General features: G+C 43.7%; 1 protein-coding gene across 2 annotated transcripts; it reads right to left on the bottom strand.

Moving 5' to 3' along the window:
* Nucleotides 1-20258: 20258 nt before the first annotated feature.
* On the bottom strand, nt 20259-57090 carry ATP6V1C1 (ATPase H+ transporting V1 subunit C1). 2 transcript variants are annotated; one of them, XM_081111374.1, is made up of 13 exons: nt 56871-57090; nt 37576-37746; nt 36769-36836; nt 34161-34246; nt 32632-32726; nt 30434-30525; nt 29304-29402; nt 28058-28126; nt 24140-24232; nt 23957-24050; nt 23148-23245; nt 21975-22101; nt 20259-20876 (listed from the first exon to the last, which is right to left on the bottom strand). In XM_081111374.1, exons 2-13 carry the CDS (start codon nt 37705-37707, stop codon nt 20781-20783), a joined length of 1149 nt encoding a protein of 382 aa, XP_080967500.1. In that variant the 5' UTR covers nt 37708-37746; nt 56871-57090; the 3' UTR covers nt 20259-20780. The 2 variants fall into 2 exon arrangements, with proteins under 2 accessions (XP_080967500.1, XP_080967501.1); XM_081111375.1 differs by lacking the exon at nt 36769-36836 and having other exon boundaries at nt 56871-57035.
* Between the last annotated feature and the right edge of the window lie 14999 nt (nt 57091-72089).

Below are 72089 nucleotides of genomic sequence, written 5' to 3'. Positions count from 1 at the left end.
CTCAAAGAGAAAAGAGAGTGCTTTCAGACAATGTTGATTTGCTGTTTGCTTAATTATAACCTGGACCTCCCATCATTAACAACGAGACGAGACATGGTACATCGTATTCATTTCCTTTTGCAAAGAGTTGCTTTGCAAATAAAAACGAGTCCCAGGGAGGTGGGAAAAATACACATTTATTTTCATGCTTATTATACTGCTCCTAGGGTGGGGCGGGCTGTTCACTGTACTTATGTAGAAAGTTAGACCACACCACAGCGAAGAAGCTGGCTGGGGGGGGGAGCACGGATGGTGACTTTCATTCATCATTTCCCAGGTAAGGGGGAAGGGACCATAGTCATTTACACCGTCAATGCCATTTGGGCTGTTGCTGCCATGATTGAGTAGAGCGATGACGGGAGGAATCGAGACGCTGGGAAGCCAGGCTATCTCTCAATCCCGTCTCCCTAAATTATTGTGGAAATGAGGCTCCGTCTGCTTTCTGCCAGTCTTCAGTCGACAGGAAAGTAATTGCCTATCCTCAGTGAAAAACATGACTTCCTGATGATAGTAAATAGGGGGACGAGAAAAAAATGAACAGAGCAGACAACCAGGCCTTTCATCTGTAATTACCCGGTGGAAATGCTGCCTGGGGGGCGAGGAGGGGAGGGGCTCAGAGCTGGCGGCTCAGGAGCTGATGGAAAAGAAGACGAGGTGCCCACAGGGCATTTTTGAAGGCGGAAGTTGTCCATATGCATGAAGCTCCTTGCACAGTGCCCATGAGAGGGGTAGACCTGACTCTGCCTGTGTTTGGGGGTAATTAAAGCAAGAAGTTAGAGTGCTTTGTGCATTCTTTCTCCCCTCAAACAAAGCTGTGTTCAAATTCTGGTTCAACATCATGGGCACCTTTCTGTCTTCCAGCCTCATTTACGAAATGGAAATGAGTGTGGAACCTGCTTCATGGTGTTGTCGGGAAGACGGGGCAGTGCACGGGAAGTTCTGAAGACGCTCGTTTTTCAACCTTTAAACATGTTTTATTCTTGTCATTGTCATTTCTTGATCGACTGGGGCAGCGGGGTCTAATTTCTGTCCTGCCTTTGACCTTGCAGGACTGCCTTTGCCTGCTCCCTCACAGTGTCCCTGAAGTCCTGGCATCCTCAGAGCAGGACAGAGTTAACCCCCAGAGGGTCTCCAAGGGTGTGGAGGCAGCTCTCCCTTTCTCTGTGTCCCCACCTCCAGGCAGAGAAGCAGAGGTCACAGTCAGGACCAGGTTTCTGCACAGATGCAACTGCATTTTGCACCCAGAGTCAACCAGGGGAACCAGCTGGAGACGCTGGCGGGTGACATCCCTACAAGGACACTCCTGAAAAAGAGTGACTCGGCGGGACCCTTGGTGCCCTGGAGCAGGCTTCCCAGGCTGCCACGGGAACCCTCAGAGGGAGGCACGGTCCTCCACCCGGCCCGATGACTAATCGCTCACATTTATGGAGCACTTGGATGTTCCAGTCTCGGTGTAATGAGCACTTGGAACATAGATCAGCTCATTTAATCTTCACAGCAACACTAGGAGGACTCATAATGAGAACACCAAGGCTGAGGAAGGTTAAACGACTTGTGATTTGTCCCATGTCAACCATAGCACGAAAGCCCGGATTTAAACTCGGGTCTATATGACACCAAAGTCCATGCATTGATCACAATGGGGAAAAATCAGGAGTTCTGTTTTGCAACTCAACAAAATTATGATTTTTTTTTTTTTTAAAAAGGAGGCATTGCCACTGATATCACAGATATACAAAGGTTCATAAGAGGCTACTAGAAACAAGTAGACGCCAACAAATTCCTGGACAGCCTAGAAGACACGGAAACATTCTTAGAAAATTAAAACCTACCAAGACCGAATCGGGAAGAAATAGGAAATCTGAATAGACCAATCACTAGTAAGGAGATTGAGCCAGTCATCAAAAATCTCCCAACAAAGGAGTTCTGTTTTGGATGCCTGGAAGGTAAACATGCCTGGGAGATCAGTAGGCGATCGGATAAAAAAAAGCCGAGAAATCAAAGGAAGGTTTGGGTTGGTGCCACGAACAAAAGTGTGAGATTCCCTGAGGGAGAGAAGAGATCAAGCCCCGAGGAAACTTCTCTTTAGAGAATGGACAGAGGAAAATGAACTTGAGGAGAAAACTGAGAAGGGGAAATCAGAGAAGCAGGAAGCAAACCCAACAGATGTGTTGTTCCAGGAGCCAAGAAGAGAGCCTGCCAAGCAGAGCGCACCCGGTTTAACTACGGCTGCTGAGAGTTGGCGGCGGTCAAGGATGAAACTCAGCCTGTTGGATTCCAGTGCGTGGAGGTCACAGGTGACTTGGTGAGAGGCATATCCGTGGAGGGGTGAAGTCAGGGCCAGAGGTAAGTGGGTGACTGAGTGAGCGAGCATATGATTCTAATTTTACCCGTTCTTGAAACCCCACAATAGCAACTTAATAAAGTGATCGTCTTGAACATAAATCCACGAGGAGGGTGAAATGGGGGGTGGACAAAACAACCACAAAGTTTTGAGAAATGGACACCGTTTAGATAAGCTTTAACTTATTTAGGAGCCTGAAGAAAGCTGAATCCCAAGTCAGTAGTGAGGAAACTTAAAACCAACCCAATTTACACCTTTAAGGCCTCAGGAAACTTTAAAAGTGGAGCTGATTGCCTGGCCAGACTGGCTTAGTAGTTGAGAGTTGACCTCTGAATCAGGAGGTCACGGTTCATTCCTAGTCAGGGTACATGCTTGGGTTGCAGGCTAGATCCCCGGTGTGGGGCATGCAGGAGGCAGCCGATCAATGATTCCCTCTCATCATTGATGTTTCTATCTCCCCTCTCCCTTCCTCTCTGAAATCAATAAAAATATTTTTTTAAAAAAACAGGATGGCCTTGAAAGAGGCATTTCAATTTATCAGGACAATATCCCCCATTAAAAAAAAGTGTAGGTGAGATAAGGGGACTGAGAATTGGCATTAAACCAGAAAAACTGGTTGAATATAGTTTAAAAAGAAATATCTGCAGAACCTCTACCATACTCTGAGTAGTCTTTTAGCAGTTCTTCCCCATCTGGCAGAAGATTGGATTTGTTCTCTGCAAAAAATACTCACAGTGAGGCCCTAGATGGGGGCACTAAGTGGGAAGATTAAGAAACTATATGCTGCCCGGCCGGTGTGGTTCAGTGATTGAGCATCAACCCATGAACCAGAAGGTCACAGTTCAATTCCCAGGCAGGGCACATGCCTGGGTTTCAGGCTCAATCCCCAGTAGGGGGCATGCAGGAGGCAGCGGATTGGTGATTCTCTCTTATCATTGATGTTTCTATCCTTCTCCATCTCCCTTCCTCTCTCTGAAAGCAATAAAAACATATTTTAAAAAATAAAAAAGGAAATAAAACACCTGTGTTGCTTTCCCAAGTATAGCCTTTGGAACACGGGTACCACTATCACCTGAGTGCTTACTACTAGTAAAATGCACACTCCTGGGTCCCATTCCAGACCTACTGAGCCTGGCCTCTCAGGGTTGAGCCTAAAAATCTGTATTATTGCTCAGTCCCCACAGAGGGAAATCGGACACAGAGACCCAGCTTTCCTTTCCACAGTCATATTCCTGTAGCTTTTGTCCATTCATCACGGTATGAACATACCCAGTGCATCCATTATAAAGCTTAAGAAAATAGTAGCTAAAAAGATAGCACCCCCTAGTGCCAACAAGACGGGAACTGAATTGGCTTGGGTGCTGTCTGTCTCCTGTCAGAACACAGCACGGACCTAGTCCAGACCTGGAGCCATTGCTGTGCTGGGATTCTGGTCACAGCTCAGTGATTATAATGCACAAAATAATGTGATTGAAGATGATGGGAAGTGGGGGCCATAATAAGAGCTAATATAATAACTTAATGTAGACTGTGTTCACCAGGAATTTAGAAGTGTTTCGAGAAGCCATGGCTGAGTAGTCAGGAGACTCGTTGCAGGTGGGACCCAGGAGGGACTGGGAGAAGAACTCACTCTAAAGCAAGGGAGAGTCAGACGTGGGCTGGGTTCAAAGAAAATGAGCCCATTTCAAATAGAAGAGCTAATATTGAATACAGCAGAGGCTGATTCTAAATTTCCACTTCTTTTAAAAATATATTTTTCTTGATTTCAGAGAGGAAGGAAGAAGGAGAAAGGATAGAAACATCTATGATAAGAGAGAATTATCGATCAGCTGCCTCCTGCATGCCCCCCATCAGGAACTAAGTCCGAAACCCAGGCATGTGCCCTGACCAGGAATCGAATCTTGACCTCCTGATTCATGGGTTGATGCTCAACCACCGAACCACACTGGCCAGGCACTCTTCCACTTCTTCGTGATCATGGTATCTCCCCTGCCAGGTAAGTATAACTCTTCCACTTCTTAAGCACAGACCATGTGCCAGTCACTTTATACCCACAAATAGGGGGTGTTATCATCCCATTTTACAGATGAAAAAACAAGGCTCTGAGATGTTACCTTACTTACACGAGGCTATAATACTAAGTAGCTGACAGAGCCAGGATTTGAACTGAGCTCTATTCTGCACGGTTGCCTCTGTACCAGGCTGTCTGGAAACCATAGCTTGTTGTTGAACAAGCCAGGAGGCGTGGGTCACCCTGGACTCTACCCACCTCCCCCACCACACCCCCACTTTCCACTCCAAAGCAACTCCAGAGCCAAGCCAATCAATTCTACCACCTAAATCTTTCTCAGGTTGTACCTCCTCTCCATTCAACGGCCACTCTCTTGGTTCAGCCTCTAAATTATTTCTCCCCCAACTGAGAGCTTCCACAGGCTTCCTATTCCCTTGAGGCTGAAATCCCAACTCCCTGTTCCTGACACTGCCTGTCCCCAGGTGAGCTTTTGTTGGATCTCTGCAAAACCTGTGACATAATTAATAAAAATGGGCTTCTCTCTTGGAGGTTCCCATTAACCAATACGACCTAGCATCAGAGCATCACTTCCTCCATACTCTATTGGTTAAGGCAATCACTAAAGCCCAACCAGGTGTAAAGAGAGGGAACATGAACTTCATCTCTTGAAGGAGAGTGGCAAGGTCCTAAAAGAATATATGGGGCCTGGCAGGTGTGGCTCAGTGGTTGAGTGTCAACCTATGAACCAGGAGGTCAAGGTTCGATTCCCAGCACATGCCCAGGTTTTGGGCTTGATCCCCAGTAGGGGCCGTGCAGGAGGCAGCCGATCAATGATTCTCAAATTGATGTTTCTATCTCTCTCTCTCCCTCTCCTTTCCTCTCTGAAATAAATAAAAATATATATTTAAAAAAAACAATATATGGGGTGAAAAATATTGTTATGACCTTTTTTTGGAAAACACAATTTGATGCAGTATTACTATAGTTTCCATTTACATAGTTGCTTAGAGTTGCAGCTCAGAGGCCTGCAGCGGCAGGCGGGGAACGTTGGAGTCCTCCGTCACTGAAGCAAGCAAGCCTCATGTTAGTTTCAAGCTGCCTGGCTGCCGGCCGCCATCTTGGCTGGCAGTTAATTTGCATATTGCCCTGATTAGCCAATGGGAAGGGTAGCGGTCATACACCAATTACCATGTTTCTCTTTTATTAGATAGGATATATTACTGATTTCAGAGAGGAAGGGAGAGGGAGAGAGAGACAGAAGCATCAATGAGGAGAGAGAACCATTGATTGGCTGCCAACTGGAGATGAACCTGCAACCGGGGCATGTGCCCTTGATCGGAATCAAACCTCAGGACCCTTTAGTCCACAGGTCGAGGCTCTATCCACTGAGCCACACAGGCTAGGGCCTGCATGCTCTTTCATTGCTAAATTCTAGCTGGGGCTGGGAGTACCCCCATGGCCACGTGGGCTCAGTCCCCAGGGTGCAGGCCACAGCAGCCCAGCCAGAGGGGATCGCGCAGCCTCTTCTCACGCGGGACCTTCCTCCAGACGCACGGGGTGCGCCTCTGCATCCGCTTCCTGGGGCCTCTGGAACAAAGCGCCATGTGCTCTCTCCCAGTTCTGGGGCTGGAAGTCTGAAGTCAGGTGTCGGCAGGTTCTGAAGGCGAACCCGTCCCCTGCCTCTCTCCTGGAATCCCTGGTGGCTCCGTGACTTACAGATGCATCGCTCCAGTCTCTGCTCTGTCACTTTCTTCCCCAAGCCTTCCAGCGAGCCCACCCCCAGGGGGATGGAAGCCCCACGAATGCACAAAGGCCTCTTTAAAAATCTCTCCAGGCTCCCGCTCTGTTATGTGCTGGCTTCACGGCGTCTGTTTTCACCTCCTGGGTTACAATTCAGGCCCATCTTCCCCTGCCGGAGCCTCTATTGAGGGTTGGAAACCCAGTCAGAGGACGATGCCACCGCCGTCCTTGGCCACACAGGAGCGACGGCTCCATGACACACAGAGCAGGGGTTTTTCCTGCCCCTCACCCCCACCCCCCAAGTCTTGTTCTGAAGGATTTGTCTTAACCACACACAAACCTGACAGGTATTTCTCCCAAAGCATCAGTGGGGAGGAGCTGAAGTGACATTTTTTAAAAAATAAAGAGATGTAATATTTAAAGAGGGAGTTTTCTATGTCACCCCCTTGGGGAAGGGAGCCCTTAATATTCCCATCAACGTTGACACGTGTGAATCACAGCCGTTTCGTTCCTCTGAAAGCATCGTGACTCATCAGGAGAAGCCGGCTGTGGGCTGCACATTCTTCTTCCGACGGAGCAGGCTCTGCCCAGAGGAGGACCAGCGCACACCACTCCCAGCCGCGTGCGACCACAGCCAGCCTTCCGTTTACTTCTTTCCAGACACTGCGAATGGACTGGGGTGACCTTAGCAGCGGTTCTCAACCTGTGGGTCGTGACCCCTTTGGCGGTCGAACGACCCTTTCACGGGGTCACCTAAGACCATCCTGCATATCAGATATTTACATTACGATTCATCACAGTAGCAACATGACAGTTATGAAGTAGCAACGAAAATAATTTGATGGTTGGGTCACAACATGAGGAACTGTATTTAAAGGGCCAGAAGGTTGAGAACCACTGATCTAACTCCTTCCATCTCTACCTGGTTTTTTATTCGAGGCGGCTGCTCCTGAGAAATCACCCTCCGCTCCTCCATGGCTAGCGTGAAGGCTTTGAGTCTTGTTCGAGGTCCTGCAATCCTTCCGAAGCCCCAGCAAAGTCCTCACTAGACCCCTCTCCTCCGGAGGCACCTGGGGTCAAGGACCACACAAGACTCCCAGGATGGCCGGGCACTTTTTGGTCCCCTGAGTCAACCTCAGCGCCGGTCACAGGAAACTCCCGAGATCCGGACCCAGCCTTGACCCGCGCCCTCTTTCCTCAGCTGATTCCCCTATTGTTCTGCCTGAAAAGAGACATCTGTAAGCTGCCGGCTCCAATTACTGCCGTTTCTCTCTAAAATGCTACCGTTTCTAAACGTTTTCAACTGAAATTGGGTGGCTTCCCTTTCTAATTAACTCAAGTGGCCTCTTCCCTGATGGTGGCAGCTATAATTATGCCCCACTTAACTCAGAGAGGGCTGTGCAAACGAGGGGGATGTCCAAGGTCACCTTGCTGTCACTCCTCGTTTATCTGGGCTTGGATTCTGGGAAGAGAAGGACGTTGCTGACAGATGGGTTGTTTTCTCCCTTCGGCTCAGAGGGATGGGCTGACATGCACGTGTCAGTCCCTTCCTTTCAGCCCCTGAGAGCAGCCGACTCAGCCAGGGCAGGCCCAGGGTGTGTGTTCAGTGATGTGTGACGGCGGGAGGAGGAAGACGGCTGGTCCTGTCATTATTTAAAATCACTTCCACCCACTGGGCTGAGTCACCGGAACGTCACTGCCTGGGTTTTGCATCCGTCTGAGAAGTATACCTCTGTGGAGCTTTCCACTCTCGGCCGTGTGCCCTTCGCTCACTCCGCCCCCTTAAGGGAAGGCTGCGGGGATCTCACCCACAGCTGCTTCTCTCTCAGGCGCCTAAATAGTCCCTCTTCCTGACAACAGCGATGCCCACGAGTGTGCAGCACCTGACGTTGCCAACCTGAGCTCTCCGGGAGGCAGTGCGACACCCACGTCACACAAGAAAACTACGATTTTAATGGGCTGAGAGGGACTTGACCCAAGGCAAGCGGAGAGCAGTCTGGACCAGAATCCAGGTGTCCTGCCTCCTAACCTAATCCTGGACCAACAGAGGACCTTTGGTTTAAAAACACAGACCCCCTGGCCCAGCCGGGGTGGCTCCGCTCAGTTGCTTGAACGTCATCCTGTGCACTGAACTGAAAGGTTGCCAGTTTGGGTCCCATCAGGCTGTGTACAGAAGGCAGCCGACCAATGTTTCTCTCTCACATCGATGTTCCTCTCTCTCTCTCTCTCTCTCTCTCTCTCTCTCTCTCTCTCTCTCTTCCCCTCTCTAAGCATGACCTCCAGTGAGGATTTCAAAAAATAATTAATTAATAATAAAAACACAGACCCCATTTTCAAATGCACCCGCAGCAGGCCAATGGACAGAGAGGAAAATCCACTTTGGCCGAAATGATGTGAACACCTGGCACTTGATTTCAGAACAAATAAGACCATTTCCTTTTTTTCCTTGAACTTCCGGTTATGATAAATATTCTCTCCCTGATGATCAAAATCCAAAACAAGAATATAAAAGGCTTGGCTGGTTTTCAGAACACTCATGACTGTTCAAAAGGAAAAGGATGATTCCCCCAAGCAGTGAGCTCTAGTGGTCCTGGGAGCACAGCCTTGGGCCAGGCAGGCGTGGGGAAGAGCCCTTTGTGACTTGGGGCAGGTGACCATGGCTCTGGGTCTCATTAGGTGTGGTTATCGCCATCACAAAAGTGTTATAAAGAGTAAATGAGATCATGAATGTAAAGCTCTTAGCAGAGCCTGTCACTTATAAAACCCTCTATAAATGTTGGTGATACTATAGTCAATAATTGTCTCCTGCGACATAGAGTTACATACTAAGTAAGTAATGGCTCTGGCCTCACTTTTTTAAATTTTAATTTTCAATTAACCAAGCCATTTGTTTATTTATTTTACAGTCAATATTATTTTATGTTAGTTTCAGGTATATAACATAGTTATTAAACAATTATATATTTTATACAGTGATACCCCCCATATTTCCAGTACCCACCTGGCACCATACCTAATTATTACAATATTATTAACTATATTCCCTATGCTGTATTTTACATCCCCGTGACTATTTTGTAACTAGCAACCTGTACTTCTTAATCCCTTCATCTTTTCACCCAGTCCCCCAGTTCCCTCCTCTCAGGCAGCCATCAGTCTGTTCTCTGTATCTATGAGTCTGTTTCTGTTTTGTTTGTTCACTATTTTTTAAGATTCCACATATAAGTGAAATCATATGGTATTTGTCCTCTGTCTGACTTATTTCACTCAGCGCAATACACTGTAGTCCAACCTCTGGTCTCACCTTTTTTTTTTTCATTTGTTTCCTCCCATTCACCACCACATTGGTTTTTTTTCCTCAAACACTAGGGCAGTGGTCGGCAAACTGCGGCTCGCGAACCACATGCGGCTCTTTGACCCCTGAGTGTGGCTCTTCCACAAAATACCGACTTCTGCGCATGGGCCACGAAGTTTCAATCACATTGTACGTGTGCGCCCGCATGTGGTATTTTGTGGTATTTTGTTGAAGAGCAACACTCAAGGGGCCAAAGAGCCGCATGTGGCTCGGGAGCCCCAGTTTGCTGACTACAGCACTAGGGGATTCCTGGATGCTAGCTCCTCTGTGTACTTGAGCATCCCTCTGGGCCTGTCTGTGGGGCGCCTTTTGAGCAGGACCCCCTTCTCCCCTTGCTGGGTGTTGGAGCCCCTCAGAACTGCCCGCCTCGTGGCCAGCACTCGCTGTCCTGTGGCATCATCTCCTTACCGCAGCTTGGCACTGAATATTAAGGAATTTACAAATGAAGGACCTACCACTGAAGCTAGGTGTGTCTCTCCAGAGAGCCTCTTCCCCTAAGTCGTAGGAGCCGTTGATCCTCAGATAAACGCCAGAGAAACCATAACAAGCACCACAGAGAGTATAAGATCACTCAGCAACATCACGGTGAAGGCCTGGAAGACGGAGCTACGGGACCTGCACACATAAATCCTGTGATTCCGCCCTCGCTCACTGTTTTAGGACGACGGGCATCACAAACACAACCTAACCCCGCTAAGGCTGGAGAGGGGACCGTGCGGGCACAGAACTCCCAAGTGCAGGCACGCATCAGGCTTCAGGCGATTCTGACCCCAGGGGCTCAGTCTACTGGTTTCCATGTTTCCCTTTTATTGTTGTTAATCCTCAACCGAGGATACTTTTCCCATTGATTTTTTTTTAATATATTTTATTGATTTTTTACAGAGAGGAAGGGAGAGAGATAGAGAGTTAGAAACATCGATGAGAGAGAAACATCGATCAGCTGCCTCCTGCACACCTCCCTGCACACCTCCCACTGGGGATATGCCCGCAACCCAGGTGCATGCCCTTGACCGGAATCGAACCTGGGACCTTTCAGTCCGCGGGCTGATGCTCTATTCACTGAGCCAAACCGGTTTCGGCTTCCCATTGATTTTTAGAGAGAGTGGGAGGGAGGGAGGGATGGAGAGAGAAACATCGATTGGTTGCCTCCAGCAACTTTAGGAATAAATGGATGGAATTTGGTGACCAGTTAAAAGTGAGGAAGGCTGAGTGGGAGGGAGAGGCCTCCCCTTGATTGACTAGGTGTGCCCCAGGGGACAGGGCACAGGATGCGGGAAGCCAGTGCTCTCAGCCAGGGGCAGCACCGCACCCCTGGGGGCATTTGGAAATGGGGGGAAGTGAGGCGGGTGTTTGGGTTGTCCCAGTGAGCAGACAGGACCAAACACCCTTCAAGCCACAGGGACAGTCAACTCGACGGAGAACTGTCAGATCCCAACAGCCAAAAGTGCCCCCTCTGAGACATGCTGGCGACGATCTCAAAGGACACCCACCTGCCAGATGTGGGAGATGTGGGAATGAGTGGCCAAACCTCAGGAAGGAGGTGGCCCCGGAATCCATGTGCTAGACGGAGGGCACGAAGGAGCGCGCACAGTGCAGGCCGTTCCGAAACCCCAGCCACGCCGACGGCAAGGCTGGTCTCGGGGCAGCAGCACGCGGCCCCACCAGCATCCCCTGGGCTCCATGCGGCGCGAAGCCGCGGCCCCCCCTAACCCGCTGAATCAGGAGCCCCCGCTGGGCCGGCCGCCTGCGGCGTAACGGGCCGCCAGGTCGGTGGCGCTGATGAGCAACCACGTGTGGGAGCCACTGGGCAGCAGGGCCCGAAACAAGAAATGAGAGTTTCTGAAAACAAAGAACAAAGAAAAAGGAGTTATCTTTTTAAAAGTGACAAACGCTATGGAGTCAAGCAGAGCGGCCACTGCATTTGATTCAACAGGATGCTCTCAATGACGTCACCAAGGCTCGTTGTACGGATGGGCCGACAGTGGCCAGGGGCGCTCAGCAGGCTGGGGGCTGACTGGGAGGTAAGAAGAACGAAGAGTGGAGGTAAGAGCAACAGGAGGAATCAGCAGTAGCTCCAGGGGAACATAGGGCCCAGGAGAGTTCCCAGGACGGAAGAACAGACCCGTGCGTATATAATACAGATAGAAAGAGAAAAAACAAACCGGGAAGAGGAGAAAATGATAGGAGTAAAGACAGTGCCGGAGACCCATGCACCAGGAGGCGGGCGCTGGGCGGTAAGACGGGAGCAGAGTAGAGCGTTGCCTTCAGAAGGGGCAGGGAAATGCTGGTTGGAGCAGGACACACCTTCCCAGAAATGCGAGGGCAGAGGCACAGCCGCCTGGAGGTGCTGGGAAACGAGGGCGTTCAGCACGTGGCATGAGCACCCAGTAGCTCAGTGGCTCTCAACCTTGCCTGCACATTAGAATCACCTGGGAATCTTTTTAAAATCCTGATTTCTGGGCCTCATCCTCCGGAATGACTTTAAAATCAGGATTTTAAAAAGATTCCCAGGTGATTCTAATGTGCAGCCAAGGTTGAGAACCACTGCAGTAGCTTCCCAGGAGTAACAAGCCCAATTGCTTCCAGTTAAATCCCAGTTTGACCATTCAATAGCTGTGACCTTAGGCAAAGTCACTCACCTCTCTGAATCTCAAGTCTCTCCCACCTGGGAAAGAGGAGGGCCGATCTTAGGCGGAGAGCAAAGGGGCAGGAGTTGGGACGGGACCTTGAGAAATGGGGACATTTGGAACGATTCCTGTGGGGAATGGGAGACAGTTGACCAGAGACCAGTAAAAAAAGTACATGGTAACAGGGTACACAACCAGAATGCAAAACCAGGGTGACAAAAAACTTAAAAAAAAAAACCCCACAATGTCACAGCTCTGAACGCAGATTTCAGTTTTTTCCCTTGGTTCAGCTTCTGTATTTATCAAACAACAAATAACCAATAACCCCCAAGCCCAGGCATGATGCGTGGTGACTGAGAAAGCAAGTGCTGCCTGTGATGAGTTGATTTGATGTGTCAACCTGACTGGGCCACGGGGTGCCCAGATAGGTGGTCAAACATTATTCTGGGTGTTTCTGTGAGGGTGTTTTGGGAGGAGATTAACATTTAAATTGATGGACTTGAGTGAGCAGATTGCCCTCCCTGATGTGGGTGGGCCTCGTCCAATCAGTTGAAGGCCCACCCGCATCCATCCTCCAAGTAAGGGAGAATTCTGATGGCCTTTGATCTGGGACATCAGCTCTTCCTGGTTCTATAGCAGTTTCTGGACTTTAGACTCAAAGTGGGCTACTGGCTCCAGATATTTTGGACTTTCCAGCCTCCATGATCCTATGAGCCAGTTCATTATAAAAATCCCGTACGTAGATCTCCCATTGGTTTTCTTCTCCTGGAGAACCCTGGCTGATACGCTGCCTGATTGCAGGGTCTAGCATTCTCCCTCTCAACTTCAGAAAATATTTGACATGGCTGCTGAGCAACACGAAGTTTCAGGCATGAGGGCTTTCTTTTAAACTGCAATCCTTCCAGGAGAAAAAGCAGGTTTGTTGGGAAGGGGTTCTGAAATGAAGGGGGTGGAGGGAAGAAAAAAATAAACAGAAGGAATTACCCAGGTGAAGACTACCTGAGTGTTAAAATATATATATATATATATATATATATATATATATATATATCGTATAAAATTAAGAAGCAGAGAATAGGAGGGGAAACTAGAAAACAAAAAAAGCAATAAAAATAAGTTAAACAATGGCATTAAAGAAAGAGAAAAAGAAGAAGAGCCCAGTAAGTGTTTCTGTGGCTTTACAAGTTTCATGTGGGATTCGGTGGGTTCGGGAGGCTGGTTAAACCAGGACAACGCTGCACCTCATCAGCTGCAGAGCTGACTCCCCGGCCGGAGGAACTGCCGCTGTGTGCCTGGTGTGCAGATAAGAGCCTTCCAGACCAAGTACTTTAGAAAAGAAACCCTGACACAAGGGCAAGCAGCCAATGAAAAGCTGGGAAGCTATGACTGTGGAAAATTTGACATTTCCTTTCAACATCAGTACCTGATTACACAGCCCTGTTCCAGGGTGGAACACTAACACTTCCCAATTCCTATATCCCAAGGCTGTTTCCTCTGGAAGAACGGGAGGGAGCCGTTATAGCTGAGACAAATGAACACCTCAAATGACTTTAGAGGCAGAGGCCACAGAGAGGCTGAGTAGCAAGAATTTAATGACAGATTTACATTTCTTCTGTTAATGCGTGGAGGTCATAGCCACTGGTCTCCCAGGAAAAGGCTGTAGCAGTTTGAAGCTGTTCATTATAAAAATAAGAAGCAGCCCTAACTGGTTTGGCTCAGTGGATAGAGCATCAGCCTGCGGACTGAAGAATCCCAGGTTCGATTCCGGTCAAGGGCATGTACCTTGGTTGCAGGTACATCCCCAGCAGGGGGTGTGCAGGAGGCAGCTGATGGATGTTTCTCTCTCATCGATGTTTCTAACTCTATCTCTCTCCCTTCCTCTCTGTAAAAAATCAATAAAATATATATATATTTTTTAAAAGAAGCCATCCCTTCCTCTTTAAAAAAGAAAAAAAAAAGCAGCAAAGGCCCAGCTGGCGTGCTCAGTGGTTGAGCATTGACCTATGAACCAGGAGGTCATGGTCTGATTCCCAGTCAGGGCACATGCTTGGGTTGCAAGCTCAATCCCCAGCAGGGGGCGTGCAGGAGGCAGCCAATCAATGATCTCTCTCCCTTCCTCTCTGAAATCAATAAAAATATATTTTTTAAAAAAGAAAGCAAGCACAGATTAAAACCTGGCAGATGGGGCAGCTCCTGGAGGCAGGAGAGAAAAGCAGATCAGTCCTGAGAGCATTTACAACCACCACCCCGTGGTCAGTTCCCCCATCAGAGAGACTCTGGTCCAAGTAAAAAACGAATATTAAACAGTATTCGACTTGTAGAAAAGACACAGAGAAGCAAATTCAAATTTCAAAAAATAAAGGAAAAATTCCAATTTGGACAAAGGGACCGTCTTCTGGGAGAAAAAGAGGAGCGGGGGGCCTCGGGATGTGAGCAGGGCCTTGGCATTCCAGTCAGTGGTGCCAGGGTTGTTGGGGGCAGCTAGTTAGTTATTAACCAAAGAGAAGGCCCTAAGCCTGATTGACTAGGAAGCTACAGCGTCCAGACACTCCGGGGACAGGACAGCTGCATTGCCCGCCAAGGGGATCAGCCTCTCTCTGTCCCACGCCCCCCACCCCCCCTCCCCCACGGCAGAGGGAGGAATCCTGGGGTTTGGGGGTGGGGGAATGGTACTGGGGAAATTCCTCTGCCAAGGCATGCGCAGAGGCTAAGATGGTGCAGGGAATGGGCCCAGCACAAGCCCTCGATGTGCCAGGAAAGAGATTGGGGGGTAGTTTGAAAGAAAGCTTACTCCTTCCCAAACCCAAGGAGATAGAATCAAAGCTTAACGAAGGCTTGGGGTTTGTTCATTCATTGGCTCATCCTCGCCATCCAGCCTGGTGGCAGCCGTGCGGACGGGGAAGTGAGACACAGGCCAGCGCAGCCGGGAACAGGGGCTAAGCTAGACTAGGGATAATGGCACAGCATCCCTGGGCCCTGGCCCTTCTCCTGGGATCGGTGAGGACAAGTGTGGGCCGTCGGCTCAGAGGCTGCACTCCTTTCCAAGTGAGATGGAGCCAGGCCAGCGGGCACCTGGGGACAGTCTTTGTTTTCGCTCCCGTAACTTTCGCCACAGTACGCCTCCTGCCACAATGCATGCATCCTTGAAATGCGTTTCCGCGATACCGTGAAAGAATCCTGTTTCCATCAGCAACAGGGTGAAGGAAAGGTGAGCAGGGAGGGGGACCGGGCGGCCCGTTGGAGGCTGCCAGCAGATTGGGGGGAGGGGGGCTGGGAGTGGAGGAGGGAAGGAGGGCCCCTGGGTGCTTGAGGGCCTGAACGCAAAGGGTGAGAGACACCCCGTGAGCAAAGAGCAGCGAAAGGGGAGAAGCCAGAGCACTGGCTACACTCCCTCCCCGCTTGGCCGGTTGTCCTGCAGTGCCCAGCGGCGCCACTGGCCTGGAGGAAGAGGTAAGATCCCTGCCGACCTGTCACTGATGGAAACAACCCGAGACAAGGTGCTACCCTTCCGTATGCAGCCTGCCTCTTTCCCAGGGCCCCAGTACGTCACTAGGCTTCTTGTCAGAGGCCGGAACTGTTCATTATTATATGAACCTCCTAAACCCCTAACAGTCAACAGAGACAACTAAGGTTCAAGATCCTGTGCTGAGGTCTCCTTGCTGCCTCCCTACAGAGCCTGGCCCAGCAAACAGCCCGCACACCACGCGCTCTCAGGGAGCACTGACAGCAGAAATGACTGTGATGAGTTAACCAGAGGATGAACAGAATATTAATACTTAATATTCTGATGAGCTGCCATCAGAACCGCACAGCTGTGTTTTCAGTCCCGCTGAGTCAATATTTTCCATCAGAAACAGCTTGGGGTCTTTCAGTATCGCACCCCGTTCACCCTCATATACACAAAGGCACAGAGTACGTGCAGTTGTCTTCTGTGGCCAGAGAGAAAGACAGCTGTCTGTGCAGCCGACCGAGGCACATCCTCAGTGATTCAGAAAGCAACCTCTCCTCTCCTCGTGTCTCAGACTCGCGGGGAAATTAAACCTGGAGAGCAAAGTGAATAGGAGCCAGGCTGGCTCTTCCAGTGAGAGGAACAAATGACGCCAAAGGACACGCGGCATATTGGAAACTCAAGTTATGGGGCTCATGCCTCCAATGTGACCAACTACCTGCCCTGTCCAAGGCGGGAGCCACTAGCCACTGTGCCTCCTTGCTGCTCAGCAGCACGTGTCCAGGACCTAAAACAAGGCCTGGTCCCTAGTTTGTCCTCAGTAACTATTGGCTGAATACGTGCTTATTTATCTATGTATGCACACCCAGAGATGGACATGTGGACATGTATCTTTACTTTTTTCATTTTACCTTTGTTTGGCATGTGGGAATTTTGTCACTGGTTGGCACAAGTCATCTGAAACGTGTTTGGGTTCACACACACACACACACACACACACACACACACACAAACACACACGCTGGATTAAGTCACAGAATGAATGAGTCGTCTGCCATTTTCTGAGAACTTTATGTCAATAAACGCTTCTAACAAAATATTCCAAATCTGAATGGATTTCTCTACACTGACTGTATTTCATCACCAAACCATGAGGAGGGGCAGGGGGAAAACTACCTGCTTGCTTTTCGTGGCACCACAGTGCCCTCTTGCGGTAAAATCAGTACCCGTGCACGAAAGTCAATTTTTATTTTAAAACACAAGTTACTTTATGCTTCCAGGAACATTAAACCCTGTACTGAGGCATAATTACTTGGAAAATCGACCCAAATATGTACCTAGATAGTTAAATATGAAATCTGGCCAGTTGTATTGGTGAAAAGATAAATGATGGACGACCTGTCACAGAAGTCTCCACACCAGGAAATGGTGAAGTACACGAAAGCTGCTCTTTGGATTTAATATTCTGATCATTTCTGTTCATCCTCTGGTTAAACAAATGCTACTTTCAAGTTCAGGTAGTGTTGTACATACAATTTATCTCTCCCCACCACCCCCAACTTTTTTTTGATCTAAAACAAGGTTGTGGGTTAGATTCCCGGTGTGGGGAATGCAGGAGGCAGCCGATCAATGATTCTCTATCATCGTTGACATTCCTATCTCTCTCTCGCTCTCCCCTCCTCTTTTTAATGCCGCTGTGCACGCCAGCTGTGAGCCTGGCTTCTGGCTGAGTGGTGCTCCCCCAGTGGGAGCGCACTGACCACCAGGGGGTAGCTCCTGCGTTGAGCGTCTGCCCCCTGGTGGTCAGTGCACATCATAGTGACCAGTAGTTCTGGTTGTTCCACTGTAAGGGTCGCCTAGGCTTTTATTATATAGGTATTACTTTAAAGGTACTTGATTTGTGCTCATTCAAAAAGCCATATGGATTATGTTCCACCAGATCACAGTGTCTGCTTCAGAGCAACTCCAGCAGGTACTATCAGAGGCAGGGAAATGTTTGTGGTTGAGTAAGTCAGGCTACTGAAATTAGTATGCAACACCTAGACATCCTTGCCCATCAGTGACAAAATGTTCGGGGCTCCCGGGTTCCTGCCAAACACCTACACAACCTAATATCTCAAGATACACACCCAATGTCTTCTTTTTAATCCTCACCAGAGGATATTTTTCCATTGATTTTTTTTAATTTTTATTTATTTTTTTTTAGAGAGAGTGGAAGGGGGAGAGAAAGAAACATTGATGTGAGAGAAACGCATCGATTAGTTGCCTCCCACACACGCCCTGACCGGGGCCAGGGATCGAACCCACGACCCTTGGGTCCACAGGCCAATGCTCAACACTGAGCACCTGGCCCAATGTCTTTTCTTCTCTTAAAATGTTTTTATTGATTTTTTTGAGAAAGGCAGAGGAATAGAAACATCGATGAGAGGGACATCATCGATTGGCTGCCTCCTGCATGCCACCTACTGGGGATCAAGCCTGCAACTCAGGCATGTGCCCTGACCAGGGATCAAATCATGACCTCCTGGTTCATAGGTCGATGCTCAACCACTGAGCAACACCGGCTGGGCCCAATGTCTTTTCCACATCACTAACGTGAACTCTGGTTATGGAATGCGTTTGGCTCACTTACACAGTAAGTACCTAGTGGAGGGCAGCAGACATGGTGCCAAGGAAAGATCTCAGCAGTCAGAACTTTGAGGTTCAAGTTCTAATTCCGACTCAAATTTTGTGAGTTTAAACAAATCCCTTCACTTCTTTGACCCTCAGCCCCTGCAGTGTAGAATGGGGACCAGCAGTCCTCCCACCATGAACAGGGAAGGGACGAGGTGGTGGGTGTGCACACCAGCTGAAGGGGCTCAGCTCTACCCTAGAGAACCAGTAGATTCGTCACAATGCAAGGCCAGCGATGAAACAGCCCCTTCCCAGGAAAGGGAGCTGCCAGTAACAACGTAAATAATCCACCACAACTGAGCTCGGAGACACTCAAACTGCTTTAATGTTATGTTACAGACACAAGCTCTGTTATTCACCTTGCCCGCCCCCACAATTACTTCTTTCTGGTCTTCAGACTCCAGTGTCCCGGGCCATGAAATTCCAGATCACACACTAGTGAACGAGGAGCGACCAGCACTCCTCCAGGATTGTAAGTCCATGTTTCAAGCACTGACCAGGCACCTTTCTAAGTTCTCTATGTGCGTTTGGGAATTTGCCTCCCCAGCACAGCAGCCCTGTGAGAGGGGGATCTCTAGGCCGTGAAGGAGGGACCGAGCGTGGAGACCACAGAGCTGTTCCGTGGCAGAGGTGGGCTCTGGCTCCAGAGCTACACTCAGCCACTCTGCTGGACTGCTGTCCCTGAGAAAAGCCATAGCGGAAGTCCAGTAGTTCCAGACCTACGCTGGGATTTTAGACTTGATACAATTCTACCTACTCCTATCAGGATAATATTAAAGTCTAAATCAAACCTTAAATATTGCGTAGGCCTACAAATCTTTTAATCAGCAAAACACATTGCCCATGATAGAGATTATATTCCTTTTACAGATCCTAAGACTCAAAGAATACTTGTAAGAAACAGAACCAGAATTTTATATCAACGGCAAAACTTTTCAGCTTCATCTTATCCGAAGGAAAACTGAAAATAAAATCTGCATTCCAAACAGGTTTTCAAAGAACATTAATGGATGAGTTGGTAGAATGTGTCAAAATGTAAGCATACACACCTTCCAATCTGCTTCCAGGATCTCTTACAGGAATACTCAGAAGGAAACAAAGACATCTGTGCCAGATGTTTACTAAAGCAGTAGCGAAAACTAATACAAGCTGACAGCCATCCCGTCAGCTGTATTATGGCACAAACACATGAGGGAAACCACACAGCTGGTTAAAGGATGAGGTAGCTCTAGGTACACGGACACGTAAGGATATCTTGGGTATACTAGTAAGAAAAAAGGTGACAGAGTATGTGCAATATGCTCTTATTTTTTATTTAAAAATAAACTGTGTGTGCGCGTGTGTGTGCACATGCATGTATCTGTGTGTGACATATGCTGTGGAGATAAAAAAAAAAAGGCCTGGAAGAATACATACATAAACTCCCTTGGGAAGAAGCAATTGGCTGGGGGTGGGAAGGTGGGGAGGGCAGGGAGGGCAGTGGAGGGAGCAGGCATCATCTCTCATGTTTTACTTTTAGAAGTCTATATAGTTTAACGTTAACAATTAATTTTGAAATACAAAGATCTTGGAGACTAATTTTCTAGAGAAAATAGGATCGTTTATAAATGCCCTTAAAATGAAATGTAAACTTCTTTCTCCCACTTAACTAGGTGGTGAGGGCACAGGAAGGGCAGCTCTGCCACAAAACCCTCGTTTAAAAGCTCTAACGATGCTAAACTAAGTCGTGCACTAAGGCTAGCAATGCTTCTATGTTCAGACTATGTCATAAATGTCAAAATAAGGGCTTTTATAATTATAGAGCTTTAAAATGTGTAAAATACTTACACAAAACAAGTGACTAAAGCTGCAGCTTTGCTATACTTTGTTCAAAATTGGCCCTACTTCCTAATGATTTGAGAACTATGAGTCTAGTGTCCAAATGTAAATGCCCATCCTGAAAGTGGCACAGCAAGTGAGCTCTGATCCCAGTCATTAAACTCTCAAGCTGAACTGTAATCTGAAGGTACGCACACCACATACAGCTTTGCACAGGTAATTTTATTCTCTCCTGTGGATGTCAACAAAGCTCCGAGATTTCATTTGAAACATTGAGAAAGCACATACCTGAATATTGTCACATTTCTTTACATCACGATTCAGTAACTATTAAACAGTTATGTCTACTAAATACAGTGAGCAAAATGGCATAAATGTTTACACCATTCCCTTGTAAACAAGGCTTCTGTGCACAACAGTAACAAATGGAATTACGCATATCACAACATTGTGAGGAAAGACCTCTTTAAATAAACTATTCTGTTTATAAATAGACTCTGATTTTTTTAGTACACATTTACAGACCTGATCAATAAAAAGAAACAAGACATACATTTTTCTTTTAAAAGAAAACGTTTGGAAATGGACCACGATGGGAGAATTCACCTAGGAAAAGGGTCAGAAGCAAGCAAAGGGTAATAGAGTTAAAAGCACTGCCATACTTCAGCCTATTTCTGTTAGCATACACCAACACAAGGACAGGGCTGTCTGGGAGGAGCTCGTTTTCACTTGAATTCCAGCAAGTTGCAATCGATCTTGTAGTATACATAGGGGTAGTATTCCTGCTGACTCAGGTTTAAGCCTGGGATATCCATAGGCGCCTATGGAAATCAGACAAATTGCTCGATTATGTACTTACAGAAAGCAAACAAAGAAGTAAAGTATTACCATGTACCGTCTATTAAACACCTCCTCTGGACTAAGTTTATGTATTTCTGCTCATTTAATTTGAGGTAGGCATTATCATCTCCATTTTGCAAATGAGGAAACCACCTCAGAAAGGTTGACTTGCCCTAGGAAACAGCGTAGTCAGGCCAAACGTCAAGCCTGTTGTGACTCCAAAGCCTGTGTGTCTACCTGGTCCTGCCAGCCCTTTTTATGCACACTGTAAAGAATTGTTTTTAAATCTCAGGCTTGGAGTATTGAGTTTCCAGGATAAAAGAAAATAAAGTATTGGATAAAAATAAGTGAAGCTTTGTTTTAAAGATATCATATATTACATATGCATGTTATAAGAATTTACTGTTAGGAAATTATGTAGCAAATATTTAGACCTATTTTATAGACAATTTCATGAAAATGCAGATGGTCATTTCTTGCACTTTCTATCAAAAAAACCTTGATTTTCATAGGTTCTAACTAATACACGTGAGATTTACCATCCTAAAGAGGGGTAAAAAAATCAAAATATTTGAAATAAAAAATATAAAAGTCCACTACAATTTTAAACAATGACAAAAACACATATGCTTTATTTTCTATTTAAAAGAGGATATAAACACATACCATTTTAGAAAAACAATTTGCTTTACAATGCTCATCTATTAACTCTTTACTTCTACCAAATAAAGTTAAAATAACTACTAATTTTCTTCTCTGCAAGAAAAGAATTATAATTTTTGTAAATAACTAGTATCACTGGTTGGTTCTGTATTTCTGCAACTATGACCATCTGGTTTAAAGCAAGATAATTATTGGCTTTTAGCATTCCCAGTTCTAACTAGTATAAAACAGGGTAAACAGGTAAATTACTGGCTATGTTTATCAAACAATTAACTGAGCATCTCAAAAGTACTTAGAAATAACTTCTAAAAAATGGGTAACATGATATTCACTATCCCTATTCTGTCTATCTTTTCCAATTTTTTCTGAAATTCATTCCAGTTCTTATTCTCCAAGGCTATCTAATAAGTACTTACATCAATGATCGCTGCTGCACTGCTATCTAGATGTTTATACAATTCATATAATACTTCTCTTAGTTTCTTCATTGTTTTCTTATTGGGCTGAAGTAGCATTGCTTGGAAGTTCACTGGCAAGCCATACCTTGTAAGGAAGCAAAAATATATTATGTAACACAAACACACACATAGACTTTATTGTGAAAGCAAGTATTTTCATACTTTTCTTTAATCACAGCTAATGGGGAGATGGTACCTCATTTTACAAGTTCAACTAATATACATAGAAACTCAAGCCTTCTCTGGTCCTCATTGTCCACTAGGTATTTTTCTCTAAAATGAGAGGCAATTATCTATTCGGAATTACTTTAATTATTCTTTAATTTTTAAGGAAATCTATGAATAAAATAGTGATAATGTGTAAACTTAGTAAATACTTTCAAGATAAACAATGAGATTACCCACATCTACTTTGAAAATTCCAAGTAATTTTAAAATAGCATAGCTGCAGGTACGTCTATAACAATTTCTAATAGGAGTAACATGTACACAGGATCACAAGATGATTTAGATATTATGTCAAAATATTAAATATTATAGGTTAAATGAAACAATGATTTCATATAAGTCATTAGTATACTGTGTACATGTAAATATCTGAAAGATCTTCTTTTAAACAAACATTGGCTAATATTGTATAATCTACGTTTGGCTTAAACACATGAGAAGAGACTCTGAGAGCATAGCAGCAGGGAGCTCTGGTCCTAAACCCAGTGTTAAGAGACACGACTAACACACATGCAATAGCTGAGTGACACCGACAGCCTCTCCTCACGACTGGCCCTTTGGTTTCTACAAGCCCATTTCCTATTACTGGGCTGTGTGATATAATAAAGGGGTCCAATATAAAGGCATCTATAAGCTCTTCATACCCATGTTTCTCAATTAACTTTCTTTTTTTAAATATATTTTATTGATTTTTTACAGAGAGGAAGGGAGAGGGATAGAGAGTTAGAAACATCGATGAGAGAGAAACATCAATCAGCTGCCTCCTGCACACTCCCCATTGGGGATGTGCCGGCAACCAAGGTACATGCCCTTGACCGGAATCGAACCTGGGACCTCTCAGTCCGCAGGCCGACGCTCTATCCACTGAGCCAAACCGGTCAGGGCTCAATGAACTTTCTTTACCTTAAAACAGACTCTACAAAAACTCTCAATGCTTTCACATGAATCCACGCAATAAATGCTTCACTGAAATTCACTTTCAGCCACCGCACAAGTGGTCCCTATAAAAGAGGGAAACAATTACCACAAATCTGGTCTTGAAAATGGCACGTAGGAATTAGATGAACCAATTGGTTTGCTTAGATATTACTTGGGTAGGGTTAGTTTTCTTCCAACTAAGATAATATGGTTTATAAAGTTCTTAGAAATAACTTTAAATGAAATTTGCTTTTCTTTTCTCTTTCATTACAAGAGAAACACCTTTTCACTAGTCACGTCTCCCCTTCCTCACAATCTTTTGGTCTTCACAATAGTCCTGTATTTGAAGATGGCAAGAAAGTGGACACCAAATCCATTCCTGTTCCCATTTTGCCTAGAACATAACAATTCTCCAATGATTTCAATAAATTGCTTCAGTAAAATATTGTAGCATTAAAAACATTTGCCTCAAGAAAAGAAAAAGTCTTACTGGAAAGGAAAGTTACTACTTAAATAATGCTTCCACCACAGGGGTTCCAATCAAAATGCTGCATTTAAAATTAATTTCTGATATTGATTAAATGGGAGTAATTAATTTTAGGTATGTATTTTAAGATAACTACTCACAAATCTCAGCTTTAGAAAAAACTCATTCTGCTTATTTAATAGAAAAAATACTTAAAATCAAATGTCTTAAAAGCAAAATGGGAGTTTTGCTTTCTTAAATCAAATAAAAGCAACATCAGGTTTTCTTCTGTTTAACAAGGCTAGTGCTAAATGTTAAGAACACATACAAATTGCTTCTTCTTGTCAGTAGAAAGCCTGTTCATTTCTTCTTTGTCTGCTTTCATCTCCTCTTCATTATACTGGAAATCACGAACAATGAATCTAAACGTGGGGGGAAAACAAAATTGTCCACACCAGTGTATAGGTGATTTAACAAAATAAAAAAAACAAAGAAAAAATAATGATCTTACTTGTTTTCCCTGGCTTTGTGTCTGAAGTCATCAACTGCCTTCCTAAACAAGGTGACATTACAAAGGTAGCTGTCTTGGTCCTCTGAGAGCACACTAGGGAAAGAAGACGAAGTCTGGTTAAAACTTACGTTGACTTGTTCTCTTTAATAGTGAAGACAGGATTCAGAAACACTGGGGGGGGGGGGGGGGGAGGAGGAAGAGTAGGGTGTGGCAGCCCTCCCAAACCATCTCAATGCTACCATCTGTATTGCCTCAAACACTGAGGACACTGAGTCTTGGACGTTTTTACTCACCGTAATAGCCCTGTATTACATTTACTGCCTCCTAGCTGATAATATTACACAGTAACTCAAGGAGAGCTCCCAAACTCTGAGAACCATGCTGTTCAATCCACATCAGTGCCGGGCTGGCCGAGGCAACCGTCCAGCAGCTGGGTTGTTTCCAGAGTCTCCTTGCTTCCTTGCTGCATCTTCTTCTCTTCTGGAAACCTCATTCTCTCTCCAGGCCAGCCCAACCCCTGGGGTCTGGCCCACCCACTGCACTGCCAGAACCTCTCACCTCAGATCCTTCCTTTTCTCCCAGCACACCCTAGATCAATACTAACACAGACGTCTAAATAACCTCTGAAAAAACACTCTTTTATGCATCTCAGGGCTCCATGTTAGGCTTTTAAAAAATATATATATATATTTTTATTGATTTCTAAGAGGAAGGGAGAGGGAGAGAGAGAAGCATTGATGGGCTACCTCCTGCACGCCCCCACTGAGGACTGAGCGAGCAACCTGAGCATGTGCCCTGACCTGGAATCGAACCGTGACCTCCTGGTTCATAGGTCCATGTTCAACCACTGAGCCATGTAGGTCGGGCCATGTTAGCCTTTGTAACGGGGTGGGGAACATCTGGCCAGTGAGAATCATTTGGTCTGGCCCTGCCAAGACATTAGGGGTGAGTTAATTAAATGTTTTACCAAATACTAGTATAGCAGGCGAATCTTTAAGTTAATAATTTCGCATGGCCTGTGAATGATGTTATAAGTATCCAAATAAGGCTTGGCAGAAAAAGGCTCCCCACCCTGCTTTAGAAGAACCCAGAGAGGTCGGCACGTCCATCCAGTCACAGCTCTCAGGGACGCCACTGAAAAGACCTGCCATATGCACTGCTCCCAGTCAACCTACCTGCTTCATCGTCAACACATCTTCCCTGATTTTCTTCATAAAAGTGATCTCTGCAGCCCTAACCAGTTTATCTCAGTGGATAGAGCATCGGCCTGCAGACTCAAGGGTCCCAGGTTCGATTCTGGTCAAGGGCATGTACCTTGGCTGCGGGCACATCCCCAGCAGGGGGTGTGCAGGAGGCAGCTGATCGATGTTTCTCTCTCATCGATGTTTCTGACTCTCTATCCCTCTCCCTTCCTCTCTGTAAAAAATCAATAAAATATATATTTTTTAAAAAGTGCTCTCTGCAACCTCTGTCCCAAAACAAGAGAAAGTGTCCTCTGCACAGTGGCTAGTGTGTCTTTTTCTAGGTCTTCCTAGCGAGGCTCCTGTGCCTCATCTGGAGCTCTAGCTCCTTGAATTAAAACGTCCATGAAGCAGCAACGAGTTTGTTTCTGACAACAGAGGCAGAGGTGAACCAGTGACCTGACCCTTTCAAATGACCTTAACAAGCAAAAGCAGACAGACAAAAAGGAAAGTGGTAATTCTGAAAGCATAAATGCCAAGTACCTCTTTCCGAACTGCTTTTTTTTTTTTTTTTTTTTTTACAAAAGAAGAAGAACAGCAGCCCAGCCTCCACTTTCTTGGTTGTTAATACTGACATGGTATTTATACACATCCATGCACATAACACACAATAATGGCAATATTTCAAACTGTCCAATACTTGAAGACTTTAGGTAGAATGTTTTGCAAATAGCTAGATTTTATGCATTTTTAAATATATTTTTATTGATTTCAGAGACGAAGGGAGAGGGGGAGAGAGATAGAAACATCAATGATGAGAGAGAATCATTGATTGGCTGCCTCCTGCACTGCGCCCCCATCCCTACTGGAGATCAAGCCCCCAAACCAGGCATGTGCCCTGACCGGGAATGGAACTGTGACCTCCTGGTTCCGAGGTTGACACTCAACCACTGAACCATATGAGTCTAGATTTTATGCATTTTTAAATGAATGTTTCTTTCAGGTTTGAGATAGTATTTTTCAATCTATTCTTCTACCTCAGAATTCCACTTTCATCTTCACTCCTCCAAAGTATCATGCCAAAAAGCCACAAGTATTACTGCTTATAACTGAGTTAAAAATAAAGCACTTAGAACAATGACTAGCACGTAGTAATTACTCCAAAATGTTAGTTATTATGATAACCACAAACCCAGCACAAGCCACAGAGCCCTTTCCTCAACAGCGGACAGGATTCCAGACGAACCCACTGGCCTGTCCCCACAGGCACTGACCTTCCTCCCCTGGCCCGGTGCTGGCTGCACGCTGCTCTGCTCTGGACTACATTTAGACAGTAAGGTTTCAAGTCAGTGATTCCAAATGACTTCTGAGCTGAGAAACAGAGTAGAACAGATGTCTTCACTGGGCGAGGAAGGGCTGGGACTCTCAGGTGGTCATGAGCACTTACAGGTCGTTCAGAAGACTGGTACTGCCTGGGCTAACCTGTTACTGCCTGACACTTTTTCTTTGAAACTACTATAGTGACTTTAAAAGATGGACATCTCTAAAGTAAGATTATTTACTTATTTACTTAGTGTTTGTTTGTTTTTATATATTTTTTTTATTGATTTCAGAGAAGAAGGGAGAGGGACAGAGAGAGAAACATCAATGATAGGAGAGAATGATTGGTAGGCTGCCTCCTGCACACCCCACACTGGGGATTGAGCCCACAACCCAGGCATGTGCCCTGACTGGTAATCAAACCTGTGACCTCCTGGTTCATAGGTCAATGCTCAACCACTTAGCCATGCCAGCCAGGTTCTAAAGTAATATTTTAAAGTCCTTCCTTTAGAATAAATCAGGGCTTACTTAACTAGCCTACACACCACGCCCCTGGAACCCAGGTTTGGCATATGTACAACTTGGGGGGACATACCGTGTGCATGGGGTCCTTCTCCTCCCTCCCCTGCCTCCCAGACAAAGTCAGCCCCTACGGCTTTAATGCCCACAGAGGTATAAGAGGTGTGATCTGTCAGGATAAAGAGCTTCCGTGGGAAACTAGCGTCAAGACACATTAGTCTTCAGTTTACCATAGGAAGGGCTGGTGTAAATGAAAGGGATAGCCCCCCTCCCTCACCATGCTCCCTCCAAAAAAATATTTCATGATGGGCCCTGGTTTGTGGTTTAGGTTTCAAAAAAATCAACATCTGGCCCAGGTGGCGTGGCTCAGTGGTTAAGTGTTGGCCTATGAACCAGGAGTTATGGTTTGATTCCTGGTCAGCGCAAATGCCCAGGTTGCGAGCTCAATCCCCAGTGTGGGGTGTGCAGGAGGCAGCCTATCAATGATTCTCTCTCATCATTGATGTTTCTATCTCTTCCTCTCCCATCCTCTCTAAAAGCAATAAAAATATATTTTTAAAAAGAATTTTCAGAAGGTAGCAGCAGGGAAAGTGCCACATGAGACCCGGGTTCTAGTACTGGCCCTGCATGAACAGACGTGTGACTCTGGACAAACCACCTCACTTCTATGGCCTCAAATGTCTATACCAGTCAACATGAGCAGGCCAACCAGATTGTGCAATCCCAGGTCTAAAAGTATGACAGCTGGAGTTAATATAACTCATTGATAAGGTGAAAAGATGATTTTAAAATATAAATTTACCACAAAGGAAAGACATAAAGGCATTTCCTAACCCAACATCCAGACTGTAAAAGGAATTCCAGGAAAGAAACGGGTTTTACAAAGACTCTGACTTACTTGCTAGACCTGGGAACGACCATCTCGGCTAGTGTTTCATACTGCTTCATCCAGTCGTTGTGGTTTAACCTGCAGGAAAGGTGCAGTAAGTACTGGGGGAAAACAAGTCCTACCTCCTGCCATACCCAGGTGGAGAAAAAGGATGGGACAAACAGGAAATGTGGCTATAGTAAGTATATGTCAAACCTATTTAACAAAATATTCAAGTATCCTACTGAGAATGAATTTCAAACACACTTGTTGAGTGAAACGGGAACTACATTACATCCAGGAACTACTGCAAAGCAGACACAGCCCAGAACGAAGTTTAGAAAGGAAATAAAGCAAAGTATAGATTCTCAACTACTTTCAAACTTTAGGGTTGAAGTATATTACCTCATTTTTTAAAAAGAAAGAAAAAGGCCATGCATGACAAACCATGACCATTTCTTTTCAGGGCCATTAAGAAAGGCTGGAAGGAACTATATTTACTGAAAGCACCAAGTACCAGGAAGTGTTCAGTAAATAAAGGGACAGCAAACTATGCTGCCACAGCGAATTGTGCAACACCCTTCTCTAAAGAACACTGGCTTTTGGGGGTGTGGAAAGTGACAATTATGTCTGTAATTTAAAATAAAGAACTTCAGTATTTGCAGACCAGGACAGAAAATAATTCATTGTTTAAGGTGCTTAGGTTCTGTGTTTCAATTACTGTAAACAGAAAACTGTGAAAACTTCTGGTTTTAAAGACAAATTTTAAATAAAGGTTAAATGAGACCAATCTTTTATCTGGGCAAAGGTATTTTCCTATATGTTATAAAAACACAAATACACAGACATTGATGATAAAAAATCAGTGTTGCAGTACAGCAGCGCTGAGTCACATAACTCACACACGAAATACACCTTCTGGAGCCCTTAGTTTCTGTGTTGTGTGTTTTTTTAAACTAGGTAATTAGTCTTCCTTTTCTTATATTTGAATTTTGTTGTTGTGGTTAATCCTCACTGGAGGATATTTTTTCCATTGCTATTCTGAGAGAGAGGAAAGGAGTGAGGGAAGGGGAGAGAGAGACACACACACCAATTGGTTGCCTCCCACATGAGCTCTGGAACCTGCAACTCTTGACCAGGGAATTGAACCTGGCACCCTTTAGTGCGAGTCCCTTTACACTTGGATTTTATGGAAAACTTCAAATTAAAATGTCAGATACAAACATTTTTCTTGTATTTTAACAGGTAAAAAAATCTTTTTAATAAAAAAACATACTTGGGAACTACAACCAGTAACGTGACGAGATACTCTGAATCAAGAACAAAGTCATCCTTCTTCACAATTTCTGAGAGACTTCTAGTTAGCAAACTTCCTCTGAGGAAGAAGGAAAAAATCATTAGGCTGATAATTATGGGCTCCCACAACACAAGAAAGAAACAGCAAGCTAATTATATTCACACACTATAAAGACATCTCAAGAGAGGCATTAGTATAGTTAACATTTTTACTTTATAAGTCATCAAAATTTAGCTATTTCTCACCCCTGCAATGAAGGAAATGGCAACATTTATCAAAATCTGTCTCTAGTGTCTGCCTTTGTGTTTGCCTTAATTATTGGAAGATGGGTCTTCTGTTGATTACATTTATAATATCTTGACTGGGAAAGTGTTATTCATTAGATATCAACTAAAGTCTATTTCATCATAATTATGAAATTATATCATCTATACCTTGGTTTTCCTCCCTCTCCCTGGGTATCTTTGATACCAGGCAATTTTGGTTAGTTAACCCAATAATCAACTCTTCCAATCAGTCTTCATGTAGTGTACCAGTACTGATCCTTTCATAATAAAAATGTCCTGCCTGTTTGCACCACTGACAGTAAATATATCAACCACCAAATCCTCTGGGATATAGATGCTTAACTTCAACAGTTAAGTGCTTAAAGCTACATCTGCAGTAGTTATGCTACAAGGAGATCAACCAGAAGAAGTGTATTTGATTTTAAGTAAACCTAAGGTGGAAAACACCTAAACTTGGAAAACAAAGAATGAATATCGGATTATAAAAGAATTTCTCTATAGAATTCTTCTAAGCAGACTGTGCAATTAAACTATGATTTGATTTGAAACAATTAATTTTAGACATTTTTCTACCAAATGCATAAAGCAGGGCTGAGCGCTTGAGCAGCACTCACAGGTGTTATTTATGAAACAAGTATAATAAATCAACCTCACATCTGTTTTGACTAGACTCAATTAATACACTTTTCTCCATGAAGTGAAAAAATACCACTTTGATTATAGAAACAGCTGGAACTTTACTAAACCCCAACAATATCTCATTCAGTGTATGCTACAGTGCTTCTCTAATTCTTAATATTCACAAATACTTGATATGCTTACGCATTCTTTCGTTCCAAATTCTGAAGATTCCCTTTCAGGTTATTATATGCAGATGCTCGAGATTTCAGGTCATTGTCGATCTGAGTCACTCCCTTTAAAAATAAAATAGGCCCAGAGACAAAGAAGCATGGAACAGACTGTCAAATCTCAGAGGGAAGGTGGGGGTGGGTGGGTGGGAAGAGATCAACCAAAGAACTTGTATGCATATATGCATAACTCATGGACACAGACAACAGGGTGGTGGAGGCCTAAGGTAGGGGGTGGGGGGCAGGGGTGGTTTATAAGGGGTCAATGGGAGAAAAAAAGGGACATATGTAATACTTTCAACAATAAAGATTTAATAAAAAAATAAAGTAAAATCAATAAAATGTAAATAAAATAAGCAAGATTTTCCTAAATCCACCTCTATTAATACAATTAAAGTAGCTGTACTTAAACACTAACTTTAAAAAATAACAATTAGTTCCTAATGTAAAAATATTTTAAAAGCACATCTTCATAAGGTCATTTTTAAAATAACCTACTTTATTTTTAATAACCATGGTAATTTCCATATTAATCTTTTCTACTAAAGATAATGTTTTAGACCACATGTATTTTAATTATTTACTATATTACTTCTTAAACCTAAATGGAATCTAGGCCACCAGTTTAGAGATTACTAATTAAAAGGCCTCAATTTATACGGCTGAAGGACTAATTCCCAAAGGAACTAAATTAAAGTTGTATTGTTCACAACTCTATTATTACTATTATTACACAAAATGTTTTCTCAATATACTCTGAATTGTAGTTGCATTTATTTATAAATTTTACAAAAGCTGATTTTTCAAAAAGATGACTAAAACTACTAATACTTTAGGGAGACAACACAAAGCAGATTTCACATTTGAGCACCTTGAGTCTGAGGCCTCTGACCACTCAGCAATCCTGACAGCATCTGAAAAACTAGTTTCCACTCAGCCCTACCATTATTAGCTTTGTGGACTGGTAAGTCCCTTGACTTTCTCTGAGCCTGTTTCCTCATCTATACAGTATCAGGAAGAAGAACACTAAATCCTTGATAAGAATAAAAAAATAAGGCTCAGTCTTAGTAAGAACACCATTTTATATTATCAAACTACTCAAGTTCATTGAATTCTATGATTTTAGTTAAAATCCTGCCGAAACCGGTTTGGCTCAGTGGATAGAGCGTCGGCCTGCAGACTGAAAGGTCCCAGGTTCGATTCCGGTCAAGGGCATGTACCTGGGTTGCAGGCATATCCCCAGTAGGAGATGTGCAGGAGGCAGCTGATTGATGTTTCTCTCTCATCGATGTTTCTAACTCTCTCTCTCCCTTCCTCTCTGTAAAAAATCAACAAAATATATTAAAAAATAAATAAATAAATAAATAAAATAAAATCCTTGATAATCTATTCAGTTACATTTAACTATAGAGCACGCTATACAAGTAAAATCATAGAGGGTTAAGCAAAGTCTGTCCAAGTAGTTTAAACCATACTTTTCACCCTAGCCAGGTCATAAAAATGTTGACAAATAGCTTTTTGTCTATTTGCCTCGTTATAATTTCAGGTTAAGACTTTTACATTTTTTCTCAAGCTCCAGGACTTTGCAATATAAAAGGAGCTTTTAACTCAGCGAGTTCATGGATGGGCTTCAGGATCTGTGTACTCTCTGAAACTGTACACAGATTCATGTGGTATATGAGCGTGGCGTCCTTCTGGGCAGAGAAGCAATAATGACTGTCAGAAGGCGTCAGAGAACACATAAAGTTTAACGTCTAAATCAGCACTGCACATAAAACATAAGTGGGCATTGCCATCCACATGACTCATAAATCCTTAATAGACTCCATTTTCCTGTTCTACAACACCTCAGTTACCCTTAAAATGTGTATAAGCAATAATTACAGAATTTTAAAGATTCTTATTTTACCATTGTTGATGCAATATTTAAATGAACTATGTAAATAAGTAAACTATACAACTTGGATACTCTACACATGAAAGTGCTATACTTATTAACATTTTTTTTTTTTTTTAGTAAAGTTGTAGTTAGGGTAGCTCCTGTTTGTATCAATCATCTGTAATTAAGTTGCCTTGTCAAAACCTAAAGCGTATTTCCATAGCTAAATGCTAATAAAATGAAAGTAGCCACTATAAATCGATGTGTCCTACCTGTGTTATTTTTTATCTTACCTTGGCAATTATTTCAGAAATATTTTTCAGAGACTGTTTGATTGGATATTTAGCCATGTCCCACTGAAATCTTGTTATATAAGTAACCAAGTCAACTGAAATAAGGAAATAAATTAATTACTGAGGAGAAGCAATAGAATTTTTTGTAGTCTGCGACGCAGTAAACATTCAGATATTTGAAATTGGCATTTGGAAAATCAGTAAAGATATATCATCATTTCTGAAATGTTCTGATTAAATAAATGTGGAACATATGTTAACATCAGTTACTCAAAATTTTATGTTGCAATTTGATTGAATCTTTTTTTTTTGATTGAATCTTTTATACTTACTCAAAAATATTTTAAATAATATATCTTTATTGATTTCTCAGAGGAAAGGAGAGAGAGGTAGAAACATCAATGATTAGAATCATTGATCGGCTGCCTCCTGCACACACTACACTAGGGGTTGGGCCCATAACCTCGGTATGTGACCTGACCAGGAATTGAACCCAAGAACCTGTAACCTATTGGTGCATAGGTCAACACTCAACCATTGAGCCACACTGGCCAGGCAAAATACTGCTACTTTTGAGAGTCTGACCACACTACTCCATAATGCTGCCTCGGCATCCATCCCTTTTGTGTGGCCAAGTGGCCTGCAGGGGCCTAGAAATTACACTCCCTCTCCCTCAATAACAGCCGTAAATAACAGCCTCCAGAGTCACAACCAAGTGTAAGTTCCTGATTGAACTCTCCCTGATCCCTCACTGCCCAGGGCCTTCCCCTGTGTACCCTTTAGAGAAGGCCCTCTCCAAGTTACCAAAACCTACTCTTTTTGGTCTCAATTGACCAATCAGGACTTAGCCTGGGAATCCCAAAGCACTCCATCCACAGACCCTATTAAAGGCATGTGTCCTGATGCTCTGGCCTGTACCCTGCCTTGACCTCTCCATGGGCCCTACCTCCTCCAGGATCTGAGAGTAATAAACTTCTCAATTTCACTTTCCCTTTTGTTGAACAGTGGCTCACCATCCCATGATGCCCTGAGGCTCTACTTAATAAATGTTAATTTAACAAAGTCACATTAGTGACTTTATAGTAGGCAATACAGAATAGAAGGAAATACAGAATAGAAGGTTATTTTGTATTGTAATGACATAAAACTAAAGATCAGCCTAATTTAAATTAAAGAAAATGCTAAAGTGGTATTTCATAACAAACAACAAATGCAGTACAAATGACAGCAATGATGTCAAAGCCACCTTTATAAAGCTACTAGTAGCCTGCACACAAATCTGTGCGCCAGTAGCTCACTGCCGCCCTCCTGTAGCTCTCTGCTGCCCACTTGCCCACTTATAGCTCGCTGACCCACCCTCCTGCTGATCCCTGATCCAGTCGTTATGTGGTCGGTTGTTATGTAACGACCATTTGCATATTACATCTTTATTATCTAGGATTATTTCACAAAGCAAACTCTTTTTTGTTTTTGTAGCTTGGTCATTCACTTTGTACAAGTCAACATCAAATCATGAGACATTAGCTTACCTCCATTTGCCAGCAGATTCTCCTGGACTTTATCTTTACTGTCCTCCAATACGTCAGCCATATATTGGGCCACTTTCTTAACCACCCTTGGGAGAATAGAAAATCAACAATAACTTTCAGGAGAAAGACCCAAATTCCATGCTATACAATGAACACACTACATAAAGACATGAAACTGACTATATATGTTCCCATCACACATCTACACTAATAAAAGAGAAACATGTAAAGTGACCGTCCCTGCGCTATGCCCACCAGCCAATCAGAGTGATATGCAGATTAACCCAACAAAGATGGCAGTTAATTTGCATACACAGGCACGGAGTGAAGACTGAAGACAGTGTAGAAGGAAGCCAAGCGCTGCAGAAGGGAGCGAAGCGGCGGAGAAGGGAGGGAGTGAGGTGGCAGAGATGGAGGGAGCAAAGTGGTGGAGAAGGGAGGGAGCCAAGGCAGCAGAGACAGGAGGGAGCGAGGCAGCGGAGAAGGGAGCGAAGCCAGCCTCGGCCGGCCTCAGGAAACCCTATTCTTGCAGGAATAGGTCCGAGGAAGCCCTACTCTTGCAGGAATCTTCCTGCAACGGGCCTCTAGTATCTATATAATATAAAACAAATGGGTCCTAACTTCTTTAAATAATGTTTTACGGATAAAATGGACCAAAATTTTGTTTTATGCAAAACTCAACTGAATAACCATAGAGTTTCAAAGAGACTACATGAAATATATTTATTAATCTGAAAAGGTAGTGAGAAACAGTTTGTAAATAGCCATATATTATAAACTGAAAAACTGGGCAATGGATCTGCAAGGACCAAGAACAAAGGAGGAGGCAGAGAGCTAGTGAGCATTCACCAATTATATGCTTTCACTTAGGATGAAAGGGAGCTGGTAGGCAACAGAATACAAGCAACAGTAATGATTCAGCAACATTTGCAAGAAGCAATCATATACAAGAAACCTCAGTGCCAAACTTCTGAGGCACCTAAATATCATCCTGTCAATTTCTTCATTTTATAAGTAAAGACATCGAATTATAAAGAGAATAAGTGACTTAGTAACAAAACCAGTTAGTGGCGGATTTGTGACAAGAAATGTGGTGTTTTGACTCTGCTGTCTGGTGTTCTTTCCCTTATCCAGTTGTGCCACTAGGCCCTGGATGAAATTCAAATGTATACAAGACAAAATCACTAACTTCGCATTGCTTAAAGTTGAATTGGAGAGCTACCAAAATATACAAATGACTAAATACAAAGCAATCTGTGGTAAGTGCCAGCTAAGATTACCAAGCTATAGAAAGAGAAGCATAAAGGAAAAAGGGATCACTCCCAACTGCTGTAATCAAGAAGCATATGGCTCCTGAACTGGGTAACTAAGGAAAGGAATGGTTTTGAAAGGATGACTAGACAGGAAGAAAGTATACTCTTGCCACAGGGCAGCATATGAGTCAAGACCAGGAGAGGTAGAAAAGCAACAGGCAATCAGAGAATGATGAGCAGTTCAGACTGCCTGGAATGTCATGCTGACGAGAAGGGGATGTTATGCTGGAAAGGTAGGCTGGGCCAGACTGCAGATAGATAGCCTCTGATGTCAGACTTTAGAGAGAGGGATAACAGAGTCAGAACAGGGCTCGGACAATCTGATGACTGTGTGCTCAATGGCAGGAAGGGTAAATTGAAAGACAAATTCAGAAACTCCTGCACAAGAACCAATAATAAAGACCAGAAAAATTGAAAGAAGGGCTAAATTTGAATGACCTCAACCTAAGGAAGTGGAACAATTTCAGAAAAAAATATAAGCCATAAATCTTCAACATGTTTAACCTGGGATTTGTACATACACTTGGCTGTGTCTCCAAAATTCACCTATTCCTTCAAAGGAGACAAACTATTATTCCCCTATAAATTAACAAGTATCTTTTAAAAAGAACCATTGCTATGAACATTCAAAAATGTGCATATGTTCATGGTTGATAAAAATATACTAAGGTTGATTATGGTGATGGCTGCACAACTCTGTGAATATACTAAGAATCAATGCATTGTACATTTTAAATAGGTGAATTGCATGACATGTAAAGTATATCTCAATAAAAATGATAACATCACACTTCGAACAGGTGTATTTTATTGTATGGAAATTATATATATATATGCCTAAGCGACTGTTCAATCGTTCGCTATGACAGGCACTGACCACCGGGGGAAGATGCTCAATGCACAAGCATGGAAACATAGAACAGACTGATGAATCTCAGAGGGAAGGGGGTGAGGGGGTGGGAAGAGATTAACCAAAAATCTTGTATGCATACTAGAGGGTGCACCGGTGGGGTCCCTCAGCCTGGCCTGCAGGGATCAGGCCGAAACCAGCAGTCCGACATCCCCTGAGGGGTTCCAGATTGTGAGAGGGCACAGGCCAGGCCGAGGGACCCCACCAGTGCACGAATCCATGCACTGGGCCTCTAGTATCATCATAAAGTCGATTGCAAAAAAAAAAAAAAAAAAAAGAGTCAACATTTCTAAAATCAATCTATGTGTGATAATAAACCAAATGTCTAGTAGCCTGGTAACAGTGACTTTCATTTTGCTCTAGTCTGTGCGTATAAGTACATTACCCTTCTACAAATGCATCCAGTTTAGCCAGTTCATCCGACAAACCAACCAAGACATCCAGTGTGCCAACCTAGAGGGGCAATACAGCATTTTATTACTTAGGTTTCTCTCTCTCTCTTTTTTTTTTTTACAAGATGGTACAACATCTTAATTTGAAGGGCCCACAAACTTAAGTTCTCCTTTTTTTTATTTCATAATGTGCAAGTGTGGTTAAAAAATGTTTGCCAGACATTTCAAAACTATTACATGTACAAGATAATCCTCTAATGCAGGGGTATAACCACTGTTTAAGACATGACAATTCTGCAAAGGCAGGTCTATGCCTCTGCTTGTCCTGCCCAGTGACGGTGAATCGTCTGAAGCCATGGTTTACAATAGCAGCTCTTAAGCACAGATCCATGACTGCATTAGAGGGTCTGTAACTGAATTTATATGCAAAACTGTGTGTGTGTAAATGAGCATGTTTTGGAAGAAATGTCCATAGTATATATCAGTGTCTTGAAGGAATTCATAACTCCCAAAATATATATCAAATCTTTTTATAAGATTTCTCATTACAATTTAAACTACAATTTAGAAAAGCATAAATGTTTAGAAAAAAATGTTATTTTGTTTAGGTAGCTCACTTCTAAAATCTCAATTTACTTATTATCTAAAATCTGAAGATTGGAAAGAACAAGAGCAGGTTTTAAATTATGCCAATGGCCAGAGAAGGAACCTGGGTATCTCATTTCTACCAAAAGGGAAGCAGAGATACACTGTCTCCCTTTCATGATGAACTCATACACTGCTGCAGAGTGCAGTTTTACCTTTAAGTCAGGAATGCTGAACTTTGAACTAACAGCAAGATTATTGTTCTTTGTGGTTGCCGCATGCAATTTCTCCCACGTTTGTTGACATGTTTTCTCCCCAGGAGCCGAAATAAGCCAGAACTCAGTCATGTTTGTTACCAGGTAATTCTTCCAAAATCAACAGAGACTCTGAAATACAAAGTAAAACAAAAAATAAATTTAGTATCGTTAGCTTCTAAAGCACTTCAGAGTCACAGGATAAGTGATAAATATAACCTATTTCAAAACTAATTTACCACTGATATATGATCCCAAAGTCAAAATTACTTACTTGGAAGTAAATCCATATAAATGGTAAAAGGTGATATATTTATGATAATATAAAAGAGATGAAAAAGACCTAATACATTAAGTATCTAATTTTTTTTTTAAATTACAAAACATCCTAAAAGGGGAATTATTTAAGAAGATAGACTACCCAAAATACCAATCACCAATAGTTACATTCCACAAAAGTCAGAGAGTCAAATATTTTTAAGTTTCTCTTAAACTTTTAAAGCATGAAATAAAATAAAAAAACATTCAGCCCTAGCCAGTGTGGCTCATTTGGTTGGAGCGTTGTCCCATGCACTGAAAGGTGGTGGGTTCGATTCCCAGTCAGGGCACATACCCAGGTTGCAAGTTCCATCACCAGTTGGCATATGTACGGGAGGCAACTCATCGATGTTTCTCTCTCACATTGATATTTCTCTCCCCCTCTCCCTTTCCCTCTCTCGCAAAACAATAAAAACATATACTTAGATGAGGATTCAAAAAAAATTAGTTTAATATGCATAAATTGAATCAAAGCATTTGAATAGTAGCCACCAAATATATTTGTCATACTTGGCTTAGCAAATCCTACATGGTTAGCCAAACTGGGGTTAATTTTAATCCATATTCTACCTAAGGAATTCTCCTCAAATCCCTGGCATATACTAAGCTGCCATAAAAATTTATACATTAGCAAAGAAAAAAAGAAAAGAAAGAAAGAAGAATCTTGACAATCAGCCCTCATTTAAAAACATGACCTTAGGGTAGGAGTGGAGGATACAACACTATTGGATCTGAGTGAGAAAGAGGCGGTGGATCTCCTTTTCAGCAGTTCCAGTCCCATTAAGACACAACCAACCCTCTTCTACAGTCCTTCTCTCTCCCCCTTTCTCTCTCTCCCTCTCCCCCTCTCTCATACACACACACAAACACGAAAAGTACAGAGTCAAATGTATTCAGAATCTAAGTAGTAAAGCACACAAACCAAAAAGAACTCATAAAAATTAAAATATAATAGTATCATTATTTCTACTTTAATATGCCTTCATTACAACCACTATCAGCTTTCTACTACCACTGCTTGTTTAACCTGTCCTGAAACTTGAAGGCTATCTTAGATAGAAGATAACTATCTTACAAAGTTGTCTTGGTAACAAAATCAGATAGTGAACTTTATAAAGAACTTGATAAATTTAAATTACCTTTAAAATGTAAATTATAGTTAATCATAATGAACTTTCATAATTTCAGAAGCCCACTGCAATTAAAGTAATCCTACCTAGTCATTACACAATTGAAAGTGAATTTAACGTAGATGCCATTCTATATGTTTGTGTGTGTTTTTGAGCTTCAGTTTGTAGAGCACCTGCATTATACCAGGTACTGGTCTAAAGTTTTATGCATTATTATCCCAGTCATCCCATCACCTCTATGAAATACATATCGCCCAACCCACTTACAGGTAAGAAACTCAGAGAAGATAAACTGGTATAAGTTTAGACAGTAAAGAATTGTACTCTAAGTGTCTTTTCCAACAATACTGATAAAGCTGCATAAAGAGCTACAATCGAATGGCCAACAAACTAAACACAGACTTGTTAGTGATGGCTAGACCAGACAAAGCACTTGGTCTGGCCAGAAAACAGTACAACTTAACTGGCTGTCCAAGGATGGAAGCTACTCAAAGCACCAGTTCTAAGGAGGCCATCCAAAGATAAGCTGCGATTTAAAACAAAAGCAAAACCAAAATCCTCACTAGCCTACACGAGAAACTTCAAATGTTAAACTTCAAAGTTATTACAAAAACACCACAGGCCCAGTGCACGAGATTCATGCGAGAGTCCCTCAGCTCGGCCTGTGCCCTCTGGCAGTCCAGGAGCCCTCCTTAGCCCTTGGGGCATATCCCTCCACCACCACTGCACTCGCCAGCCTTGAGCTGAGCTGGCTTCTGGTTGAGCGGTGCTCCCCCTGTGGGAGCGCACTGACCACCAGGGGGCAGATCCTGCGTTGAGCGTCTTCCCCCCTGGTGGTCAGTGCACATCATAGCAACCAGCTGTTCCGCTGTTCGGTTGATTTGCATGTTACCCTTTTATTATATAGGATAAGTCTACCCATATTCTTTCCGACCTGACTTTTTCACTCAACCTATTTTTAGAATTACTCATGGTGATTCATATAGACATAGTTCATTAATTTTAAATGCTATATGGTATTTTTAAGCAAACTAAAATTTACCCATTTTCCTCTGAAAGATAGTTATATTGTTTTACTTTTTGGCTATTATAAACAAGTCTGCAGTGCACAACTTTGTACTACATGTCTCTGTTTTGTAAGTTTCTCCAGGACAGAGAGGAGTAAAACAGCTGAATTGAAGGGTATGATAATGTGGTAGAATTTTCTCAAAAATGAAGGCTTGCTTTGACCAACAAAACACATGGAAGCCACACTATTATAAGTTCAGGGCCCAGGCCATGAGAGACCTTGAAACTTCAACGTATGTTTACTGGATGGCTGCCCTCGGACCACCATGGAAGGAGGCCAGTCTAGCCTATTGTGAGACAAGAGGCCACATGGCAGAGGAACAGCACTGGAGCTGACAACCAGCATAAACTGGCAAACACGTGAGTGAGACCATCTTGAAGCTTTCTGCCCAGCCAGCGTCCCAGCTGAATCAGGCCCATTAACAAGCACAGATGAAACAAACAGAAGAACCACCGAGACAACCCACAGAGCCAGGAGAAATAAGAAATCACTGTGTCAGGCACTAAATTTTGGGGTGGTTTGTTATGTACCATGAGATAACTGACAAAGACCAACATCAATTCTATTGGGTATTGCCAAACTGTTCTCCAAAGCAATTACCAACATACATTCACATACAATGGTATACATTGTTCATAACTATATGCTTACAGAAAGCACAAAAGCATACATAAAAGGGGCTTTTTTAGTTATTTATATGAGACATTATTTCTTTAAAAAATATTTGGGGTAAATATGACAAAATGTAATACCTATTAAAACTGGGTAGTGGGTACATGGATGTCTATTAATCTAAAATTCTTCAATTTTTCCTGTATACTTGAAATATTTCAAAATTAAATACTTAAAATCTGTTACAAGAATTAATTTATGATAAATTAAATAGAATACTTAGCAAATTTATAAAAAATACAAGTTTCATGAAACTTCAAATGGAATAGCCAGAGAATAGTCTAGTTACCAGATTAATCCTCCAAGCACAACTTATCTGTGTTTTTTAACTTTTCTGTTTTAACCCTAGCAGATATGCTTTCTAAACTATTTATATCCTCTTATAACCAAGTGTAATATATTGAACACAAACCTTTTTGATGTTTCAGGATTTTTTTAGGAAATATTTTCGAGCCCTGGCCAGCATTGGTCAGTGGGTTGGGTGTCATCCCATGCACCAAAAGGTTGCCAGTTCGATTCCTAGTCAGGGCACATGCCTGGGTTGCGGGCTCAATCCCCAGTAGGGGGCATGCTGATCATTGTTTTTTTTCTCTCTCTATTCCCGTCCTCTCTCTCTCTAAAACAAAATTTTTAATTTAATTTAAAAATTAAATTCCTAGTGAAATGGTGTGGGTCTATCACCTGCTTTCCTGTCATCCCCTTGTGCTCTCCTGCAACACCCAGGGCACCTCATATCAGCTGCTCCAATACTTGTCACCTTTTCACTTTCCTTTGTCCTCTTTGGCCTTGGTTATCACCTTATCTCTGGTCTCCTGAATCTCATATTCTTGCACTTCACCAATCTAGCTTTTTAGCCCAAACACCAATTATAGGACTACCTTGGCCTTTTAAATTCTCAGTTGAATTCAATACATCTTTAAATTTATTTTAATAATCCCAATCTTCTAAGTCAGTGGTCGGCAAACTCATTAGTCAACAGAGCCAAATATCAACAGTACAACGATTGAAATTTCTTTTGAGAGCCAAATTTTTTAAACTTAAACTATATAGATAGGTACATTCAGCTTTAAATTCACGGTTTTCGTCTTCCGTTTTTCTTTACTTCTTCTTTGTAGCCATCTCAAAGAGGGCATCTAAAAAAATGTTTCATTTTATAATAATAAAGCCACCAACACAAAAGAATTACAATTCTTAAAGTGATGACAAAAATACCTGTAGGATTTGCAGCTGGTTGGAAAAATACAGGTAACTTTCTGCTTTGAGTAGGTACTTCTGTCACCTGGGCACAATTTGTGGACGCGACTAGCACTAACCATTGCACATGAGACTGCTGACTGACTGGCTCACTCAACTCATGCATGAATCGTGCGCGCCTCCCCCGCTGCGTATCCTGCGGCCTCGCCTACACTGCATCTCCCATCGCCCAACCGACCGACACCCCCCACTTCTTCTAAGGCCACTTCTTCAAAATAGACTCACCGAGGCTGAAAACCGACTTCTGCGCGTGGGCCACGAAGTTTCAATCGCACTGTACATGCGTGCCCGCACGTGGTATTTTGTGGAAGAGCCACACTCAAGGGGCCAAAGAGCCACATGTGGCTCGCGAGCCGCGGTTTGCCGACCACTGTTCTAAGTGATAGTAGTTTTGGAAAATTGAGGTTTTATTGTAATTATTTATACAAGTGATTCTGTTAAACAAAGTATAGTTGATCACATATTTTTATACCTCCTTTCTCCCCCCAAATGGCAAGTTTTGATAGTCAATTGTTAAGTCCTTACTGATTTTACTGTTAAATTATCTAAACTGCAGCTTCTTAAAAGACTGTAATAATATGAGCTATTACTGTAGATGTCACTATCATACCATTGAGAGTTCTAGGAAATCTTTTGCATCTAATAGGTTTCCAAGGGACTTCAAGAAATTAGAACCTCCTGGTTCATAGGTCAACACTCAACCACAGAGCCACACTGGCCAGGCACATGCCCTGGTTTTGGGCTCCATAGGGAGGGGGGGGGGGGCATGTAAGTAGCAGCCAATCAATGATTCTCTCTCATTATTAATGTTTCTATCTCTCTCCTTTCCTCTCTGAAATCAATAAAAATATATTTTTAAAAATTATTCTCATAATTGATGTTTCTCTCTCCCTCTATGAATATTTTTAAATACTTAAATTTTTTAAAAAATAAATTAGAAAAAGGATCCCATTTTCTCATCTATAAATACCTGCTCTATCCTACTTCACTGAGCTTTTATTAAGATCAAATAAAACGATTATCACGATAATTCTAAAAGAAACTGGAGTCCAAAAATGTTTAGGAAATTTATAGAATGTTCTCTAGTTCCATTTTTTAACTGAAGCTTTCTCTAGAGCCTGTTTGGAGATGAGGAGGCAAAGACCTCTTCCGTGCTTAATATGTGTTATATACACTTCTCATTCATTATCTTAATTCTCCCGTCATCCCTCAGGGGTGGGCAAACTTTTTGACTCGAGGGCCACAATGGGTTCTTAAACTGGACCGGAGGGCCGGAACAAAAGCATGGATGGAGTGTTTGTGTGAACTAATATAAATTCAAAGTAAACATCATTACATAAAAGGGTACGGTCTTTTTTTTTCAATAGTTTTATTCATTTCAAACGGGCGGGCCGTAGTTTGCGGCTGCATGTAATACTCAGAGAGGTTAGTCATTTACCAAGGTCACACAACTAGCAAATGGGGTTCAAATCTCTCGTTGTACTGCACTATTAAGACCATGTTATTTCTATTGTGTCATGCTAGAAGAGAATGTGCTGCACCTAAGCCTACCTGAGCTCTCCTATTGGAAGAGTGATCCACACACAGCCTTAAACCCTTTCACCTCATGTTTGATTCCAGGTCAGAAAACCCTGCAGGCCCAGTGAATTCTGCTACTAGATAAAGGGACCTGAGCTTCCGTTCCCTTTTGTCTTGATTCCTAAAACAGCAGCATCCAACCTTCAATACTATCCTATCTCCTAGAACAATGATTCCTCCAAATAGAAAAGCATTTTTTTTTTTAAATTAGATATTCAAGAGACCTGGCGCTCAAGAGCACAAACTTTGGAGTCTCACATAGTTAAAACCCTGACTCTCTCCTCTTACTAGTTTCCACATCTGTGAAGTGGAATATTACAAATCTCCTCCCAGAGCTGTTGGAAGGAATGAATAAAATGATGCATCTAGATCTTCCCCTTTCCATTCGACCTCCCTTCCTGGGGGTGACTGTATTTGCTGCTGCCCCAACCCATCCTAATTCCAAAGGCTGTTCCCAGTATTCCAGATGGAAAAGATATTGTTTACTTAATATCTTAAAAAGGTTACTATTATGCATTTATCACACTATCCTCCCTCTTTTTTAATAACATACTTCCTACTCCACCATACTGGGAAATCCTGAAGGGCCAAAATCATATCATCCCTGAAGCCCTGAACGCCAGCATACACAATTAATAAAGAGTTGTCTTATGAATAAATGAAGGGTAATTATAACAGTGACTCTGAATTAATCAAAACATCTAATTAGGGGAAAAATAAGGACCAAGAAAAATATGTAATCATTTTTTATTTAGGGGCTTTCAGAAAACAAATCCTAATTTTAGTTTATAAATTAAAAAGTGGTTAAGTTGCAGATTACTAAGCCTTTGTCTTTTGTTATTTTAAGGGTGAATCCAATCAAAATATAAAAGAGAGGGCTTGAGGAAAAAAAAATTATCTGTGCTTTAGCAAAGCCATGGCTTCAGTCCTTTTATCTCCTAGTCAAAGCAAACTGTAAAAAGAACCTGATGGGAAAGACAAGCTACTTAAATACCTAAGGATAAATGTAAGAACTGCCCATGAGGACAGCATCAGTAAGTCTTTTGCAAAATCCCTGTTTTCTCTGTCTTGAAACAATGTTCACTTTTATCCTGTCGTCTATGCAAGTCACATAAAAAAACTCTTCTTGAAATTTAAGAACAATTTAAGCTCAGTTCCAAACAAAAGTTTTCGTTGCAGGTCAATGTATATGCTTTTTTTTGGTTAGAAAATGAAATCCATGTTGCTAAACACATTTCCCTTCTCTCGGCTGCATGTAAGCTGAGTGAAAATTGTTGTCCATCTCACCAAGAACCTGGACTTCTGTTTTTATTCCTAATTATTTCCTTTTGTTTCAGCTTGTATTTTGGAAGACAGGAACAAATGCAGCAAATCATACTAAAGAGGAAATTATTAAAAAGGCATACCAATTAAATGCTGGAGTTCCTCAAGACTCACATCTAGGTCTCAGTCCCTGTTACATGTAGGTATGGATGTGTGCGTACACAGTTTTTCTCTCTACACTCAAGGCAACTTCAGTCTAGATGCTGAACACTCTCCCAAATTTCTATCTCCAGCCCAGGCCCCTCCACTGCTTCTAGAGCTGTACCTAGCAGGTCCCCACAACCGCTTACAGGATACCTTCACTGGGGTATCTCAAAAGCACCTAAACCCCAACATTTCTCATCAAACTTATAATCTCGTCCCCCAAACGTGGTCATACTCCAGTGTTTCCTGAGTCAGTCCAGGCGACAACTAGAGTTGTCAAATGTCATCAAGAAAGCAGCCAATACTTCCTGGGCACCTCCTGTCTACTAGCACCAGTCAAAACACTTTACAGGTATTAAGTCACTTAGTATTTTAAAAACAACCCTATCAGATGGGTAGTAGTTGCAAATGAAGAAACCAAGGCACAGACCACATATGTATTCATGTAACATGTCACAAGAACATATATGCTAAAGATAAATGTTTTATATGCTCTCATAGCACCTTCCCAAGGGGCACTGTTTATTAATGTTTCTCTTTCAAATAAACTGCCCATTAGGCTAAGTGGAAACACTGATAGATTTCGCTCACAACTGTATCTGCAGTACCTGGCACAGAAAGCTGGTATGTAGAACCTCAAAAAGTTTATGTTGACTATTCTCAAATGAATAAATAATTGTAAGGGTTAAATGAGATAATATAAAGTACCTGGCTTATAATTGTATCTTCACATAAAAGCGTCAAAAATCAACTTTACTGAAATATAATTTATATACAATAAAATATACTCATTATAAGAGTAGTTTCATGAGTTATTGACAAACACATATACAGTGGGGCCTTGACTTACGAGTGTCCCGACTAACGAGTTTTTCAAGATACGAGCCATCTCTCGGCCGATTTTTTGCTTTGAGTTGCGAGCTAAAATTCGGGTTACGAGCCAGCTTCAGATACCCCACCGCTAGCTGGCGCAGCGAACGTCACAGTGAACGTCACAACATCAGCCCAGCATCACGTGTCTCACTCGTTCACAATTGATTTGACATCCGAGTGATTTGACTTACGAGCTCCATCACAGAACGAATTAAACTCGTAAGTCAAGGCCCCACTGTATCTGTATAACTAGCACTAAAACCAAATTTAAGAACATTTCTGTCATCCCAAAGCCTTCCCTCATACCCAGTCCCAATCAGTCCCTACCCCATGCCAGCCCTGGGCAGATGCTAATCCACTTTGTGTCACACTATGGATGACTTCTGTTCTGCCTGATCTAGAATTTCATTGCAAATTCATGGAAGCATACATTATGTACTCTTTTGTCCCTGGCTTCTTCCGCTCAGCATGTCTGACCTTTGTCCATGCTGAGTGTATCAGCAGTTCATTCTGTTTATTGCTTAGTATTCCATTACATAAATGTACTAGTTTGCTTATCTATTCATCTGTTGATGGAAATTTGGATTGTTACTGGTTTGGGGCCATTAACAACAAGGGTGCTATGAACATTCCTCTAAAAGTTTTTTGTAAAAATATTTTTTAATTTCTTTCGAATAGACATCTTAAAATGAAATTTCTGAGTTGACTAATTAGCATATATTTAACTTAATAAGAAGCTGCCAAACTGTTTTCCAAAATAGTTATAACATTTTATATTCCATTAGCAAGATATACAAGTTCCAGTTGTTCCACATGCTCACGAACACTGAGTTCTGTGAAGTTTTCAATTGGGATGTCTAATATATCAGTTTATTTTATAATACAGAGTGGGGCAAAAGGAAGTTTACAGTTGTGAGTACCTGAAAGTTTATTATTGTATTACTAGAGGCCCAGTGCACAAAATTCATGCACTGGGGGCGGGGGGGGGGGGGATTCCCTCAACCCAGCCTGCCCCTCTCACAGTCCAGGAGCCCTCAGTGGATGTCCTACTGACGGCCACAGTCTGTCAGCAGAGGCTCAGAGCAGGCGTCCTGTGTGTGTGTGTGTGTGTGTGTGTGTGTGTGTGTGTCCGCTGGGGGCCTGCCGCACTGGAGGCTCAGAGCAGGCAGCTCTGTGTGTGTGTGTGTGTGTGTGTGTGTGTGTGTGCGTGCCTGTGTCTGCTGGGGGCCTGCCGCACTGGAGGCTCAGAGCAGGCGCTGTGTGTGTGTGTGTGTGTGTGTGTGTGTGCGTGCCTGTGTCTGCTGGGGGCCTGCCCCCAGCCACACCATGGAGGCTTGGAGCAGGAGTCCCTCTGTGCTGATCTCTCAGGCTCCTGGCCTCCACTGCATGTTTTTCTTTCCCTTGAGCTGTGGCCAGGGTGGGGTACTGCCTGCAGGCTGCGCTTTCCTGCTCATGCATCACCGGATCACTGCAGAGACCAGGGGCAGGCCCTGCTGGGTGCTGCCTGTGGGGAACTTTCCTGCTCTGGGATCACCATGGCAATCCCAGGAGCAGGCCCACCTAGGGGCGGGCCGCACTCCGCACTTGCCTGCTCTGGGATCACCATGGGGTCCTGGCTGGGGCGGGGCTTAGGTGACGCGATCACGCTGCCTAAGCCCGGCAGCCCAGGACCGCACATGGGGCCTGGATGGCGTCTGGCACTAGCCAGCCCTGCCTGCAGTATGCAAATTAGCTAATGGGAGGCATAGTGAAGGTATGGTCAATTACCATGTTTGTCTATTATTAGATAGGATTATGTATTATTGTATTGTTCTCCATATGAAAAACTGTAAACCTACTTTGCCCAACCCTGAATATACTTTCTGAGCATAAGAAAAATGTGCCTACCCCAAGGTCACAAAGATTTATCTTGCTTGGACTTCATGAGCTTCTTGAATCTGTGTTTATAGTTTTCATCAAATTTGGAAATATTTCATCCATTATTTTCTTCAAAATTTTTTCTGCTTCCCTTTCACTTCTTTTGAGATAGAAGTTACATGTTAAACTACCTGCTATTGTCCCACAGGTCAATGAGCTTCTATTCATTTTTTTAGCTGTTTTGTTTGTTCTTTGTGCTTCAGTTTGGATATTCTCGCCGTATCTTTCCATTTGCTGACCCTTTCTTTAGAATAATCTGCTATTCATCTCATAAAGTGAATTTTTCCCACTTCAGATGTATTTTTAAGCTTTATAAGTTCCATATTTTTATACTTTCCATTTCTTTCCTCACAATGTTCATGTTTTCTGTTAAATCACTAAAAATATTCATAATTTATAATGTTATTAGTGTTGCTCACTGGATTTTATCTTCCCCCCCCCCTCCCCAGAAAGAAGGCAAAGGGGGGAAAGGGAGGGAGAGGGAGAGAGAAACATTGATTAGATCAAACCCACTATCTAGGTAAGTGCCCTGACCAGTAATCGAACCCACAACCTTTCAGTGTATGGATGATGCTCCTACCACTGAGCCAACTGGCCAGGGCTTGTCTTCCTTTTTAAAGAATGTTGTATTTTGTTTTGACAAGTAGTCAAGTCACTTGAGAATCAGCATGATCAGCCGTGGGCAAACTACGGCCCGCGGGCCGGATCTGGCCCGTTCGGCTGTTCTATCCGGCCCGCGGAGCCGAAAGAGCGGAGGGTTCTCTTGCTCTCCCCTCCGCTCCTTCACCAGCAGCAGTGTTAACATGTATTAGCTCACACAAACACTCCATCCATGCTTTTGTTCCGGCCTCCGGTCCAGTTTAAGAACCCATTGTGGCCCTTGAGTCAAAAAGTTTGCCCACCCCTGAGCATGATCCATTCAAAGCTTGTTTTTAAACTGTTCAGATGTGTCTAAGGTGGCACTCTAGGACTACTCTAGCTCTACTACCAAGAGCTGAGCTTCTGGGGGTCCTACTGAATGCTCCAGGTATTTAAGAAAGTATCCCAATGCCTCTTGGCCCCAGGAACCCTAGAAATTATTCAGCTTAAAGCTCTCTAGGGATTTTTGCTGGCCCCTGTGCAGAGATACCTGAACAGGTTTCTGTCTACCTCCCTCCTCTCTGCCAATCTGACGTGCATATTCCAGCCAGAAAAGCCTCCCCTAACTCCAGTCTCCTCAATTCAGCACGACAACATGCTTTGCTTGGTTTCCCCTTCCCAAACCAGGGTCAAGAGAGTGGCTCCAGGCAGAAAGATGGAGGGATTATAGAGCTCGCTTCACCTGTTTCCTCTCAGTTCCTATACTACCTGTTATCCAAGATCTGGAAGCAGTTTTTTCATATATTTTGTTGTTTTCTAGTTGTTTATGGAAAGAAAATATGTTGCCAGTTATTTCATTGTGGCCAAACATTGAAGTCTTATCCAGTTTTGTTGTATGAATTTTTCTGGAGTTTTTGGTTTTGCTATCTAATTGCTGTTTGTTTCTATGTAAGAATCCGGCCACAACCTCCCAGCCTCTCTCAGTCCCATATTTTAACATTTAACAAAAAACAGGAGTAACAACAACAGGACATGAAAAATGTAACAAGTCTAGGCTGAAAGACTACAGTAATACTGTGTTTGTGAAGAATGAACACACCAATGAACATGTACTGCTTTGGTAATAAGGACTAAAAATGTTCATTTTCATTAAATATAAAAAGAACAGATGCAGCTTGAACAAATGTCCCGCACATGCACATGTGTCATTAATGTGCAAATGTATGGCATGGTATCATAACTAATAAAATATAAATTCATTTAAAAGTGTTAATAAAGATGTAACTTGCCATCATTAATATATTCTTAATTTAAAATTTTATCACATGAGACCCCCCCCAAAAAAATGTTGTGATTAAAAAGGGAGGACAGCCCTAGCTGGTTTGGCTCAGTGGATAGAGCATCAGCCTGTGGGCTGAAGGGTCCCGGTTTGATTCCAGTCAAGGGCACATGCTCGGGTTGTGCTGGATCCCCAGTAAGTAGTAGGGGGTGTGCAGGAGGCAGCAGATCAATGATTCTCTCTCATCATCAATGTTTCTATCTCTCTCTCTCCTTCTCTCTTCCTCTCTGAAATCAATAAAAATATATTTTTTTTAAAAAAAGGGAGGACAATTTCTGAAAGGCAGTTTGTCAATATTTATCGATAGCCAAATTATGTGCACACATTTTAGCCCAACTTTAAGGAAACAAAGATATGTATAGGTATAAACATTAAATTTTTAAAGACTGTTAAATATTACCTCCTGGAAATGGATTAAAAATGTTTATTTACAACCTTTCTGTATATTTCTATTTCTTAATTTTTAAATAAATTACATATAAACACACACAAAAAAACAAAATACTTTTTAGAAAGTATTCTAACCTCACACTTGAAACCACTGAAAAGTTTGGAGACCACTCATTAAATGGTGTGGCAACAAAGAACTCTGGTGATAGTACCAAAGAGAAGGACAAAGCTGGTCAGCAGTAGCTATCTATGTCTGAAGCATGAGATCAAAGCTGGTTAACAGCCTATCTCACCGGGAATTACAGCCAGAGAGAACCCACCAGCGAACTTCAGGGAGCACACTGTTAAGGCCGAGAACTGCACTGACACTATGAAGACTGGGAACCGAATCTCAGTTCGTGTATCACTGTCTGCATAAATTCCATCTGTAAAATGAAAGGACTGGATTATGATATCCAGGATCTTTTTCTGCTCCTTTATACCATGAATTTATATTGGTCGAGATTTAAAACTTCTTTTTTTCTATTTTCTTGTTATGTCCCTCAGGTAATTCAGATGATTGGTTCAGTTTCAGAACCACTGTACTAAAACAGGCATTTCTGTGGTTATATAGTGATTAGTGAATGTTACAACAAATAGCAAATATTCTTTAATAAGATGGCTGAAAGTCATATCACCATTACCAAGAATCACACACTACTGTTAGCCCTGTATTACATAAATGATTTTTGTGCTCTGTTGTTTAGAAACTTTATATATATCAACTGCCTTATTGCATGCTATCTGTGGAAGCTTACAAACTTTAAAAAAGTGAAAGCAATCTATAACAATAAAAGCGTAATATGCTAATTAAACCAGATAGCCGAACGACCTTCCGGACGTCCTTCCCGGCAAAGCTGCGGTGGTGGGGGCTGAGGCAGAGGTGTCTGGGGCAATCAGGCAGGCAGGCAGGCAGGCAGACAGTCAAACAGTTACGGGCGATCAGGCAGGCAGAGCAGTTAGGGGCAATTAGGGAGGCAGGCGAGCAGTTGGGAGCGATCAGGCAGACAGAGGGGTTAGGGGCAATCAGGCAGGTAGGCAGGCGAGCTGTTAGGAGCCAGCGGTCCCCCATTGCAAGAGGGTGCAGGTCAGGCTGAGGGACCCCCTCTAACCTCCCCTCTAGCCCCTTTGCATGACTTTTGTGCACCAGGCCTCTAGTATGATACATAAAATTGAGTACAGGGCAAAACAAAATCTGGTTAAACTCTTTTTTTACTCAAAAAATGCACAATTTTATTTAATTTATGGAGGACAGAATACAGGGGATTTTAAATGGCAGAAAATTTCTTGTAATTTCTGGGAAGGCCAGAAAAATTGGTAGGCATGGCAAAGGAGGGCACTGTACACCTATTACTGAAGTCATCATTGGAACCTTCTGAGTTCCCAGACACTTCCTCTCTGCCTCGGGCAACTCAGCAGTGACCCAGGGAGCAAACAATGCCTTCCATGCCAGGGGGTTCCCTGAGTCTACACTCATGGCTCCCAACATGTTACTTCCCTTTTTTACTGGTAATGGCAATCACTTATTGAATATGTACTATATAATAAGCACTTTATTACGCCAAGCAATTTTGTGCTTAATTCTTTCAAAATGTTATCACCACCCCCACCTGCAAAGGAGAGAAGTGAATGAAATTACTTGCCCAAGGTCACACTGCTAGCAACTGCATACATTTTACATGCTTGTTTATTAAAATACTACTCTTAACTTCTATATCCTCAACATCTAGGAAACTGCCTGTCACTAACAAGCACTCAGGTATCTGTCCAACAAATATGATGGCACTACATATAGGGTTTTACAACCAAATGGTACCTCTATCATGAGGGTCTATATCAGCAATGAGTGGGTAAGGGCTAAATAAGGGTCTATCCCAAATGCCAATAGCACCCACAGAAAAACACTAAACTATAGGCTGATTCATAAAAATAATAATCTTTCATGGTAAAGTTAACCCACCTGTTAATGAGCTTAATTTACAAGTAACTTCATATTCATTGATAGTTGCCTTAAAATACCTTAAAAGGTACATCAGTCTCATTTTATATAACACCATTTTTGCTGTTGTTAATCCTCACCAGTGGGTATTTTTTCCATTGATTTTTAGAGTGAAAGGAAAGGGGAAAGAGGAAGGGGAGGGGGAGAGGGGGAGAGGGAGAAAGGAATAAGGAGAGGGAGAGAGACATCAATGTGAGAGAGGCACATCGATTGGTTGATTGATTGCTTCCCACAGCCACCACAACTGGGGCCCAGGACTGAACCTGCAACCCAGTTACATGCCCTTGACCTGAAACAAACCCGAGATCCTTTGTTGAGCAGGATCTGGTCTCTAACCACCAAACACCCCTGCAGGGCTTATCTGGCATTTTATTTTCAAACTAGAGACCCGGTACACGAATTCGTGCACCAGTGGGGTCCCTTGGCCTGGCCTGCGGGATCAGGCCAAAACAGCTCTCTGACATCCCCTGAGAGGTCCCAGATTGCGAGAGGGTGCAGGCCAGGCCAAGGGACCCCACCGGTGCACGAGGGGGACCAGAGAGGGACATGGGAGGTTGGCTAGCCAGGGACAGTCCACAGGAAGGCTCCAGGGTATGTCACTCAGTCCTGATCAGCTGAACCCCAGCAGCAAGCTAACCTACCAGTCAGAGTGTCTGCCCCCTGGTGGTCAGTTTACATCATAGCGACTGGCCGACCGGTCAACTGTCTCCCCCCTAGTGGTCAGTGTGCATCATAGTGAGCAATTGAGCGACCTTAGCATATCATTAGCATATAACGCTTTGATTGGTTAAACAGCCAACTGGTCGACCAGACACTTAGCATATTAGGCTTTTATTATATAGGATACACACGCATCTCATTTCATTTCATTTCAATTGATTTCAGAGAGGAAGGGAGAGATAGAAACATCAATGATGAGAGAGAATTATTGATTGGCTGCCTCCTGCATGCACCCTACTGGGGATCGAGCCTGCAACGTGGGCATGTGCCCTTGGCAGGAATTGAACCTGGGACCTTTCAGTCCACAGGCCGACACTATCCATTGAGCCAAACCGGCTAGGGCGCATCTCATTTTAAATATAGAGCTAATGTTCCATTTTATATTCTCTGATGGAACCAAAGCACCTCTCCTCCAATGTCCACCTGCCTCCTTTCAGCAGATCTGCACAATGATATAGCATAAGAAGCAGACTTGCCTCTGGAAAATCATTTTGCTTCATTATCAAGAATAGAGTTTGAAATTTCTAGTCCCAAGGTCAACAGGAAATTTTAGATTGCCCTGGTTCATTGCCTGAGCTATCTTTCCAAGGGCATTATGCTAATGGTTTCTACTATGTCTTAAAAGCATCATTGAAATGGGAATTTAATATGAATTAGTTTACAACTAAAATTGTATAAAAATCCACATCCAAAGAGTGAAAGAGATTTACTATTGCAGACAGATCAGAATATAGACAAGAACAAAACTTAACTAGGAATACTTAGTTACAAAACCTAGTTCCGCCTGAACAGACTTAAGTTCAAAAGACTGTTTAGGGCAGGGGTGGGCAAACTTTTTGATTCAAGGGCCACAATGGGTTCTTAAACTGCACCGGAGGGCCGGAACAAAAGCATGGATGGAGTGTTTGTGTGAACTAATATAAATTCAAAGTAAACATCATTACAGAAAAGGGTACGGTCTTTTTTTTCAATAGTTTTATTCATTTCAAACGGATCCGGCCCACTGGCCGTAGTTTGCCCACGGCTGGTTTAGGGGCTGATGGACTATAAGGAGAGCCTATTGCAAAGGTTTATTCTGGTATTCCAGTTTTGCTTTTTGGCCAATGGATTATTTCGCAAGTTGGGGAGGGGGGGGGAGGTGTCAGAGAATGAGATTTCTGAAGCCAGAAGTTTCTTTTCAGTTATAAAAACAAATTTATATGAGGCTCCTGACTAATATGCCAAAAAATAAAAATGAGCATATCCGGCACAGTTTTAAAAGCAGAATTACTTTAATCACCTAGCTCTCAGCATTTACTTTAGTCAGACCCCAAGTACCGTTTCTTTAGATTTTATCTAGGCTAGTCCCTGCAAGACATACCAAAAGAGAAAAAGATCCGGGAATTCTGAGACAACCCTGAGGCTCAGTCTTCAGCAAAATGTGAGACTTGCTTATTGACAAAATAACCCTGACTGACAACCTGAGCACTTTCAGCTTGCTGTTTGTTATTACCTCCAACTGAACTGCAAACTGAATAGCTTTACTCAAGCTTACAGAAAACAGTTTTTAACCAGCTGCCAATCCCCTGGAGCTATCCTACCAGAAAAAGTTCACCCAAAGTTCTGAACCACAGATTACAGTGCAGTTTCAAGAAACTCACCCTTCTCTCTAGATGGGATTGTGGGAAGTACTGTGTAGGTAGTCAGCAGGAACAATAGACCAGCTACTGTGGAAGTTATGCTAGACTTGGACTAATCACTATATCTGTTTCTTAGTTCCAAAGTCCAAGATTGGTTCCTATTTATACAGTGAATAGCATTTTCATCTACTTCCCTCAAAGACCTGTGAGAATAAACATGAAAGGTAACTGAGTCCTCCCCGTGACTGACTACTGTTCCATAGAAGATATTCTGGAAGATAACATTACCAAAGGATAAAATTGGAAAGCCAAAACAGATTTTTGCAAAGGAGTCAACCACAAAACGATGAGCCCTGTACTTCAGGGCTGCTTAGGGGTACAGGTAGTTATAACAACCCACAGTGAAGGATGCAAATAGAATCACCCTTTCCCTCCCCGAATCTTAGCCCCTAAATCTCTAAAAGTTTATACAGCATTCTCCTTAACTACCTTTTGGAAGAGATAAGGTGTCTGGCCTTCCAGTCTTTCAGAGGCTTCTCACTTCCTGCAGGAAAGTTTAAACTGCTTTGCCATCTCTTGGTGAAATTACAACGCCCTTCTGAGATGATCTCTTTTCATTCACTTTTGCATCCTCCACATTCTCAACAAAATTTTCTTTTCAAATCCATGTCGACTCCCTTCACTGCCTATAACCTTCGCTGGCTTCCCTCTGCTTTGGGGAATAAAAGCCCTGCCGGGCCTGACCGCAGGCTTCCCCCACCTGCCTGCCTTACGTGGCTCCCTCCAGGTTCAGCCATGCGAGTCCCCCTACCACTTCTCAGAAGCTTTATTCTTCCTCACATCTCAGGGCATTAACATTTGCTGTCCCCTCAGCCGGGAATGTTTCCCCTTACACCTTAACATCCTTTTCGGACATTAAGTCCCAAAGTCACGGCCTCCAAAAAGCCTTCTTGGAACCTTCTGTAAAGGCTATGTCCTTTACACACGCTGACACATCACCCTCGGTTATTCCTTCAAAGCAAATTTCAGACTCAAAAGCATGTCCTCTGCTTGACTGTAAGCCCTATGAGACCCTGTGTGTTTGCTAACTCCTAGGACCAACACAGTGCCTGGTATATATATATATATATATATAGCTGAGCCTGTATTCGTTGAATGAATAAGTAAAGAAAGCATTGAAAAGTCTGCGTGACGTGGCCCCCAACTTTACTTCCCACTTCTCCGCAATTCCAATCCACCAAACTGGGCTTTGGACGCTCCTAGAAGCACCCCTTCCCTCATCTTCAGGCCTTCAAACCCTGTGGCTTTCCCGGCTGAGCAAGTTCCCCCCGTGTCTCTCTCCGCCTGTTCAGATCCCACGGGCTCGCCAGGACCTACCTCCAGTCGCCTTTCCTCCGGGATATTTCGTGGTAGTGCCCGTCCATTCATTCGCCCGTCCCTGCTCCACCAAGCCCCAGCACTCAGCACTCTTTCTTCTAATTGCACAGAATCTCACCCCGTCATGTCCGTGACTTATCTCCCCGACACGGGTGCCAGCTCCTCGGGCTGCCCTGTTCACACCCCACTAAGGACCGCGCACTCACTGAGGTCTTCCCCCGCCCCCCCCGACACACCCCGTTTTTCCTCGGAAGAGAATATGCGCTTCCCCCAACGCCTGTTTCCCAGGTGATTCAATCTGCCTGATGTGACTCTCCCCTCGAGCTCCTTTCCAGGAGGCTCTTGCCCACCCTTCCCCCATCCTAATGAATGGTTTGAATTCTCTGGATTCTTGCTCTCCCCATGCCTGCAAGGACCCCGAGTCCTCGGTGAGGGCCCCCTGCCTACAGCGAGCGGCTCGCAACCCCTTCAAACTGCCATCAACACCCGCCCCCCTTCACGCCCCTACACCCAGCGAGGGCTCTTTCGCTCGCGGTGACCTCACACACACCACCCCGGGTCCTCCCCTGGGCCGCTCACCTTCATCCCCCTCAACCAAGGGGGCGTGGGTACCCTGGACACCCCCTCCCTCCTCCAAGGGGAAATGTCCCAGGCCCGCAGCGTTTCTCCTTTTCGCCTCTGCCATTGAGTACCCTCGTCGCGTCCTTTCTTTTTCCCTCCTTCCTCTTCTTAAGGGGCAGAGCCTGGGCCTAAGATGACGAAGAACCGGTGCCGAGAAACCAGTCACAGCCACCCAAGCCGGCGCCAACGCCACAGCCCCGGGCCCCGCGCCCGCCCCCATCCATCCCAGCCGGCGATCGCCACGCCAGCACCGGCCCGGCCGGGACGCCCACCCCGGTCGCCATCGCTCACTGACCCAGGCAGGTGTCCAACGAGGATGTGGCGGCAGAAACAGGTGCGGAGGCGGACGGCCTGGCAGACGTTAAGGGCTCAGCGCTCCATCCCTTCCCGGACCTAAGCTCGGGCCTCACGGCTTCCAGGACCCCAGCGCCCGAGGAGCGAGTCACGTGCCAGCCGGGGCAGTCAGCTGACCGCGGCGCGCGCCCTCCCGCCCCCGCGCGCGCTCCAGCGCAGCCGCAGCTCCAGCCCGACCGCCGAAGGGGGCGGAGCTGGGAGACCCGGGAGAGGGGCGGGCCGATCTCCGAAGGGGGCGGGGCTGGGAGGCCGGGGGGAGAGAGGGGCGGGCCGATCTCCGAAGGGGGTGGAGTCTTCCGCTCAGCCCGGTGTGGGCGGAGTCCCGTTCGCCCCCTGCGAGTGTCAGCGCCCCCATTCCTCATGCCTAACGTGAACCCACGTCTTCAGGTTCCTGCGGGTCGGTCCCGGTCTCCCCCTCTGCACGGCCTTCTCCACTCGGGGCTTGGCTCGGGCAGCCCGGTTTTCTGAGTCATAGCCTTACGGGTTCATTGTAGCTGGTTCACATTTTCCTGCCCGTCCACTTGACGTTAATGCCATAAATGCTCACCGCGCGTTTACCGTGCACTAGGAATTGAGTTCTTTTTTTTTTTTTTCTTTAGGATGAGGTACCGGAGCGATTCGCTTCTTGAGCATGTTACCTAGTTATGTTATCTAGTTCATGGGTTTGTATGGTGCGTGGTAAACGTAACTAGTTGAAACCACTTGGGAAGGGGAAACCAAGGAAGGTGTGGGGACAAAGACACGGACGGGAGGAAGCATGACCTTTGGGGGGCGGGCAACCCTTTGAGACAAGTATATTATTTACCCCATTTACATGTGCGCAAACTGAGACAGGTGATTATGTAATTGGGCCCGGGGGTGAGTGGCAGATCTGAGTTCTGACCCCAGGCTGTCTGGCTCCCGTGTCCCTGCTCAACCTCTGGAGCAGAAAGCCTCTTCTGATCTGTCTCTGAGACGCCCTCCTTTCATACCCTGCATGCTCATGCACTCACGGCATGTAGCTCACTTCACTTGCATTCGTCCTGACCTTACGAAGGCCACCTTTTCCTCCGAGTCTTACATAGGCATTGTACATAGTACATCGTGCGCATTTAACCACATAGATTTCACAACTAAAGCGCAGGCGAGGTTTCCAAACATTTTATGATGGAGGGCAAGGGAAGAGGTTATCTGGGTAATTCAACTGTAAGTTCTTTTCTTCTGTTCCCTAAACTAATAGAAATTATCGTCTTTGTCATTATCTTCTTGGAAATGTTATGAAACCTGGGCAGCAGCAAATGTTCATAGACATAGAAAAACATTTTTTTAAAAGTAGTTCTGCCCTCCGACCTTTATTTCAAGGTTTTGTTACCTTTATTATTAGTCAAATTTGCTCAATCGTTGCTCATGAACAAAATCTATTTAATTTTCATGTTATTTACACAAATATTCTAAAGTACCACAGTAAGTTAGCATTCAATAGTTATAATGAACCAATCAGTTAACCAAAAAAAGCAAAAACATGCAAAAAAAGACCTAGTATTTAATAATTATAAACATCTATTTCATCTCCTATTTTATTGTTACACCTAATTTCTCAATTTATAAACATCGTTCCAAAAAAATTGATTTACTGAAGGGAGAATGTGTATAAAAATTATCAACAGAAATAATGAACACCCATTTTAAGCACCCTTTGAATATTACTATTTTATTGAGTGTATTTATTTATGTGACTACTGTAGGAAAATAATTATTCATGGATCTGTCACATTTCTGTATATCTTGTGAATAGAAACACTAACTCCCTTCTTTCCAAACTATCTTTTCAAGGATATTTGTAGAGCAAACAGCATTAGAAGAGAAATAACATTCCCTCTGAAGAACTGAATAGCCACACTTACTGTATAGCCTAAAAGATTTGGGTTCTCTAAGCTCAGTTACTCTCCTGTAATGACTGTGTGTCCCCTCATCCATCTGGGCCCATCTGTGTCCCATTGTGGGAATTAGGGGCATGGGGAACTGATGCAGATATGCCTGTGCTCGTACCGCTTGCTGTGCTGTGTGTAAAAATCCCGCCTCTGACCCAGGGATCTTGTGCCAGCTGCCAGTATCCATGAGACTGTGACATGCCAGGCTAACTTACAGGGCAAAATCTTAGGCCTTCCTCAGTTCTCGAAAGTGTGGGTGACAGTGATGGAATACATCAAAGACAGGGCTTTCTCGAAGAGAAAGGGTGAGGATCTCATGGGCCAATAATGGAATTTTCAAGAAGTCCATAGAAATTGATAGTGAGCCAAATTGTATTGAAACAGGAATTTTAGGGGAATATAGACAGGCTTAGGGAAATTTTAGAATTGGGGTCCATGGAAAAACACAGAGCTACAGATGGGGAGAAGGTACAGCTCCATAACACAAGTAAGCCAGATGCAGGGAGCAGCAACAGTTACATTTACATAAGACAAGGGAGCTGGAAGTAGCCAAAAAGGTCTATATTTACAAAATAAAGAAGAAGGAAGAAAGCCAGAAAGAAAAGAACCATGAGGGAGAAGGGCATCACTTGTCCCGGGTGGTGTTTGACCTTTGAGCCCAGGAGTTACTATAGTAACCAGTCCAAGGGAATAGTGACCAATCAGAGGGGATATCAAGGCACCAGGATCTGCAGCCTTTATAAGCCATAGGGAAAAGGAACTCAGTGGGACCCTTTTCCCCCTCCCCACGTGGGAATCCATTCTGTGGGACTCTTTCCCTCTCCCCACGTGGGAGTCTGTACTTGTTCTTCAATAAATTTCCACCTTTACTATACTACCCTCTGTCCATGAATTCATTCTTTGACTCCGGTGGACAAAGAATCCAGGTTCCAGTCCAAAAATTCCATTTCAGTATGGTCCCTTGGAATCATAAATTGTATGGCCTGCTGAACAATAAATTGCCCTCTGCTTTATTGCCTGTTAATGCAGAAGAATTGGGGAAGTTGTTGCAGGCCAGGTTGTCTCAAAGACTCCAAATGGGGCCATGGTTGCTATGCTACTAAAGTCTCTCCTCTAGACAGAGGCACTTCCTCACCATTTTGGCAATCAGCCTCAGGTTTGCCCCTTATAGTGACTAGTACTGGTATTTGTCCTGGGTAGGCAGAAGGTCCCACCCTCTATTGAACAATAATTACAGTGATCATACGGATAATGACCACTTGGTTGAGTACATTACTTGCCAAGTCTCCTTACAGTGGCCTGTGTGGGCCAAAGTGGAGACATAAGTCTCTGTAACTTATAAAAAATGCCTTGTCCCTCATGTATAACTCTTCTAGATGAAAGGTCTGGGTGAGAGCAGGGAATGATTGGGGAAATGTAAAGGTATAGCAGCTGATCAATGATTCTCTCTCATCATATGCTATAGCTACTGGAATGGGACAGACCGATTTTGTGATGGTAAAGGGAGAAAAACAACCCACACCTGGGAAAGTAACGCCTTAGACCTCAGCAGGAGTTGGGGAGGAAGGACCTCCAGTGTCTTTGTCTTTCAGAATCATCCCTGGAGGCTTTTTTTTCAGGAAGGAAAACATCTTAGAGTGATTCTCCCAAACTGTTGAGCACCTTCTGTTTAATTCACTGTTGGGTCCACCATCCCCTGCCAGATGGCTCTGAGCACAGTGGAGGCTTGATTGCCATTCCCTTTAACCTTAAAGGATGTTTACCTGAATAGCAAGGGATGGCCCCAGCTCCTATCCCTCCCCCACAAAATACCTGTCAACACCTCTGGATGTCATCCCCAACCCCATTCTATAGCCATTGCTCAGCCATTCCATGGGGTGGATAAATGTCACCTTCCTGGTGAAATGGACAAACAGCAATCTGACCGCCCTCGGGCAGCTCCTCCATAAACAAGGACTGAACTCGATTATTCAAAAGCTGCCTGAAAACTATAAGATTTAACAGCTGGTGAAGAGGCCATGTTAAAGGTATTGTTAACCTATGCCCGCTGAATGGTATAGTTCTGACTTGGGGACCCCAACAGTTGTAAGTAATACTTTCTTTTCACGGTTACCATGTGCACCCCCAGAACTATATTGCTTGCATGGAAGCCAGGCTTTACCTTGACTCGCTTTTAAAAGCATGGTATCTTGAACCTTAGGTAGTGATCATAAGATACCTTCAAGAATTTAAGGAAACACAACTAGTAAAGAACATAGCCCTCGAATGACTGTGGGGATTTCTCCAAAACGAAGCTTCCTTTGATTATGCAGTTATTTATGCACAATCAGCAACCAGTTGTTGCCACAATGGAGATCAATTAGAAAAAGCAGTGCAAAAATTGTCCCTGAGTTTAGTTGAAGTGATGACACCAACTCAACGCCGGAAGGCATTCACGTCAGCCTCAACTTATTGGCCAGAGAAATATTATAACATGGTAGAATTGTTTCAAACGCCTTCCTCGTGGGCCAAGACCATCTATAATATAGACTCTATATTATTGCTGATACTGTACATCCTGCTGAGCCTACATGAATGGCTTGGGCCAAGGGGAAAGATCAGTACAGAAACTTCAGGAGAGAGTCCCATGACTTTTCTTAAGTTAGACTGTGATGGCTTCTAGGATGTGTTCATGGATTGAGTCTGAGACCCCAGAAGACTTAGAAGAGGCCTCTGGCTGCTGGGATGCCTGATCATAGTGGCCTCAATAAAATCTAGATGAGACAGTGAACGGATGTGGTCCCAGCCTGTCCGTTAGGTTAATCACAGGGGCCAGTGGAGTGGCCTCTTTATGGGAAAACTCACCAGAAGCCACGACAGTGGACAAACTGGGAAACAATGCCTCATAGGGTTTCTTGCATTTCTGCCATTGTTCTGGGCTCGCTTTTCCAGGATGTCTCTATAACAAACGGTGTTGGGAGACAGAGATAGTATTTCCCTCCAGAGCAAGGGTTAGGTAAGCATGTATTACAACAAACACGTATTTTAGGGTAGTTTTAGATTTACAGAAAGGTTGTAAAGATAATAGAGTTTCCATAAACCCTACACTCAGTTTCCTCAATTCTTTTACCTTATATTAGTATGGTGTAGTTGTCTAGGTAAGCTTTTCTACCATCTATCCTGAAAGATTTGGTTCCCTCAGCTTAGGGTTTCTCTCCTGTAATGCAACCCACCATGTATCCAGGTGTCCAGCTGGGTCTGTCTATACAATCCTATAGGACTCAGAGGCCAGGGGAGCTGACGTAAACATGACTATGCTCATGCCGATTACTGTGCCATGAATAATAAAGTCCTTTCTCTCTGTCCCAAAGGCTTGTCTCTTATACGGTATCCATTAAAATATGTCAGACTGACTGGATAGCTTACAAGCAGGATAAAATCCCGAATTCTTCACATTTTTAACAATATCCTCCTTCCCCTACCCACTCCCCACATGACTATAAGCTCCTTGCAGGCCTGAAACAGGTTCCTATTTGATACAGACATATTGAACTGAACTAAATGAGGTAAGAGTTTATTTTATCAATTGTGTAGAGTGAATTTGAGGTCAGAGGTCAGGCTGGTATCTGCATAGAATTGGGTCATATCACTCAGACTTTGCCTAGTAATTGAAAGGGAATGGAACACACTCTATGGGCCCATGGGAGTAAAGCGACCATCGGAGTGAAGGTGAGAGAAAGCGGAGTGTGGGGGAGTTGGACAAGTGAGGGCTATCTGCAAGGTGACAGAGAAGCCTAGGCCAGTTGGTAAGCTTGGTGTCTGAAGGATGCAGGAATAGACCCTCAGGTATTGCCGTCATGCGGTCATGAGGGTGCATGAGGAGCACGGTAACACACCATAAGTCACGTCAGCATAGCTCAGTGACAGGAGGGTCCGGCAGACATTCATCGAGGCCCATGAGCCTTTGGGCGGGCCCTGACTCTTGGCCTGGAGTTCAGCAGTGGGAGTCCAGTCCTGAACTGTACAGCAGCAAAAGGAACCTGGATTCCAAAGTAGGGATCCTCCAACAGAGCGGGATGTACTCTGAAAAGTACAATTAATATCATAATATCACTTTATTTTTGGAGGGGAACACAGTGTATCTAATAGAAATTACAGAAATTAACATCTGACAAAATACTCTTGGCATAACTGATTCTCTGGGGGCCTTGGGCAATAGCCAAGTTACCAAAACAGTAGTTGGTCCATTGGGCACAGGGCGATGATCGTGAATCTCGGCATGGTGAGCTGGAGGGTCTCCTGTCTCTGCCCCCTCATCCCTCAAGGCTGGCCTCAGAGACTGACACAGAGCCCTGAGCCTCCGGGAAAAAAGCTGCCTCAGAAGCTGAACACAAGCTGAACAACCATGTGAATAATCACAACCTGTTAACACACATGCCACACATTTGCTTTTTTAAAATATATATTTTTATTGATTTCAGAGAGGAAGAGAAAGACAGAAACATCAATGTTGAGAGAGAATCATTGATCAGCTGCCTCCTGCACACCCCTCATTGGGGATCGAGCCTGCAACCTGGGCATGCGCCCTGCACCTGACCTGCAATCGAACAGCGGCCTCCTGGTTCCTAGGTCGATGCTAAACCACTGAGCCATGCCAGTGGGGCTACACATTTACTTTTAAAGCTTTTTCGCTTTTAAAAGTTAAAGCATCGTTACACAATTGAATTATGAAAAAACAATCCCTGACATGAATTAAACCCCCAAAGTAGCAATTTACTTAGAAACCATCTAAATATAACTACTAATGTATACTAGCATATGAGACGACCTCTTAACTTTACAAAATAATCCTACAATAGTAAATCCAGTTTATATGACACCACCAAATCTACTGTGGCATATAAAAAAAAAACCCACACTTTTTTCTGGCTCCTTTATTTACTAGCTTTATGATCCTGGAAAAATATCACATTCCTAACCTATTAAATGAGATTAATATTAGCACCTCATAAATTTTGAGATCATGGAAGTGGGAGTTCTTGAAATCATACTCACTATATACTTAAAAAATTAAATAATTAAAATAAAAAGCAAAACAGAGACAAATACTTCTTTTACATTAAATGGGTATAGGATGGTTAGCAATGAATGTTTACAGCGCACAGAGATGGTATTTGGGCAACAAAATATTGATGAGGGGTGCTGTAGTCTCTGCTCTGGTGGGAGATTGTGCCCTGAGGAGGTCTGGGAAAAGGGGGACCACCCTGGGATTCCAAAGGTATGATATCCTAAATGCAAAAATAAATAAACAAACAGACAGACAGACAGACAGGCTAAGTTAAGGTGAAAATTGACCTTTGTCAAGGAAGCCACAGGCATAGGATGCGACTACCCACTACGACTCGCTTTTAGTTGGAATTTTTATCTTCAGACCATCCTATGTGGCTCTGCGTTTGTAAGGCCGGCCGCCATGCGGGCCTCCCCTGAGCCTGTCACGTTTAGCATGTAGCCCCTTCTTCATCCACAGTGTCTTTGTTCCGAATCACATAGATTGTCTGGTGATGTGCCTGTTCTTTACATTTCTCTTACGTGTGTCTCTGACATACACCTCCCTTCACTTCCCTGTTCCGGAGCCCAAATGCAGAACTCGGATAACACTGGGAAACATGAGGTTCTTTCCGATGTGATCAGAGACACAAAGTCATGTGGGAGGCTGAAGAGAAAGCTCTTTCATGGTCGGCAGAGGCTCTTCAAACATGTTCACGCCCTTTAAACTAAACGACAAAGTTCTCCCATTGTGCTGAACTGCTCTTGCTGCTTCCCAGACTGAAAAGCAACCGAAGAGACAGTTGCTGCTTAGGAATGTTAAATGCATATGTGGCTCTCCTGCTAAATCTGACAACCCTCCCTCACCAGCCCAGGCGGGAAATTAGCGATGTAAAGCTCTCTTTGAAACATGCAGTGGATTTACTCCTCAGAATTAAACACACACACACACACACCCAAAAAAACGCACTTCATTCAATTACACTAAGATTAGGATGTTGTGATTTACATAGTATTTTTAATAAGTAAATATTTCACTCTATAAAACTGAGATAGGAAGTGTAGTTAGAATACAGACCTACTTTAAAAGATTTATCTAGTTCAAGGAAAGCCCAGACCTGGGGCTTTGAAAAATAGGGCGCCATACATTGTGAATGACACATGATTTTAAAATTTCTGGTGGGTGGAAGGTCCAACTGCCTCAGTGGGAGGCTGGGTTATAACCTGCGAGATCGCAATCTCCACTTCTTGGGAATTCAGGCACAAATTAGCATGACAAGAACAGCCCAGTTGTTCCCTGGAAAGCTACAGCATTTTCTTCCATCCCAGCATTCTTTTTTCTTTTTTTCCCTAAAATAAATTTTTATTCATTTCAGAGAGGAAGGGAGATGGAGAGAGAGAAATGGAAACATCAATGATGAGAGAGAATCATTGATTGGCTCCCTCCCACACACCCCACACTGGCATGTGCCCTGACTGGGAATCGAACCGTCACCTCCGGGTTCAGAGGTTGATGCTCAACCACTGAGCCACACCAGCTGGGCTTCAGAGAGTTCTTTAAAGGAATGGCACAGTCCTGCCTGGAGCCTCAGTCATGACGGGGCTTCTCCAGCAGACCCACCAGTTAGTGATTGACAATAGGGAAGGGGCAGCTCTCTCTGCCCCCCTGGGAGTCTCATAAAAATGCTTGTCACTCCCTGGTCAAACTAATTCAGAATAGTCTTCTCTTTTGGCAACATCCATCCCAACATGCTCACCTGGGCAAGACGCCCTACTTAAGTTTTATCCCCAAATCAGCTGGGGTGCGTGTTAAAAATGCAAATGCTCACACATAACGCTAGGCCTGGGAATTTGCATTTTTAACAAACAGCCCAGTGGTGTCGGACTCATCCTCAGTCCACAGTTCCGTTTCAGAAAGAAGGATGTTTTTTGTCTTTGGTGCTGTGGTAACAGATCCCCTGCCTTCTCTTTGGGGAGCAGGTCCTCCCAGGGTGTGAAGAGCCCCCAGGTGTGGTGACCACACCCAGCCCTGTCCTCCCAGCACGTCTTTCTCTTCTCTCTCCCCCATCAGACTTCCTTTCCTCACAGGAGCTCCAGGCCCATCTTAGTGTCAAAGGAAAACAGCAACTATTCCTCACATGAGCTTTTTTTTTTTTTTTTACACTCTGTGGCTTTCAATTCTTTTTCTTCCAGGGACCCATCTTTGGAATACTGGTTTCAAATGCATCAAATAAAATAAAAAAGAAACCAATGACATCAAAATGCTGCTTTCCTAATATGTTTTAAAATGTGATGTAGTCATACATGTTCGTCTTTATTAGTACACTAGAAAACAAGATCGAGAGGCAGGCCTAGGACTTTTCTTAATTTCAAACCAGAAAGAGTAGATGGTATTTCAAAATATTCACAGCAACTGTAATGTTACCCAAAGCTATGTATGATTTCTCTGGTGACAAAGTCTTAGGTAGGTCTATGGATTGTGGACTACATTTGTTACCAAGGTTAAATATTAATAAGAAGGAAGCAAAAGGAATCAGACATTGTTGAGCCGAATGGGCTGGTACACTGCGCATGTTCACTGCACCTGGAAGCGACAGTTAACAGCCGTCCCTTCCCCCATGTAAGGAGCAGCCGCCCCCTCCCCACCCCCCATACAGGATTGGGGGCTGGGGGTGGGGGGGACTACGATGTTATTAGGGAGTGTTCCCAGGAAAAATCACAAGGAGAATAAGGAAGTGGGACAGGGGAAAAAAGGGGGACCAAAAAAGGGGTGACACCAAGCAGAGGAGACTTGGGGATGAGGTAGAGTCCATCTCAGAGTTGTCCAATGAACAGAAGGTTGAGAGCTTTTATATTCCCATGCCTGCTCCTGGTCCATGTGGAGGAGGCGTAATCACCAGGGGAACCTGGCTCCCCCGGGAGCAGGGGTGAGGTGGGCAATGGCCAAGAAGGGGTGGCTGGTGGCGGAAAGCACGGTGCATGGCTAAGGTGGGCTCGAAAACGGAGCAGCTAGGTAACACAATGCAGCTCTGATTTTGCTGTTTTATCTTCGCAGGGACACCAACATAGCGTTCAGTGCCGAAGAGAAAGCGATCTGAAGAGAGTAACAGCACCATCTTCCCTTTGGAAGGCCTAGGCTCTGTTCCCAGCTTGTCAGCATCATGACCCCAGAGGAGCCATGATCTCCGAGGCCCTCAGCTTCCCCTCTGGACCACAGGCAACCTTAGAGGCCACCCTGAGGGTGCTAAGTAGACACTTTGTGATGGACTACAATTATTTTATTCCTTTGGCACCGTAGGAATTCGGGTTGTGACTGACCTACAAGTTCCCTTCCTGCTGGGTCTCTCACCGCAAGTGCCTCTCATTTTCCATGTTTCTGTTATTTCTCCCAGGGGCGTTTGCTTTTGGGGAGGTGATTCAGCTCTTCAGAGGGAACCCATGACCGTCATGTGAGCCGTGTTTAATTTTGCACAGTTCAATTGTCTATTAGTCAGGCTGTATGAGGTGACTCTACTTTTCCAATGATACTGCACAGGAAAAATCATTCAAGATTTTTTTTCTAGGAGGTTTAAAAGAGGGAAATAGAAGTGACTCATCTCTTTGTGAGGATCCGTATTGTAATGAAGACATAGCAGAGCCTGTTATGTCCTTCAAACATGTGTGAATAAGTGACCTGTCTTCCAGTCTTGGGATGAGACTGATGCTATCAGACTTGTACTGCAGTTTTACTAGTATGATATTCTAAATTGGTTAGCAACCGGAATGAACTTCGGTAATGCTGCTGGGTGTGAGGAATGTGACCCCATGGATGTGGTGGACACAAGAGATGTGGCCCCCAGATGCCCCGAGGTTGCAGGTTCGATCCCTGGTCAGGGCACATACAAGAAGCAACCAATGAATGCATAAATAAGTGGAATGACAAATCAATGTTTCTCTCTCCCCGCCCCCCTTCTTCTTTCTCTCTAAAATCAATAATTTTTTTTAAGAAGCCAAAATAGGCCTAAAGCTAGGCCTCTTGCACCAAACAATTAGTGCATGCAAAATAAGAGTTATTGAAGAAAAATAAAATTCATGCAACGCATTTTATTGCCATATTTGCTTTATTGTGGTGGTCTGAAACCAAACTGGCACTATTTCCAAAGTCTGCATGTCCTGTGATATCATCTAGGTAAATGTTGAAATAATGTAAAAACAATGTTAAAATGTTAATAAAGCTGTAGAACTTTTAAAGTGTTTTTAAATACCCTGATTAGACACATACTACACTCTCTTCAAGGACTCCCGTGGTGAGAATAAAAGCAAGAAAGATTCTTTGCTTTGCAGGAATTTTTCTTTAATATATATATATATATATATATATATATATATATATATATATATTTCAGAGAGGAAGGGAGAGGGAGAGAGAGATAAAAACATGATGAGAGATGCATGCCCCCCCCCCCCAACACATACACACACACACACACAACTGGGTATACAGTCTGCAACCCAGACATGTGCCCTGGCCGAAAATTGAACTGTAACATCCTGGTTCATAGGTCAACACTTAACCACTGAACATACCAGCAGGGTGGAATTTTTCTTTTTTTAAAAAAAAATGTTTATTTTGTTAATCCCCACCCAAAGATATTTTTTTCCATTGATATTTAGAGAGAGTTGAAGGGAGGGGAGGAGAGGAAGAGAAAGAGAGAGAGAAAGAAACATTGATGTGAGGGAGACACATCAATTGGTTGCCTCCTGCACTAGAGATCAAACTTGCAACCCAGGTATGTGCTCTTGACTGGAAATTGAACCCATGACCCTTTGGTGTGCAGGCCAATGCTCTAACCACCGAGAAACACTGGCCAGGGCTTTAAAAAATATGTTTTTATTGATTTTAGAGAGAGAGAAAGGAAGAGAGAGAGAAACTTTGATCCACTCCCCCTACTGGCATTGAGTCCTGAAACCCTGGCATGTTTCCTGACCAGGAATCGAACCAGCGACCTTGTGGTGTGTGGGCCGATGCTCATCCAACTGAGCCACACCGGCCTTGGCTGCAGGAATTTTTCTTGGATTTAAGGTACTTTTAAGGCTGCATTGGGAGCCAGCATTAGGAATCATGCTTGGTAAGTGAGCACAGCCTGATTTTTTTTTTTTATATGGAAGGCTTCACGAATTTGCGTGTCATCCTTGCACAAGGGCCATGCTAATCTCTCCGTACTGTTTCAGTGTCAGTGTATGTGCTGCCGAAGCGAGCACAGCACAGCCTGCTTTTGTAGCTTCCAGACCTTTTCAGAGACCCAGGATCCTCATTTCCTGTTCTCCAGGGCTAACCCACCTCTTCCCACGCTCATATTTCTGCTTCTGGAATACAACATGTGCTCTGTGAAAGTCCCCGAGAAAGGAATGCCCCTCACAACCTAACCCATCTATCCCCTCAGCGCCCCAACACAATTAGATTTAGTTCTGGGGCTCAGCCCACTGGCAGTGAGAGCTAGGACTCAGCCTTCCCCTGTGCACTGGGGGCGGTTTTAGGGACCCTCTGTCTGAAGAGAACAGCTGGTGGAGACCCACTGAATCTGGCTTATTGAAAGGCGCTTAGTCAGAACAGGAGGTTCCCTGAAAACCAAACCAGTGAGCACATGTTCATGGCTCTCCCTAGCGCCCAACATCTGGGTTGCTGCTGCTACTCCTTCTGTTCAGTGTGGGCTGAGCATGGAACTCACGGAGGCACAAGAGGGTATAAGAACTTCATCTGTTCCAGTCTGGACAAGGCAAGAAAAAACTGCCTCAATGCCCCCTTGAGAAACCAACCCCCCACCCCCACCCCGCATAAACTGCCTAGGCATGCAGCACTGCAGGAGTACCCAGGATGCACACCAAATGCTCCAAGATTTGGCTCAATCTGGTGTATCGTTCCCAAATTCCACTTCGTAGTATGTATTTCTTGCCATTTTTATTTTATTTCACCCCTGCCCTAAGCGAAGTGCTTTTGAGTTGCCTCTCTTTTCTCGTCGGTCGAAATTATCAAGGCATCGGAGATCACCCCAGCTGTGAGTTTGCAACCCAGGAAACAAAGAGAGCGAAGAAATATGATGTTAAAATATTTTACATGTTAAAATTCAAAAAGCAATTATTTGAAGTTTTTAAGACACAAATGGATTCTTTACACCAACGTCAACCAAAGGGGTCACAGAGAGCAGAGCAGATTATTTCAATTATTTAGAATAAAGACCAGCTCTATTTTACACGCCTGGGACATTTGAGAATCAATAGGACAGAGTTTGCAAAGCACTGGATAGTTCACCTGGCTCATAGTAGGTGCTTAATAAACTCTGTTACCATTCCATTTCATATGCATCATAGTAACTCCTCAGGGCATTTTCGGAAGATTCAAGCTCTCCACAACAGCCCTTCTCACAGGTGATGTGCAAATAAGTTACCTGGGGAGTTGGTGAAATTGCAGATTCTGACTCTGTGGGTGTGGAGTGAGGACTGACCGTCCGAATTTCTAACCAGCTCCCGGGATTGCTGACACTGCTAGAATGAGATCCATACTCTGAGTATCAAGGGGTTGAAATGATCATTCCTACTTCCCCGACTGTACTCACAGTCATCCCTTGGTACTCTCAGGGGACTGATTTCAGTGCCCCCTGCAAATACCAAAATTTGAGGATGTTCAAGTCCCTTATAGAAATAGCATCGTATTTGCATAGAGCCTCCACACATCTTCTTGAATACTTTAAGCCCTCTCTAGATTACTGATAATACCTAATGCAATGCAAATGCTATGTAAATGTGTCTTACACTGTATTGTTTAGGGAATGTTGACAAGAAAACAAATGTCTGTACATGTTCAGTACAGATGCAACTATCATAGGCCCAATCCCATTGGACACATCAGCAGCAGCATAATTGTTTTCTGAATATTTCCCATCAGCGCTGGTTGAATCCTCAGATGCAGAACCCCTGGGTAGGGAGGGGCAGGGTGGGCCACTGTACGTCGTTTGTTTCGCGCCTTTGTGCCTTCCTTGACCCCCAATCACCTGTTTGGAGCCTACATAATTTTCAAGGTGTAGTTTAAGCCCCACTCATTTCATTAAACTTTCTTCCCAAATTTCTTCAGCCATAAATGATCAATATTGTCTCTGAAGCCCTGAATCAAATTTAATAGGATTCCTTTTATTAAAACGGATGAGAGATTGCTTAGGTTCTCTAAAAGGTTGGTGAAAGCGGAAATAGGGGAATTTAACACACCTATGTTAAGCTTTTAGTAAGAACATTTAAATGCACATTTGTTCCACAATTATTTGGACTTCTGACCCCCGGACCTGTAAACTGTGGGGAATTAGCACAGGCCCAAGCGCAACGCTCCAGGGAAGCGCGCAGTGCTGCCGGCAGACTAGTTCTGCAAGGATGTGTGGTTGGTCTGGCAAGTGCAGTAAGTAGAGAGTAATTAAAAGCATTTCTACTGTAATTAATGCAGAACTGCATTTTGTTCACTAATTCTTTCATATGTCTTGCCAGACAGATGGTGAGGGCCTCAACATGTTCTTTTGCTGGCCTTTGCCTCTTAGAGATAGCATTTTAAGTCAGCAGCTAATCACTTTATTTATAACTTAAAAAGAGTCTATGTGGAATTTGGGGGGGGGCTTAAACTTTAGATAGTATATTTAAAATTTGTTTTCCCTCTCAAGAAAATTGAATTCTCTATTGTGCTAAAAACCTTTAATATAGGAAGCATGAGATGGAGAAAACATCACAAAGGTTTGGAGTCCCACTGTCTTGCTTCCTGCTGTTACCAACTCTGTGGCCTTGAACTGTTGGGGAGCACAGGAAACTTGGTTGGAAAGCTGTAAGGAGGATATTCTGAGAAAAGGGAGGTGTGTGGACGGCCGCCTGCCCTGCTTATGGGAATTCCGACTTAGGGGAGACTTAGGGGAGTGTTGAAGGCAGCGCCCCTAATTATTCCTTGACCTTTCCAAACAAGCCTGTGCATGTGCAGACCCCCAAGTGCTTACTGGAATCCTTATGCTTAATCCCTGGATGCCTTTGCCTAGAGGACAATGTAAACACGTGTGTCCTCCCAAGATTACTCACCCTACTGATTGTATCTAAAATATAAACTTTATCTCAAACTGTAATAAAAGCCTAATTAGGCAGGCAATTGGGGCTGCTTGGTGCCTTGAGCCAGGCAACCCCTTAGCCCTCTCTTTCACAGTGAAACTGTGTCAGAGTAATCT

The sequence above is a fragment of the Myotis nattereri genome (genome assembly GCF_964212035.1).
Source record: "Myotis nattereri genome assembly, chromosome: 17".
Classification (NCBI taxonomy): domain Eukaryota; kingdom Metazoa; phylum Chordata; class Mammalia; order Chiroptera; family Vespertilionidae; genus Myotis; species Myotis nattereri.
This window is presented reverse-complemented; position numbering and strand designations above follow the sequence as displayed.

Bases quoted from the DNA above. Each gene is read 5' to 3' on its own strand.
- ATP6V1C1 (XM_081111374.1), bottom strand. From the start codon at position 37,707: ATGACTGAGTTCTGGCTTATTTCGGCTCCTGGGGAGAAAACATGTCAA. The intron at 36,837-37,575 runs GTAAAACTGCAC...TTGCCCCTCTAG, and splicing joins TCAGCATTCCTGACTTAAAG to GTTGGCACACTGGATGTCTT. The intron at 22,102-23,147 runs GTAAAGAAAGTT...CTTCCTTACAAG, and splicing joins TTTGTAGAGTCTGTTTTAAG to GTATGGCTTGCCAGTGAACT.